At 46.5% G+C, this 70,750-nt stretch overlaps 4 protein-coding genes and 1 long non-coding RNA gene across 5 annotated transcripts; 4 read left to right on the top strand and 1 right to left on the bottom strand.

The window, feature by feature from the left end:
• The first annotated feature begins 29,707 nt into the window (after window positions 1–29,707).
• Window positions 29,708–30,502, top strand: LOC125522678. Its single transcript, XR_007289915.1, has 2 exons — window positions 29,708–30,010; window positions 30,181–30,502. It is a non-coding gene; the product is annotated as an uncharacterized LOC125522678 (long non-coding RNA).
• A 332-nt stretch (window positions 30,503–30,834) lies between these two features.
• Window positions 30,835–34,235, bottom strand: LOC125525677 (coiled-coil domain-containing protein 82-like). Its single transcript, XM_048690679.1, has 3 exons — window positions 32,379–34,235; window positions 31,266–32,252; window positions 30,835–31,170 (listed from the first exon to the last, which is right to left on the bottom strand). The coding sequence occupies exon 1, from the start codon at window positions 34,122–34,124 to the stop codon at window positions 32,991–32,993; it is 1,134 nt and encodes a 377-aa protein (XP_048546636.1). The 5' UTR covers window positions 34,125–34,235; the 3' UTR covers window positions 30,835–31,170; window positions 31,266–32,252; window positions 32,379–32,990.
• A 6,059-nt stretch (window positions 34,236–40,294) lies between these two features.
• Window positions 40,295–44,797, top strand: LOC125522519 (deoxyribodipyrimidine photo-lyase). Its single transcript, XM_048687572.1, has 10 exons — window positions 40,295–40,805; window positions 40,928–41,076; window positions 41,170–41,366; window positions 41,458–41,698; window positions 41,902–42,059; window positions 42,159–42,195; window positions 42,297–42,355; window positions 42,709–42,790; window positions 44,320–44,391; window positions 44,509–44,797. The coding sequence occupies exons 1-10, from the start codon at window positions 40,457–40,459 to the stop codon at window positions 44,689–44,691; spliced, it is 1,527 nt and encodes a 508-aa protein (XP_048543529.1). The 5' UTR covers window positions 40,295–40,456; the 3' UTR covers window positions 44,692–44,797.
• A 3,852-nt stretch (window positions 44,798–48,649) lies between these two features.
• On the top strand, window positions 48,650–60,768 carry LOC125521121 (PTI1-like tyrosine-protein kinase 3). The gene is made up of 9 exons (XM_048686169.1): window positions 48,650–48,955; window positions 49,042–49,172; window positions 58,053–58,288; window positions 58,390–58,516; window positions 58,657–58,930; window positions 59,183–59,315; window positions 59,759–59,845; window positions 60,267–60,455; window positions 60,558–60,768. Exons 2-8 carry the CDS (start codon window positions 49,085–49,087, stop codon window positions 60,405–60,407), a joined length of 1,086 nt encoding a protein of 361 aa, XP_048542126.1. The 5' UTR covers window positions 48,650–48,955; window positions 49,042–49,084; the 3' UTR covers window positions 60,408–60,455; window positions 60,558–60,768.
• Window positions 60,769–66,023: 5,255 nt separating this feature from the next.
• LOC125520817 (biotin synthase, mitochondrial) lies at window positions 66,024–69,532 on the top strand. Its single transcript, XM_048685846.1, has 6 exons — window positions 66,024–66,378; window positions 67,917–68,096; window positions 68,195–68,301; window positions 68,457–68,662; window positions 68,774–68,913; window positions 69,092–69,532. The coding sequence occupies exons 1-6, from the start codon at window positions 66,175–66,177 to the stop codon at window positions 69,395–69,397; spliced, it is 1,143 nt and encodes a 380-aa protein (XP_048541803.1). The 5' UTR covers window positions 66,024–66,174; the 3' UTR covers window positions 69,398–69,532.
• The last annotated feature ends 1,218 nt before the right edge of the window (window positions 69,533–70,750 follow it).

The following is a 70,750-nucleotide window of genomic DNA, read 5'->3' as shown; positions in this document are numbered from 1 at the left end:
GGTGCGATTGTTATCAGAAAGCCGAGCATAAAAACTTTGCATAATTATTTCTCTCGGGAGCTCATGATTGGGGCATGAATATAACATTTATTTAAGCCTCCCCCAAGCTTGAGCGATGCTTTCTCCTTCGCAAGGCCAGAAATTATATATATAATTGTGATCACGATGAACAAGATGCATAGGGTAATACTTTCGAAGAAATTCCAGCTTCAATCTTTTATAGTCACATGATCTCATATCATCACATAGCCTATACCATATCAATGTGTCTCCCTTCAAAGATAAAGGGAAGACCTTCTTCTTAGCAACATCATCGGGTATACCTGCCAGCTTAAATAATCCACAAACTTCATCCACATATATTAAGTGCTCATCAGGATGCTTTGTTCCATCTCCTGTAAAAGGGTTAGCTAGCAGTTTTTCCATCATACCCGAAGGAAATTTAAAAGGAGTTTCATTTTCAATAGGTTCAGTAGGTTGAGGAGCAACTCTTTGATCTACTGGAAGGGGTGAAGATACCCCAAAAAGCCCCTCAGAGAATTACTTTCCATAGTAGCAAGTGACAGTAAATTTCAGCACACTATATAAATTTTTCCTTACCAAATTCCACCTACCAAAGGCGCTACACTCCCCGGCAACGGCGCCAGAAAAGAGTCTTCATGACCCACAAGTATAGTGGATCTATCGTAGTCCTTTCGATAAGTAAGAGTGTCGAACCCAACGAGGAGCAGAAGGAAATGATAAGCGGTTTTCAGCAAGGTATTCTCTGCAAGTACTGAAATAAGTGGTAACAGATAGTTTTGTGATAGGATAAATTGTAACGAGCAACAAGTAACAAAAGTAAATAAAGTGCAGAAAGATGGCCCAATCCTTTTGTAGCAAAGGACAAGCCGGAACAAACTCTTATAATACGAAAAGCGCTCCCGAGGACACATGGGAATATCGTCAAGCTAGTTTTCATCACGTTCATATGATTCGCGTTCGATACTTTGATAATTTGATATGTGGGTGGACCGGTGCTTGGGTGCTGTTCTTACTTGAACAAGCATCCCACTTATGATTAACCACTATTGCAAGCATCCGCAACTACAACAAAAGTATTAAGGTAAACCTAACCATAGCATGAAACATGTGGATCCAAATCAGCCCCTTATGAAGCAACGCATAAACTAGGGTTTAAGCTTCTGTCACTCTAGCAACCCATCATCTACATATTACTTCCCAATGCCTTCCTCTAGGCCCAAATAATGGTGAAGTGTTATGTAGTCGACGTTCACATAACACCACTAGAGGCTAGGCAACATACATCTTATCAAAATATCAAACGAATACCAAATTCACATGACTACTCATAGCAAGACTTCTCCCTTGTCCTCAGGAACGAACGTAATTACTCACAAAGCATATTCATGTTCATAATCAGAGGGGTAATAATATGCATATAGGATCTGAACATATGATCTTCCACCAAATAAACCAACTAGCATCAACTACAAGGAGTAATCAACACTACTAGCAATCTACTAGCACCAATCCCGGACTTTGAGACAAGAATTGGATACATGAGATGAACTAGGGTTTGGAGATGAGATGGTGCTGGTGAAGATGTTGATGGAGAATGCCCTCTCCCGATGAGAGGAGCGTTGGTGATGACGATGGTGATGATTTCCCCCTCCTGGAGGGAAGTATCCCCGGCAGAACAGCTCTGCCAAAGCTCTAGATTGGATCCGCCAAGGTTCCGCCTCGTGCCGGCGGAGTCTCGTCCCGAAAAGTTCCTTCTTATTTTTTCTCATTGAAATACCTCATATAGGAGAAGATGGACGTCGAAGAGCCACCAGGGGGGCCCACGAGGTAGGGGGCGCGCCCCCCACCCTCGTGAGAAGGGTGTGGGCCCCCTGGCCTTCATCTTTGGTGAGGATTTTTCTTTATTTATTTTAAGATGTTCCGTGAAGTTTCAGGACTTTTGGAGTTGCGCAGAATAGGTCTCTAATATTTGCTCCTTTTCCAGCCCAGAATTCCAGCTGCCGGCATTCTCCCTCCTTATGTAAACCTTGTAAAATAAGATAGAATAGCCATAAGTATTGTGACATAAAGTGAAATAACAGTCCATAATGCAATAAATATCGATATAAAAGCATGATGCAAAATGGACGTATCAGTTAGTACCAAAAATAATATAAAAGTGTATAATAAATCCCAATAATGTCCAAAACAGGATATAATATAGAATGGAACAATCAAAAATTATAGAAACGTTGGAGACGTATCACAGGGCTTCATCTACGCACTACGACGATATGACCGAGGTGGATTATGGTGGAGGGGGGCACCGCACATGGCTAAGGGATCAATGATCAACTTGTGTCAACGGGGTGCCCCCTAGCCATGTATATAAAGGATGGAGGGAGGAGGAGGCCGGCCCTCATAGGGCGGGCCCAAAGTGTGGAGTCCTACTAGGACTCCCTTGTTCTAGTAGGATTCCACCTCCCACATGGAATAGGAAAAGGGAAGGGAGAAGGAGAAGGAAGGAAGGGGGCACCCCCTTTCCCTAGGCCAATTCAGACTAGTCCATGGGGAAGGGGCGCGACCACCCTTGAGGCCTTTCTCTCCTTTCCCGTATGGCCCATTAAGGCCCAATACGAATTCCCTTAACTCTCCGGTACTCCGAAAAATACCCGAATCACTCGGAACCTTTCCGATGTCCGAATATAGCCTTCCAATATATCGATCTTTATGTCTCGACCATTTCGAGACTCCTCGTAATGTCCCCGATCTCATCTGGGAATCCGAACAAACTTCGGTTATCAAATCACATAACTCATAATACAAATCGTCACAGAACGTTAAGCGTGCGGACCCTACGGGTTCGAGAACTATGTAGACATGACTGAAACTCATCTCCAGTTAATAACCAATAGAGGAACCTGGATGCTCATATTGGTTCCTACATATTCTACGAAGATCTTTATCGGTCAAACCGCATAACAACATACGTTGTTCCCTTTGTCATCGGTATGTTACTTGCCCGAGATTCGATCGTCGGTATCTCAATACCTAGTTCAATCTCGTTACCGGTAAGTCTCTTTACTCGTTCCGTAATGCATCATCCCGCAACTAACTCATTAGTAACATTGCTTGCAAGGCTTATAGTGATGTGCATTACCGAGAGGGCCCAGAGATACCTCTCCGATAGACGGAGTGACAAATCCTAATCTCGATCTATGCCAACTCAACAAACACCATTGGAGACACCTATAGAGCATCTTTATAATCACCCAATTACGTTGTGACATTTCATATCACACAAGGTGTTCCTTCGGTATTCGGGAGTTGCATAATCTCATAGTCAGAGGAACATGCATAAGTTATGAAGAAAGCAGTAGCAATAAAACTGAATGATCATTATGCTAAGCTAACGGATGGGTCTTGTCCATCACATCATTCTCTAATGATGTGATCCCGTTCATCAAATGACAACACATGTCCATGGCTAGGAAACTTAACCATCTTTGATTAACAAGCTAGTCAAGTAGAGGCATACTAGGGACACTCTGTTTGTCTATGTATTCACACATGTACTAAGTTTCCGGTTAATACAATTCTAGCATGAATAGTAAACATTTATCATGATAGAAGGAAATATAAATAACAACTTTATTATTGCCTCTAGGGCATATTTCCTTCAGTTTTAGCCCCTGCCGTGCCAGCGGTAGTACCGCAGTGCTTCGCGGTAGTACCGTGGACCCTTGCGGTAGTACCGCTTATCTGGTGCAGTAGTACCGCTCGTAGCAGGCTGAGTTAGTGGATAACGGTTGGGTTTGTTATTTCACTATAAAAGGGGGGTCTTCTTATCCGTGTTGATCACCTCTTCCACCCCCAAGCTCCATTGTTTCTCTAAGCTCCATTTTCGCCCGATTTCTCTCCCTAGCCAATCAAACTTGTTGATTTTCTAGGGATTGGTTGAGGAGTCCACGATCTACACTTCCACCAAGAGAAATTTGATTCCCCCACTAATCCCTTGCTGATCTTGTTACTCTTGGTTGTTTGAGCACCCTAGATGGTTGAGGTCAGCACGGAGCCATATTCCATTGTAGTGAAACTTCGTGGTGTTGTTGGGAGCCTCCAATTAAGTTGTGGAGATTGCCCCAACCTTGTTCGTAAAGGTTCGGTCGCCGCCTCCAAGGGCACCAATAGTGGAATCACGGCATCTCGCATTATGTGAGGGAGTGAGGAGAATACGGTGGCCCTAATGTCTTCTTGGGGAGCATTGTGCCTCCACACTGCTCCAACAGAGACGTACTTCCCTTTAAAAGGAAGGAACTTCAGTAACACATCCTCGTCTTCCCGGCTCCACTCTTGGTTATCTCGTACATCTATTTGTGCAAGCTTATATTGTGTTGCTTCTCGTGCTTGCTTGTTTACTTGTTGTTGCATCATATAGGTTGATCACCTAGTTGCATATCTGGACAACCTACTTTGATGCAAAGTTTAAATTGGTAAAGAAAAGCTAAAAATTGTTAGTTTCCTATTCACCCCCCTCCAGTCAACTATATCGATCCTTTCAATTGGTATCAGGGCCTCGTCTCTTTATTAAGGAGTTTACCATCCGAAGATTATGGTTGACACCATAGACGGTGAGGAGGAGCATCCTGGTGTGATTCCGTCCTCGTCTACGGCCGATGGGGGAAACTCGATCTCACGTGAGGAGTTCAATGTGGCTTTGGACACATTGAAAACCTCCATGACGGTCGAGGTCAAAGGCATGCTCAAGAACTTTCTTGATGGTCTCAAGTTACCCACCGCACCGTTGGAAGTGGTCGATCCCACTAACAAGGTGACGGATGCTAACTCTGACAAGGGGGAAGCTACTAGTGAGAAAGTTCCTTTGTCTAGTGGTAGAAATGGTAGTGGCATCCCATGTGGAACCTCCTATTGCTTATGGAGGACCTATACCCTCCACTCATTTAAATCATGTCGGCTCTCCTCCTAAGATTGTGAAAAATGAGGATTTTGACGCTTGGGTATATCGCTTTAAACATCATTTAAATCATGTTAATACTAACCTTTGGAGAATCATTCAGCAAGGTTTTTATCGGCATGACCCAAGCAACTTCACCCCTAGAGAAGCTGCAGATCATCAATTCAACAAGAATGCTCTCTTCATCATCCAAGATGCAATTCCATCCAAAGATCTTGCACATCTCCGCCCGTTCACCATGGCCAAGGAAGCATGGCACCATGTGGTCTCCCTTTACAAGGGAAGCGCAAGCATTCAATGCTCCAACTATGAAGTGGTGCAAGATGAACCCGATGATTTTGCAATGAATGAAGATGAAGAACTTCGTGAGCTTTACCAGAGGTTAACCACTCTTGCGGTCTCACTTCGAGATCATGGGAGCAAGGATGCAGATGACAATTGGATCAAGCGCAAATTCCTCAAGGCCATGATGCCTTACCACAAGGCCATGTCCTCCGTCATCCGTCAAAGGCCGGACTTCCACACCTTGTCCTCAAGTGAAGTGTTGGATGAGTTTGTGGCAATGAGGATCTTGGACAAGACTATCGACAATGCGGTGTTGTGTTCTCAAAGATCTAAGAATCCCAACCTTGCTTTAAAGGCCAAGGTTAGTGTGGAAGAATAGGATGAAGAGTAAGAAGAGGTGAGCAATCTCGAAGATACAAAATATGCTTATCATGAGCACATGGCTCTCACTTCAAGGCAATTTTGGAGCAAGAAGAACACGAGGCCCAACTTCAACAAGAACAACTCAAGTGGCGCGAAGGGCAGAGCCACTTTGTTGTGGAGTGCCCATATGAAAAGAGGGAAGACAATGGTGGCAAGCTCATCCGAAAAGACAAGGCCAAGTCCTTCCCCAACAAGAGCTACTTCACCAAGAAGACTCCTTCCAAGGGGTTAGTGGCACAAGAAGAGTACAATGAGGATGATGATGATGAAGATGGTGAGTCGGTTGCCATGGCCTCCGTTGCCATTGCAACAACTCCAAGGGTGTCTCTCTTCTACTCACCCAATGAGAACATCACCGCCATGTGCCTCATGGCTAAAGCCACCAACAAGGTAACCCCCAACATCAAAACTACCATCATTACTAATCCTTCTTTGATTGCATTAATAAAAATGAGGGGTCTAATGAGGAGGAAAATGAATTTAAGTCTTTTATGAGTAAGCTCAAGGGTAAATCCAAGAAGCACTTTGTTGCTCTATTGGAACAACTTGGTGAAGCCAATGAGATGATCGAGGCTCATGAAGAAACCATCTCTAAGATAGAGGGGCATAGTTGTGACTATGCCGATGAGGTACCGGATCTCTATTGCGCTTGAGGAAGATCGCGGTCACCGTTTGGCTCTTGAGGAGTCACACAATGATGACCATGCTAAACTAAAGAAGGATCTCGATCATGCTCTTGTTGTATCTCGTGTGCTAAATTTCGAGAAGGCCAAACTTGGGGTTGATCTTGTTAGACTCAAGGAGGAGTTTGATATACTTGACAATGATCACAAGGCCTTGAAGGGTACTCATGCTAGTCTTAAAGAGTCTCATGATCAACTCCAAATGAAGCTAACCAAGGAGAAAGCCACTTTTCCTCATATGGTTTTAATTGATAATGGAAATGCTACTAACCCTTGTTGTGAGCATGTGCATCTTGTTGAGGAGAATGCAAAGTTAAAGGAGCAACTTGAGAAAGGCCTTGTGTCATGCATACAAGGTGAGAAGAACCTCAACGACCTTTTGAGCAATCAAAAGGAAGTTGTGGCCAAGGAAGGGATTGGGTTCGTACCCAAGTCCAAGAACAAGAAGAAGAATGACAAGGCCAAACGACCTCCTCCTATCAAGCAAACTTTTGTCAAAGAGGGAGAGGGTGCCTCTAAGGAGAAGCAGAACAATGTGAAGGGTGGTGGTGTCAAGAAGGTCAATGCCACCCCTTCCAACAAATTTGGAAACTTTAACCCTTCCTATGTGTTATGTCATGCTAGTGATGGGCATGTTTATGCTAAATTTGTTGGTTCTCCTTATGAGTACATTGAATGGTATATTTGGGTTCCTAAGACCCTTGTCACTAACATCAAAGGACCCATTACAAAATGGGTACCTAAAACCAAGCATTGATCTCTTGTAGGTGTTTGCTTCCAATGGGGGATCATGGTTGCTCGATAGTGGAGCCACTAATCATATGACCGGAAGCAAGGACTTGGTGGTGGACGTGCACAAGATTCCATCTATGCCACCAATGTCGAGTGGGGTGATGCCTCGTCCTCTAAGGTATTGGGACTTGGCAAGGTTTTCATTTCTCATGATCTCACGATCGAGAAGGTCATGCTTGTTGAGTCCCTTGCATACAATTTACTTTCCGTTCGTCAACTTGCAATCATGAGCTTTTCCACTTTCTTTGATATTGATACCGTGGCCCTCTTGTGGAGCAAGACTCTTAAAGTAGCCTTTGTTGGGCATGTCGAGAACAGTCTCTATGTGATTAACTTTTCGGAGCGACCCACTAAGACCGCGACATGCCTAATGGCTAAAGTTGACGTGGGATGGCTTTGGCATCGCCGTTTAGCCCATGTCAATATGAGATCTTTGCAAAGTCTTCTCAAGGGGGGCCATGTTTGTGGACTAACAAATGTTAGTTTTTGCCAAAGATCGTGCTTGCAGTGCTTGTATTGAAGGAAAGCTACATGAGAAGGCTCACCCTCCCACGACTATCATTTACTCAAAGAGGCCTTTGGAGCTCCTTCACTAGGATCTCTTTGGGCCTCCATCCTTTGATAGTCTTGGGGGTAAAAAGTATTGCTTGGTGATTGTTGATGATTATTCAAGATACACTTGGGTGCACTTCTTCAAGAGGAAGAGTGAGACCCAACAAACCGTCATTGACTTTGCAAACGAAGCTCAACGCCAACACAATGCAAAGATCTTGACAATAAGAAGTGACAATGGCACCGAGTTCAAGAACTACACCTTGGATGATGTTGTGGAGTTGACACGGCAGATGTCCTAGAGCAAGGACTTAGTCGTAGGGCCATCACACTAGGAAGCTTAAAGGGGTTAATCGGGACAAAGGACACGAGAGAGTTTTATACTAGTTCGGCCCTTTACGATGAAGGTAAAAGCCTAAGTCTAGTTGGGATTGGTATTGCTGAGGTTTCGACTTCCAAGAGGCTCAATTCGCCGGCTTGGTTATCGACTTGGTTGTTTCTTGCCCTAAACCGCCACCGGGTCGTCCCCTTATATACACGGGTTGACGCCAGGTGGCCTACAGAGTCCCGGCCGGCTCATAATCGTGTCCGGCTCGGTGACTTTCTTTACATGTCTTTCTGTACAAGTATTTCCTTACATGTGGCGGTTTACAATATCGGGCCTCAAACCGGCCCAGGCCTTTGGGCCTTCTATAAGACTTAATAAATTACAAACTTGGATGTTTACTGAACTTCTTGCGTAACCCGCCATTGAAGCTGACCCGGCCCCTCCTGGGCGGGTCTCAACTGATAGTAATATCCCCAACATTAGGCCCCAGGTTGACTTTGAACTTTGTTCTTTGTCAATCTTCAATACTTAGTCAGAATCCATCCTCTGTCTGAAAACTTCTGTAACCCGCCGTGACGTCATCTTTTGAAAACACAAAAAACCTTCATGATGTCATCTTACAACGGATCTTTCATTTTTAATGCCTTCCGAGAATCGAGGCGTCTGTTCAGTTGGATAATTATTATTGGGTCTCCTTGATTTTCACGCCCGCCTGTTCGCATCTGCCCTTATAAATAGGCACGCGGCCGGTCCTTCCCATTCTCCTTTCTTCCTCATCTTCTTCCTCTCACAACCTCCGTCACTGCTCGAGCTCCACCGCCGCCGCAACTCTCATCGTCGTTGTCAAGCTTGGCCGCTGCATTACCCTGAGTCCGACCAGAGGACGCGGCGACTCTTCGCAGCAGACCTACATCTCATAAGTTTTCTTCCCTCACACACCCAGATCTGTTCTAGGTTTGCAAGTTCTTCAGTGTTCTTCACCTGTTTTCCATGGATCATCTGTAGATCTTCTCCGCAACTTCTTTTGATCCAAAGAAGAGATATAACTTGCGCGGTAGCTGTTTGGCATTCATTTTTGATATCAGTAGATCCCGTTTACCTGTATAGATGTTCTTTATAATCGTCGAACTCATCTGTACTAGGTTTTTAGGTCTAGAATATTTTCCTTTTTGAAACAGCCTTCTAATCTGAAATAATATCAATCACTTTGAGAAACTTGTTTGTCCCAACACTTAGCTGAATCCACTTTCTGAAAGAATCTATAGTCATGGCGCTTTACCGCACCGGCTCTCTTTTCCTTATATGTCATTAGCCCTTAGTGAAACTGCCATTACTTGTTTTATAACTGACCGTAGGCTGAGCCGGCATGTTGTTCTCTATTTTTTAGTTCTCTGTACATCATGCCGTCAAAGACACCCACCGTCTGTAACTGGGTCCCTTCGTCCATAACTGAGGAACGGTTAAAAGAGTTCTTCATCATTGGGTTTCTGCCTTCGAAGAATGTCATGTCTTATCGTGCTCCTGACCCGGAGGAAGAATGCCCCAATCCAAAAGACGGAGAAGTGATTGTCTTCACTGATCACATGAATCGTGGCTCTCACCGCCCGGTTCAAAATTCTTCAGAGAGGTCCTTCATTTTTTAAACTCCACCCTCAGGACCTTGGACCCAATTCCATTTTCAACATTTGCAACTTCCAAGTACTCTGTGAGGTGTATCTTCAGCAAGAGCCCACCGTAGAACTGTTTAGGGAGTACTTTTACCTAAACCGGCAGAATGAATGCACCAATGGTCCTAGCTCAGAACTTGGAGGCATCTCAATTCAGCGCCGCCAGGGTGTTGTTTTCCCACTTATCGTCTTACCAAGTCACCCAAAAGACTGGAACCAAACTTGGTTTTATTGTCAGGATATTTCTCCAGCAAACGAGAAGCCTCTGTCGGGTTACCGCCCCGGTCGTCTTGACTCCAAGTTCACCCTTCCGGATAAGCTTATCGTTGCTGAACGCAAGAGGCTACTTCCCTCCATCAGAAGAATCAATGCTTTGTTGGGCAATGGTTTAACCGGAGTAGATCTGACCCGCTGCTGGATCTCATGGCGGGTTATTCCATTAGGTCGTCGATCCAAACTGATGTATGAATATGACGGAAGCCCGGACAACTCTCTTCGTCACAGCTCAGTTGATCTCACCAAAGAAGATATTGTTTCGATGTCAACCCTTTTGGTAAATGGGAAGTACGAGGATTGCAGTATTGTTGGGCTGAGTCCCTTCTGCAAGATTAATCCAGCGCCAGAAGTAAGTACATTCTGATCTCTTTTTCTTCGTGTTTTGCCCAGCTATTAATACTTAATACTGATTTTTCTTCTTGTATTTACAGGCCAATTCTGACTTCTGGAAGGCGAAATATGACCACGGAGCTGCCAAGAAGGCGAAAGCCGCCGCTATGAACACCAAGAAGACAACCCGGAAATCAAAGAAGAAGAAGAAAACTACTGCTGAGGATTTAATGAAGCTTGATGACTCGTCTGACTCGGAGGTAGCCCTTGATTCCCTTGGCGAACTTTTTAACAATCTTATTGATACTGATCCTTACTAGGATGACACTGGGGCTAGCCAAGCCAGGGAAGCAGAGGTAACTATCATTTCCTCCGACTCAGAGCCCTTACCAAGACACAAAGTTCGACGAGTGATCCGTAAAGTAAGGTTTTCTAACCCCTTAGCTTACTTGGATCCCAACTTTCATTTGAAAAAGCAGCAGCATGAAAGCCGTCGTGAAGTTTAGATTGAAGATGAGCCGGCTGTCGTCCCTGAACAGACCCCTCGGAAACGTCCGAACGAGGTTTACTTATTACTGCCCTTAACTAGTTTTGATGAATCCTGCTCATTGTATTCCTTTTAACTCCTTTCTTTTACTTCCTCAAGAGGTGTCTCGCTCTTCGGGCGATTCATCACAAACACAATTTCCAACTTACAAGACTGCTCCTAGGTAATCAGAGATCCTTTTTTCTTCCGGGTTGATCAATTGTACCTTTGATGGTGATTGTCTGTAATATATATATATATATATATATATATATATATATATATTTCTTTAGCGGTCAGGCTAAGTCCAAGAAAGCGGGGGTAACAAAACCAGCGGAAGACCCGCCAATACTAGCATCTGACCCGGCTAGGCCGCCTTCTCCATTAACTGACGCCCCAGAAGACCCGCCAATTATCAGTGAAGCAAATCCTCTGGAGCCGTCTCTTGATAACACCACTATCAATCCTTCTACAACCGGACCGTCAAACGCAATCGACCCGCCATCTCCACATGCTCTAGATGTTCAAATTACTGGGAGTCGCTTTGTTGAGCTGGGGAATCCAACAGTGTTGGCTCGGTGCATAGCAAAGCAAGCAGCATTGGAACGACAGAAGGTTCGCTTTGATATCGCCAACTATGACCGTCTCAATGCCAATGATATCTTATCCGGCTATCTCAGCCATGTCCACTCCAGTCGTGAGTCTGAGATCGAGATGGTCAAGCAACTTCAGTTGAAGTATGAGGTATGTTACTTCCAGTTTACCAATATTCCTTCAGCCCCCAAGTCTTCAGCTTTATGAGAGAAACGGAATAACCTGTAGACTTAAAATATAGGCCGAGACTTTTACCTCTGAATCATTGCCTGATAGAAACAAAACTTGACCCATAGTCCCCAAGGACCGGTTTATTTTGAGCATTAATGAATCGGTACTTTTAGAATGAAAACCACCTTCAAAATACTTAACACTCCGGTTTAAACTTGAAAAACTTGCTGAACTGCGTGCATTAGCCCCCAAGTGCCAAGTGCTATTACTTTGTAAAGGACTTGGGACTTCAAATATGTTGGTAGAGTCATAAAAATTTGATTTGACATACATTAGCCCCCAAGTGTCAAGTGGTTTATTCATAAAGTACTTGAGACTTGAGTCTTGAAATTGGATACTGGAATTTGAAACCAAATCTTGATTTATCTGAATGTTTTCACAGAATGCATTGTCTGAACTCAACTCCCAATTGATTGATACAAAGACCCGGCTAGCGAACCAGGAATCAGAAATTAAGTCTTCCACCTCCCAACTGCAAATAAGCCTTTCTGAAACGGAGAAGTTGAAGACCGACTTTGCTGTCAAAGAGAAAACATGGGCAGATGAGAAGATACTTCTGACCCGGCGAGCCGAGACAGCTCTGAAGGAAATTTCAACCGAACTAAACGGTTTAAAAGGTCGGGTGTCTCAGATGGTCACTGTTATCTTTGGTAAGCTTCCTGATTTGTTCTTTCATATGTGTTTCTTGTCAAACCGGAATATGATTCGTCAACTGACTGTGAAAAATGCATGTAGGTCTGCGAAGTAAGAATCTAAACCAAGACCTGTTGATTAAGATGAAAGCCGTGTACACTTTAACTGCACAATTGTATATCGGCGCACAACGAGCTCTGGCTGCCATCTCTCCTACTAATCAAGGGTCTAACCGGATCAGTGACGTCTTGAAGAAGCTGTCCATTCTCCCTGCCAGATTCCAAGAGGTGAAACGCTCCTGCGCGCGAGCCGGAGCATTGACTTACCTAAGCCGCTCCAAGGCTTGGGTACCAGATCTAGACCCGGCAGACGTGGCAAGGGGTTATCCTACCGTGAAGGAGGATGGGTCTCCTTTTGATCAGGATGACTTTATAGCTTGCGTCCGTGAAGTCCGGCCTCAGGCGACTAGCCTTGGAGATGATACCAATGTGGACAAGTATCAACCGGGTTTTGATAATGAGAATAAGAAGATGGCCCCTCCTTCCTATAAAGTAACCGACGTGATCCCACCGGTGAGAGAAGACACATTTGCCCGGGAGGTTGATCCGGTTGGCCTGATTGATGACGAAGCTGAATTTCTCGCCATGAACGGCTATGACTGGTCAAAACCCAACTTCCGGCAGATTCAAGATGTTGAGCCGGTGAGGAAAGGACAATGATCATCTTCATGGGCTTTATAAAGCCTTGTAATAGCTTAGCTGCTAAAAACACCGTATGTTTGCTTATGCCATCGCGCATAAAACACTTCTATGTGAATCTATGCTTCCGGGTGCCAATGTTTTAATGCTTTTCTTATGCCTCGTTTAATGCTTGTCTCTGCAATGTTTAAACTCTGTTCATGTGAACACAAGGAAAAAAGAAAGACCTGGCAAGGCGGTTTAGAAACAACTGGGTTTAAACACCTCTTTTACAACTCATATCTCCACCTCAAAGAACAGAGACAAATATAAATAAAGGATAAGGTTTAATACTAACTCTTAAATTAACGTAGCCGGTAAGCGCGTATAAATAAGAATTATACCTTGTCCTTGTTGATTCTTAGGCCGTTGGCTCAAATAACCCGGGTGACGAACTTGATAATTCAATATGTATGAAAGTTAATAATCCTTGAATATTCAATAATCATATCGCAGTTGCTCGTACCTTTAGATCCTTAGACCACCGGTTTGAACAACCCGGGCGGCTGTGCTGTCTAATAATTGAGCTGGCGAACAAAACCAGGCTAACTCATTTGTAATATTGAAACAGCAAAAACTCAAAGGAAAGCAACAAACATAATTTTAACTCTGTATTCAAAAGATTGGGGGTTTCTGATTCGAATACGATCAGTAAACCGGACCAAAAGGGTTAAGCTAAGGTTCGAATACGACCATATAGCCCCCAGTGGCTTTGGCATTGCGCCGATCAAGAGGGTACCGACAGCTATGTTCTCTTTGGTTCGAATATGACCTGTGTTTGAACAGGAAGCCCCCAAATGACCTTGAGAGGTTTTTAACGACCCTGATCGAATACGATCCAAGTCGGCTCAAAAGGGGTTAAGCTATGATCCGGATACGATCAAGAAGCCCCCAAGTGAGTTTGGCCTTGAGCCGATCAAGAAGGTTACGACAGCTATGTTCTCTTTGGTTCGCATACGACCTATGCTTGAACAGGAAGCCCCCAAGTGACCATAAGATTTACAGCTAGATTCGGATACGATCATAAGTCGGACTAGAAAAGGTTAAACTTGATTCAAATATGATCAGCTCCTTAATAGTCATATGGGTTCTCCTCTTCTGACTTACGTGAGTCTATGTGCTCTCAGACGTCAATGAGGTAGTAAGACCCGTTGTTTAAATTTTTGCTGACCACAAAGGGTCCTTCCCAAGGTGGGGATAACTTGTGTGCATCTGAAAGATCTTGGATGAGCCGGAGCACCAAGTCGCCTTCCTAAAAAGTCCCGGTCTTAACCCGGCGGCTGTGATAACGACGCAGGTCCTGTTGATAGATTGCTGACCGTGCTGCTGCTAAGTCTCTTTCTTCATCCAATAAGTCAAGCGTCCTGTCTGACTTTTTCATTGTTAGCTTCAACATAAGCCGCCACGTGGGGCGAGTCATGACGGATGTCATTGGGCAATACTGCTTCTGCCCCATAAACCATGAAGAAGGGTGTGTAACCCGTAGACCTGTTGGGTGTAGTATTGATGCTCCATAACACTGAAGGCAACTCCTCTACCCAACAAGCCGGCGTTCGTTGTAAAGGAACCATAAGACGGGGTTTTAGCCCTTTCAGAATTTCCTGATTGGCTCTCTCAGCTTGACCATTGGATTGAGGATGAGCTACAGAAGAAACATCAAGCCGGATGCGCTCTCGCTGACAAAACTCTTCCATAGCCCCTTGGGACAGATTAGTGCTATTTTCTGTGATAATACTGTGTGGAAAACCGAAACGGAAGATTATTTTCTTCATGAACTGAACCGCCGTGGCTGCATCACACTTACTCACAGGCTCCGCCTCAACCCATTTAGTGAACTTATTAACAGCCACCAGGAGATGTGTCTTCTTGTCTTTAGACCTTTTGAAAGGTCCCACCATGTCAAGCCCCCAGACTGCAAACGGCCAAGTGATTGGAATCATCCGGAGCTCTTGTGCCGGCACATGCGCTCGTCGTGCAAATTTCTGACACCCATCACATCTACTGACCAAATCTTCTGCATCAGCGTGAGCCGTCAACCAGTAAAAACCGTGATGAAACGCCTTGGCCACTAAAGATTTTGACCCGGCGTGATGACCACAATCGCCTTCATGGATCTCACGAAGGATTTCTTGACCTTCTTCGGGGGAAACACACCGTTGAAATGCTCCGGAAACACTGCGATGAAATAACTCTCCATCTGAAATTGTCATGGACTTAGACCGCCGGGTTATCTGTCGAGCCAGAGTCTCATCTGCTAGCAATTCTCCCCGGGTCATGTAAACCAAGAACGGCACCGTCCAATCGGGGATGACATGAAGAGCCGCCACCAACTGCGCCTCCGGGTCAGGAACAGCTAAATCTTCTTCTATGGGCAACTTGACAGAGGGGTTATGCAAAACATCTAAAAAGGTATTGGGTGGTACCGGCTTACATTGAGACCCCAGCCGGCTCAAAGCATCAGCTGCTTCGTTCTTTCGACGGTCAATGTGTTCCACCTGATAACCTTTAAAATACCCTGCAATAGCATCGACCTCTCGGCGATAAGCCGCCATGAGAGGGTCTTTGGAATCCCACTTGCCAGACACCTGCTGAGCCACTAGATCTGAATCACCAAGACATCTGACCCGGCTCAAGCTCATCTTCTTTTCCACTCGAAGACCATGGAGCAATGCTTCATACTCTGCTGCGTTGTTAGTGCACGGAAACATCAATCGTAACACATAACAAAATTTATCACCTCATGGGGAAGTTAATACAACTCCAGCCCCCGAGCCCTCCAATTGCCTGGACCCATCAAAATGAATAGTCCAATATGTGTTGTCCGGCTTTTCTTCTGGCATCTGCATCTCTGTCCAGTCATTGATGAAGTCAACCAGGGCTTGAGACTTAATCGCAGTGCGTGGAACATACTTCAGCCCATGAGACCCAAGCTCAATTGCCCACTTGGCCACTCGCCCTGTAGCTTCTCTGTTTTGAATAATGTCTCCCAAAGGAGCAGAGCTAACCACAGTGATTGGATGTCCCTGAAAGTAATGCTTAAGCTTCCAGCTTTCCATGAACACCCCATAAACAAGCTTCTGCCAATATGGATATCGTTGCTTAGACTCAATTAGCACTTCACTGACATAATAAACCGGCCATTGAACCGGGTGCTCTTTGCCAGCCTCCTTGCGCTCTACCACCATAGCCACACTAACAGCTCGTGAGTTGGCAGCTACGTATAACAATAGAGGCTCTTTCTCAACGGGAGCAGCTAGGACCGACGGCTCAGCCAATTGTGCCTTCAGATCCTCAAAAGCGGCATTCGCAGCATCGCTCCAAATAAACACATCTGTTTTCTTCATCAACTGATACAGAGGCATGGCCTTTTCCCCTAACCGGCTTATGAACCGGCTAAAAGCAGCCACACGACCCGCCACTCATTGAACATCATTGACGCAGGTTGGTTTGGCCAGGGATGTAATTGCCTTGATCTTCTCCGGGTTAGCTTCAATACCTCGGTTAGACACCAGAAAACACAAAAGCTTGCCGGCTGGCACTCCAAAAACACACTTGGCCGGGTTAAGCATCATCTTGTAAATCTGAACATTATCAAAAGTCTCTTTCAAGTCTGTGACCAAGGTTTCCTCTTCCCTGTACTTCACTACTATATCATCCACATAGGCATGAACATTGCACCCAATTTGATCATGAAGACAATTCTGCACACACCGTTGGTAAGTCGCCTGAGCACTCTTGAGCCCAAAAGGCATAGACACATAGCAGAAAGCCCCAAAAGGAGTTATAAACGATGTCTTCTCTTGATCCTTGACTGCCATCGTAATCTGATGATACCCGGAGTAAGCATCTAAGAAACTCAACCGTGCACAAACCGCCGTAGCATCAATGATCTGATCAATGCGGGGAAGAGCAAAAGGATCAGCCGGACAGGCTTTGTTTAAATCTGTGTAATCCACACACATACGCCAGGTGTCATTCTTTTTTAGCACGAGCACCAGGTTAGATAACCATTCTGGGTGGAAGACCTCCACAATGAACCCGGCCGCCAAGAGCCGAGCCACCTCTTCTCCAATGGCCTTGCGCCTTTCTTCATTGAACCGGCGAAGAAACTATCTGACAGGTTTGAACTTTGGATCAATATTAAGAGTGTGCTCAGCGAGTTCCCTCGGGACACCCGGCATGTCTGAAGGTTTCCATGCAAAGATGTCTCGGTTCTCATGGATGAACTCGATGAGCACGCTTTCCTATTTCGGATCCAAGTTTGCACTAATAATGAATTGTTTGGATGAATCGCCAGGCACAAAGTCAAACATCTTAGTGTCATCAGCCGATTTGAACTTTAACTCCGGCTCATGCTCTGTTGTTGGTTTCTTTAATGATGTCATGTCCGCCGGGTCAACATGATCCTTGTAGAATTTCAACTCCTCTGTTGCACAAACAGATTCAGCATAAGCAGCATCCCCCTCTTCACATTCCAAGGCTATCTTCCGGCTTCCATGGACTATAATGGTGCCCTTGTGACCCGGCATCTTGAGCTGCAAATATACGTAACACAGCCGAGCCATGAACTTGGCATAAGCCGGCCGCCCAAATAAAGCATGATATGGGCTCTTGATTTTAACCACCTCAAAGGTTAATTTTTCTGCTCTGGAGTCATACTCATCTCCAAAAGCTACTTCCAGCTCGATCTTACCAACTGGGTATGCTGACTTACCAGGCACCACACCATGAAAAACAGTGTTGGATTGTTTAAGATTTTTATCCGTCAATCCCATCCGGCGAAACGTCTCATAGTAAAGGATGTTGATGCTGCTGCCTCCATCCATGAGTACCTTAGTAAATTTGTATCCACCAACCTGAGGTGCCACTACTAACGCCAAGTGACTCGGATTATCAACCCGGGGCGGGTGGTCCTGTCTACTCCATACAATGGGCTGCTCCGACCAACGTAAGTAACGTGGAACTGCCGGCTCAATAGCATTAACGGCCCTCATGTGGAGCTTCTGGTCTCTCTTACATAAACTGGTAGTAAAGACATGATACTATCCGCTACTCAACTGCTTCAGGTTGCTCTGATAGCCGGATTGCTGCTGTTGTTGATTCCCTTGGCCGTGTTGCTGATTATATCCCCCCTGGTGACCAGGATGACCATGAAAACCTCCTCCGCTTGAACCAGCGCCCGGGCCCTGAAAGCCGCCTGAACCACCACCCAGACCGTGACCCCCATCAAATGCGTTTGAATTTTTAAATGCCTTCATGATCGTACAATCCTTCCACAAGTGGGTAGCTAGCTTCTCCCTGGTGCCGTGTCTGGGACAAGGTTCATTCAACAGCTGTTCAAGGGTGGGGCCTGACCCGCCTGATCGAGGGGGCTGTCTGCCCTTGCGCCATTGATTACCACCCTGTGCATTAGTATTAGCAACAAACTCATCAGCCTTACGCTTATTACCTCCTTGATTTGCCGGGTTATGCTGGTGACCCTTGCCATTGTCGTTCTTCTTTCCCTTTGTTGCCTTTTCTTCATCAGACACCGGGTCTTTGGTGGTATCAGAATCGACATACTTGACAAGAGCCGCCATCAACGTTCCCATGTCATTACAGTCTCGTTTAAGTCACCCCAACTTCTGCTTCAGAGGTTCAAAACGGCAATTCTTCTCCAACATCAAAACTACTGAGCCGGCATCCATCTTATCAGATGAATGTATTATTTCCTTGACCTGGCACACCCAATGGGTTGTAGATTCTCCATCCTCTTGCTTGCAATTGGTCAGATCCACAATCGACATTGGCTGCTTACACGTGTCTTTAAAGTTCTGGATGAACCGTGCCTTCAACTCTGCCCATGAGCCGATGGAATTGGGTGGTAATCCTTTCAACCAGGTCCGAGCCGTTCCATCCAACATCATGGTAAAATATTTGGCCATTGTAGCATCACTAACCTCCAACAGCTCCATAGCCATCTCATAACTCTCAATCCAAGCCCCTGGCTGTAAGTCAGCCGTGTAGTTAGGCACCTTACGAGGTCCCTTGAAATCCTTGGGCAATCGCTCATTGCGTATGGCTGGGACCAGGCAAGGTACGCCTCCGGTTCTTGTAGCCACTCCTGCCTCAACCGAGGTTGCTGGATAAGCCGGAAAGGCTTGGTGAGCCGCCTGCTCTGCTGCTATCTGAGCCGCCCTTTCTGCCTCTTGACGAATCCTCTCCTGATCCGCCAAGTTAAGAGCTCCAGCCCGCACCGGCTCATACCTATATGGCCGATTGTGACGTTGAGCATTACTTGACATTTCTGCAGATTCCATGTGCCTACTGTCACTCGGGCTCCGGCTTGGGCGAGGAGTTGAGTGAATCCTATCTCGACTATAGGAGTATGCATCCTACTGGGCCAAAGCTGTCTGAAGTAGTTCTCTTACCCTCCGGGTTTCAATTGCTGCTGGTGAGTCGCCTTCCATCGGGAGAGCTGCCAATCAAGCCGACGCCGCAATGAGGTTCTCCATGGGGTTGGAAAAGTGACCCAGGGGTGTTGACATATAATGAGGAGGAGCTGTACTCATGCACGGCGGCTCCATGGTGCGTGGCTGAACTGGTGCACTGGGCATCTCGACACGGTTTGCCTCCGGCGGGTTGCCCCCTCCAACTCCGGGTGTATGGAACAGATTCCTCGGATCCAGTGTTAGAGCCAGACGCGACTGAGTTTTCTGACGCCTCCTCCTCATGACTTCGTTTGATGCATTAAGATCCATGGAGAGCCGGAAGGTTTCTGCTTGAAGCTGCTGAGCACGAGCATCCAAAGCTGCTCGTTCTGCTGCCATCCGGGTTTCCTCCGCGGCCAAATTTTCCTTAGCTTGCACCATCTCCTCCCGCACGCGTGCCACTTCCGCGTCATGCTGGGCTTTATCCGCCGGCTCTACCACAGCGGTTAACAGAGTCGTCAATTTATCCATGAGGTCCATGAGAACCTGAGTCAGGGGGCGCGCGGGGTCTCCTAACCCGGCAGCTGCCGACCCGGTGGCTGCTGTTGTCGCTGCGGTGGAGTTCTTCCCGGGCTGCGTCCCTGCCATGAAGACTCCGGCCCAATTTGGCGGCTCAAGGGGGTCCGGAATACTACTACCATCGGAACAGCCCCCGAGCAAGCCGTCTTGCAGTTGGTACAATGAGTCTTTCTCCCCTGTTGATGATGCCATATCAGAGCAGATGGCCGTCTCCCTGCCTTCCATTGATCCTTCGGAGTATTCACCGCCATGGATGCAGCCTACGAAGGCATGCTTCACGACAGATTGAACATAGGTGGACCCGGCGCGCTGAGCCATTTCGATGAGGTCGGTGTGGACATCCGGCTCAGGCTCTGACCCGCCGATCCGGCCAATGAAGACATGAATTCCGCCGAAGGGGACCCGGTACCCGTACTCGATTGAGCCGGCCTCGGGGCCCCAGCCTTCGTCGTCGATGTAGATCTTGACGCGATGACTCTTGGTCATCCGGCCCACAGCGTATCCCTTGAGCCCTTCGAAGTTGCCCTTAAAGAACTCAAATCCATCGTGCGCTGGCCCCACGGTGGGCGCCAACTGTCGTGGAGTTGACACAGCAGATGTCCTAGAGCAAGGACTTAGTCGTAGGGCCATCGCACTAGGAAGCTTAAAGGGGTTAATCGGGACAAAGGACACGAGAGAGTTTTATACTAGTTCGGCCCCTTACGATGAAGGTAAAAGCCTACGTCTAGTTGGGATTGGTATTGCTGAGGTTTCGACTTCCAAGAGGCTTAATTCGCTGGCTTGGTTATCGACTTGGTTGTTTCTTACCCTAAACCGCCACCGGGTCGTCCCCTTATATACACGGGTTGACGCCAGGTGGCCTACAGAGTCCCGGCCGGCTCATAATCGTGTCCGGCTCGGTGACTTTCTTTACATGTCTTTCTATACAAGTATTTCCTTACATGTGGCGGTTTACAATATCGGGCCTCAAACCGGCCCCAGGCCTTTGGGCCTTCTATAAGACTTAATAAATTACAAACTTGGATGCTTACTGAACTTCTTGCGTAACCCGCCATTGAAGCTGACCCGACCCCTCCTGGGCGGGTCTCAACTAATAGTAATATCCCCAATAGATGAGTTTCTTAGTGATGAGGGGATCAAGCATCAATATTCCATACCTTACACCCCTCAACAAAATGGTGTAGCGGAAAGGAAGAATCGGACGTTGATGGATGCGGCAAGAACCATGATGGCGGAGTTCAAGTCTCCATACAACTTTTGGGTCGAAGCCATCAACACCGCGTGTCATGCATCCAATCGGCTCTATCTCCGCAAAGGCTTGAACAAGACTCCATATGAGATACTCACCGGTAACAAGCCCAACCTCAAGTACTTTCGTGTGTTCGGGTGTAAGTGTTTCATTCTCAAGAAAGGTGCCCGTTTGTCTAAATTTGAGGCTAGAGCTCAAGAGGGCATATTTGTTGGTTATGCTACAAACTCTCATGCTTACCATGTCCTCAATAAGTCCACATGACTTATTGAGGAGACGTGTAACGTGGAGTTTGATGAGAATAACGGCTCCCAAGTGGAGCAAAGTGGCACTTGTGATGTAGGTGATGAAATTCCTCCCCAAGCCATAAGAAGAATGGGTGTTGGTTTTATCCTACCCATTGAGAAACCCCTTGTGGCCGAAGGAGAAGGACAATGTTCCACTCAAGTGGAACCATCACCAACCCAAGGCCCACATACTTCCTAAGAACAAAGTGAAGGCCCTCAACCTCATGAACAAGACCAAGGGCAAGATCAACGTCAAGATGGTGTTGAACCACCAAGTGATTCCCAAGGTCAAGTTCCCTCCTCCGAGCAAGCTCAAGATCAAGAACAAGCTCAAGACGACGCTCAACATGATCAAGTAACCACTCCTCAACTCACTCCTGAGGAGGAATTGGAGCGTCGTGCCGCCAAGATTGCATCCAAGCTCTCTACTAAGGTTCATCTCATGACAAATGTGCTTGGAAGCATAAGAAAGGGGGTAAGCACTCATAGACAATTGGCAAACTATTGTGAACATCATGCGTTTTTCTCTTGTGTTGAACCCCAAAAGGTCTATGAGGCACTCAAAGATCCGGATTGGCTTAATGCCATGCATGAAGAACTTAACAACTTCGAGCACAACAAGGTGTGCAGATTGGTGCCAAGGCCAACGGGGAATCATAATGTCATTGGAACCAAGTGAATATTCAAGAACAAGCAAGCTCCTCATGGGATTATTGTCCGCAACAAGGCTCGCTTGGTAGCACAAGGCTACTCCCAAGTCGAGGGTATCGACTACGGTGAAACCTTTGCTCCCGTTGCTCGTTTATTTGTTTGTTGATTGCTTATGCTTCTCATCATAACTTCAAGTTGCAACAAATGGATGTGAAGAGTGCTTTTCTTAATGGTCCTATTAATGAGTTGGTGTACGTCAAACAACCCCCCGGGTTCGAGGATCCCTATTTTCCCGATCATGTGTACCAACTCGATAAGGCACTCTATGGCCTTAAACAAGCCCCACGTGCGTGGTATGACCACCTTACCGAGTTGTTGCAAGATCGTGGGTTTGAAATTGGGAAAATTGACCCCACTCTTTTTACTAAGAAGGTCAAAGGGGAGTTGTTTGTGTGCCAACTATATGTTGATGATATTATCTTTGGTTCTCCTAAAAAAGCTTTCAATGAGGAATTTGCCGCTCTCATGGCCTCAAAGTTCAAGATGTCCATGATGGGAGAGTTGAAGTTCTTTCTCGGGTTTGAAGTCAAGTAACGAAGAGAAGGGACCTTCATTAACCAAGCCAAATACACTCAAGACATGCTCAAGAGATTCAAGCTAAGTGATGTCAAGCCAGCTTCCACTCCAATGCCCGTCAAATGCCAACTTGACATAGATCCCAATGGTAAAGCAGTGGATCAAAAGGTATATCGCTCCATGATTGGCTCCTTGCTTTACCTTTGTGCATCTAGACTGGATATCATGTTTAGTGTGGGAATTTGTGCACGGTTTCAAGCCGCACCTAAGGAAAGCCACTTTGTGGCGGTCAAGCGAATTTTTCGATATTTGGCTCATACCCCAAACTTTGGCTTATGGTACCCAAGAGGAGCAAACTTCAACCTTGTAGGCTATTCGGACTCGATTGGGCGGGAGACAAAGTGGATAGGAAGTCAACTTCCGGAGGGTGCCAATTCTTTGGTTGCTCTTTGGTAAGTTGGTCCTCTAAGAAGCAAAGTTGTGTGTCTCTCTCGTCCACCGAAGCGGAGTATGTGGCCGCCGGTAGTTGTTGTGCACAACTTCTATGGATGAGGCAAACTTTAAAGGATTATGGTGTCATTTGTGACAAAGTGCCTCTTTGGTGTGACAATGAAAGTGCCATCAAGATTTCTCTCAACCCGGTGCAACACTTCAAGATGAAGCACATTGAGATTCGGTATCACTTCATCCGGGGATCACATTAGGCGAGGGGAGATCGAGCTCAACTATGTCAACACTCATGATAACCTTGCAGATATATTCACGAAGACCTTGGATGAAGCAAGATTTCGCGAGTTAAGGCATGAGCTAAATATCATTGATTCGAGCAATGTGGCCTGAACCCTTGCACACCCCACCATACTCAACTTGTTATCTTGTTTAGGTGTAGGCATGGGCATAGGGGGAGTGTTGTTCTCTCAATGAACTCTCCCCCCCCCCCATTATGCATAAATTGATCAACTCTTTCACATTAGCCATTTTTTATGGTACTTGTGCTTCAAAGACGAGTTTTGGTCATGGGTCCAAGGATAATTCTTCGCGGTGCCATACCAATTAACTCAAACATAGGTGGCTCCAGCCACCGCCCTCTCTCTGGAGAGGTTGTGTCGCGTGTTTGGTCCTTGTTGTCTTTTGCCTTTCTTTCTTCGTGCTGAGCTTGTGTTTGAGTTGCCTCGTGTGTTAGCTCTTTGGTGTGTCTGTTCTCGTGAAGGTTGCATTGCAAATGTTGTTTTCCTCTCTTGTTTGCGAAACTTCCATTTTCTTGGGTCTACGGTACTACCGTGGCTTGCCACGATACTACCGCAGGAGCTGAGCATGGTACTACCGCAACCAGCACGACAGTAATTTTTTACTGCCACTGGAAGAGCGGTACTACCGCCCCGCGTGCGGTACTTCCGCCCGGGCGGTACAACCGTGATGACCCGCGGTACTACCGTGCAGTCGTGAGCGCGTGGGGTTAAGAGCGGGCAGGGGGAGTTCCAACTCCCCCATACCCATTCAACTCCTTTTCCCCATGTCGTCTCTCTCTCTCCTGCCCAAGAACCGCGCCGAAGGACCTCGCCAGATCTCCATCTCCAGCCGCTCTCCTCGCATTCCGACCAGTGGGATCATTCCCCACCTCGCCCTCTTTCCATGGAACAAGGTTTCTCCCCAAATCCCTCTCTCTTTGCCTCGTTGTTTTGTCTCTAGGTTTTTGGGGAGATGCGTGTTGTTCTTAAGATTTTAGGCCAAATCTTTGCAAGAGTAGGAAGTAGGAGAGTAGTAGTGCAGTAGAGATGCTATTTGGTATGTTGCCACACAATTTTTTTATCAACCGTAGTACCGCTCCACTGTTGCGGCTGTGCCCATATCTGATTCACCACGGATCTGACCCCGAGCGGTACTACTGCACCTCCCGTGCGGTACTACCGCTCTGGCCGTTTTCACCTCATACGGTACTACCGCTCCTCGGGAGCGGTACTACCGCGCGAGGCGCGGAAGTAAAATTTTACTTCCGCTCCAGGCGCGGTACTACCGTGCCATCCCGGCGTGGTACTACCGCGGCTGGAGCAGCAGTAAAATTGAAGTTCCGCGCAATGGTGTGGTACTGCCGTTGAAGTCGAACCTTCCCTTTGGCAACTACCCAATGTTATTTCTACTTGTTTCATTTGTTTTGTTGTGGTCTTTTCATTGATCCTTCTCGCTTCTCTTGCGTGTTCTTGTGTTGTGTGTCATAGGTGGTGGTTGCGGTTCCAATGTCCGTTGTTCGAATCCCGTCCGCGACACGGGCTCGAAGAGCCTGCGCAACCAAGATGAGGCTCTAGAGGGCTCCAATGCCCCCCAACGCAGAACCAAGACCACCGCCACCAAGACCAGGGAGCCATCAATGGGCATGGATGAGATGCCACTAGCTGAGTTTGTCACTCGAAGGAAGATCAACCCCTATGTGAATCTCCGTGCAAACTTCAGAGGGAATGAGTTGTTCTAGACTAAGCAGTAGAATCTTATCTATCTGGATGTGATCAAGGCCAAGCAAAACATATCTACCTGGACATGCACTGGATTGACATGAATCATATGAGGCAGGATAAGCATCGGGCATATTTTGGTGAGGCTTTGGACCTGGTGGAGCAGTTTGGCATTAAGGACTTGATCACTTTCCACTTGGACTTTGACCCTGAGATTGTGGCTCAGTTCTTTGCCTCGGTCCACTTCCATACTGATGAGGCACGGACCATGACATGGATGACCAATGGACAATGTATGACCGCTAAGTGGAGGGAGTTCATGGATCTGCTACAGGTTCGTGATGAGGGGCTCAACTCGCCTGTTCGTGTTCGCCCTCATGCCAACCCTGAGTCCTCTAACAAGAACAAGCTTCAGCAATACTATGTTGAGAAGCAGCTTCCCAGTGGCAAGAAGGCGTGGGTGCTGAACCCATTCCTTGACATCATGCATCGGATCTTCCGCAACTCCCTCTTTCCACGCATTGGTGACAAGGATAAGGTACATGCCTATCTCGTGGATATGGTGCTCATCTGTGAGGAGGCGCGTCGTGCTCAGACGCAACCACTTGATGTCTCACATATCATGTGGTGTGAGCTACGGTTTGCGGTGTTCAACCGTAAGGTACCCATCTATGGTCCTTACCTGTTTCACTTGATCTCGAAGACTTGGGAGAAGCCCTATCCCAATGATGAGTTTAATGCCCTCGACTGGATCCATCACGAGCCCATCAAGCTCCGCATCAAGCCTTAGTGGGCTAACACCACTACCCGTGCTGAGGCAGAGGCTGCTCAGATGGATGTGGATGAGGATGAGATTGAGGAGGAGGAAGCGGATGAGGACAGCTCTGCTGGGTATGCTCCTCCCTCTACTGAGCCTTCATGGGCTAAGAAGCTGAAGGCCGAGATGAAGGCCTTGTTCTGTATGCAAGCCAAGGGGCAGTACAGGACCCATGTTGCTTCCAAGGAGAGTCGCCGCCGTGACAAGAGGATCTTGAGGACATTTCGCGAGGAGATATCCAGTGGGTCCAAGAAGCACATCACGCAAGAGGCAGAATGGATGGCGAAGCAGGGCTACCAGTGGACTGAGTCTGAGGAGGAGACCATCCCCGCTGCCGAGACCGACGAGGAGCGTGACGAGTGATTACTCCAGCTTGAGCTACCACCTGTGTTGTAGGGGTCCTCTTTGCCTTTTTGGTGTCTCGATGCCAAAGGGGGAGAGAATGTAGGATTTGCAAGTCTTGTGTCGTGTCGTGTGTTGTCTCGCTTTATCGCCTTGCTTTCGTTCTGTTGAACCTCGTTGATTTGGTTTGCTCGTGAGTCGTATTTCCTCTTCATATGGTGTAAGACATATGCACTCTAGCGTATCTTATTGTCTTTCATGCTTAGTAGCCCGTGAGCTTATGCTATCTTGCTAGTTACTTTATGCTCATGTCTATTATCTTGCCTCCTTGCTTAATATTAGTTATTTTATTGCAAGATATGCCTCGCCTATAAAATATACGGGGAGTGTTGATCCTAGTATGTGTGTCGTGCAGTCCAAAGCACTTCTCTAGTGTGCACACATCTAGGGGGAGCTCGTCGATATTTTATAGATGTTGAGTTTGCCTATGCTTCATTTTATATCCCTATGTGCAAATCTCGTATTGTCATCAATCCACCAAAAAGGGGGAGATTGTAAGGGCATATTTATCCCTTAGTAGTTTTGGTGATTGATGACAATGTTTTTGCGGCCTAATTGTGTGCATTGAGCATTTCAGATATATCATGCCTAAGCACAAGACGATTTGGTGCCCCTCGAAGATTATTGAAGACAGTGTTTCTCTACATTTTTTCGGTGGATTTGAGTCGTAGGAAAGCCATACTATTAAGAGGGGTCCGCATTGGAAAGGTTTGGGTGGAATCATCACGTACACATTCGTTCCTTTCTGCACCACCTTTCCTTTGGCTCTTTGGAGCATCCTCCGTTTCTCCGTATCTCTACAAAAGGAAGGACTCCTAGTGTTTCTGAACTCGGGCATGCGGTAGTACTGCTCCTCAGAGCGGTAGTACCGCAGGCCCCTGCGGTAGTACCGGCCATGGGCGCGGTAGTACCGCAGGTGCTCACGGTAGTACCGCTTCTTGGACGCGGTAGTACCGTGGCCTCAAGCCTGCACAACAGCACGAGCGTAAGTAGGGGCGGATGTAATTTTTTACATCCGTGCCCTATGCAGTAGTACCACTCCTGGCTTGCGGTAGTACCGTGTCGGATTTTTGCATAGATTGAAACTCAGCAGAAGTTGCCACGGATGTATTTTTATATGTCTGTGCCTTCCCAGCCTAGACTAATCCTGCCTTGCGGTAGTACCGCAAGGGGGCACGGTAGTTCCGCGCCAACGGTTCTACCGCTCTCTGCCTTAATGCTTCAGGACTGGTTTTAGCCCCTGTCGTGCCAGCGGTAGTACCGAAGTGCTTCACGGTAGTATCGCGGGCCCTTGCGGTAGTACCGCTTGTCTAGTGCAGTAGTACCGCTCGTCGCATGCTGAGTTAGTGGATAAATGTTGGATTTGTTCTTTCACTATAAAAGGGGGGTCTTCTTCTCCGTGTTGACCATCTCTTCCACCCCCAAGCTCCATCGTTGCTCTAAGCTTCATTTCCACCTGATCTCTCTCCCTAGCCAATCAAACTTGTTGATTTTTTAGGGATTGGTTGAGGAGGCCACAATCTACACTTCCACCAAGAGAAAATTGATTCCCCCACTAATCCCTTGCGAATTTTGTTACTCTTGGGTGTTTGAGCACTCTAGACGGTTGAGGTCACCGCGGAGCCATATTCCATTGTGGTGAAGCTTCGTGGTGTTGTTGGGAGCCTCCAATTAAGTTGTGGAGATTGCCCCAACCTTGTTTGTAAAGGTTCGGTCGCCGCCTCCAAGGGCACCAATAGTGGAATCACGGCATCTCGCATTGTGTGAGGACGTGAGGACAATACAGTGGCCATAGTGGCTTCTTGAGGAGCATTGTGCCTCCACACCGCTCCAACGGAGACGTACTTCCCTTCAAAGGGAAGGAACTTCGGTAACACATCCTCGTCTTCCCGGCTCCACTCTTGGTTATCTCGTACCTCTACTTGTGCAAGCTTATATTGTTTTGCTTCTTGTTCTTGCTTGTTTACTTGTTGTTGTTGCATCATATAGGTTGCTCACCTAGTTGTATATCTAGACAACCTACTTTGATGCAAAGTTTAAATTGGTAAAGAAAAACTAAAAATTGTTAGTTGCCTATTCCCCCCCCCCCCCTCTAGTCAACTATATCGATCCTTCCAGAGGGCACCCAAGGATTTGGCTAGACATGACTTGTGTTTGTATGGTGGAGGGGGGGTAAACTTTACCTTTCAGTTTGGGGACCGTCGCTAATGTGTTTAGCATGGAAGATATTGAAAACGCTCGGTCGTGACGTTGATAGGAAAGGCATACCTCTCAAAATTATATTCATCTCTGTTTCAAGCTTCGAGCGCTGGCACCTCTGCAATTTAATGCTTCCCTCTGTGATGGGCCTATCCATTTACTTTTATATTATTTTACTTTTATTGTTGAGTCATCACCTTCTTATTTAAGCACCAGTTGGGGAGCACTATTGTCATTCTTATGCATTGAGTATAGTTAATGTTTGGTGTGACTTGACTGAATCTCTCCTACTATGAATTACAATATTTAGTCGCTACTTGAACTTCAGAGGTGCTCTGCATTTATGTTTTGCGATCTCAAAAAGGGATAGCGAGATACCATGTTATTATATTATATCATGATTGTTTTGACAAATTGTTTGTATCTGAGATATCTTATTATTGCTCGCTAGTTGGTTATGTCATTGGTATGAGTAAATGTGAGATCTAAATGTCATCATGCACATGGTTGGTTCATAATCTTTGTTGAAAATTTGAAGAATTTTTTGGCGAAGCTTTTCTGCGCCCTCGCTTTGCCCGCGCATCGGCAAGATTAACACAGAGGAGCGCCCCGAAAGGCTGGGCAGGCCAATTTTTAGGTGCATATCCAAACAACCACCAAAAAATGCGGGCAGGCTAATTTTTTGGCAGGGCTAGCTTTGGTAGTAATCCAAACAGCCCGACAGTACGACAAGGTCGACCTGTAGCCAATCAGCGGCCCTTTTGACTCAATGAAATGTGGGGCACCGGAGCCTGTGCATGATTAGCAGTTGCATGCAATAATAATCTTTAAAAAAAGGAAAAAGTCTAAAAATAACCTTGAATTCGTTCTCCAAGTCTGAATCAAACCCTGAAGTCAGAATCCCTGAAATTGTCACTCTGTATTTTTTGATCCCGGTTTATCCCGGCTGATTAGTGCTAAAAGCTGGTTTGGGCTTCAGGATTGCTTACGTGGCAAGGATTAGGGGTTTATTGGATGCAATGCTAGACTGACTGCGGCCCCTTCCAGTACTCACTTAAGTTGCAGCGGCGGGGGCAAATTAAGGGCTTGAGCAGGGGAACCAAATTAGGGATCGTTAGTAGGCTGGAGACGGGCGGCGGCAGCGGCGACGCCGGCAACGAAGGTTACTCAAGCAGGAGGCGGGCTCCGGCAGTAATAGACGACGTCTTCCTCCTCCCGCGCGTCGTACTCAGGCGGAGGTCGTGGGCACATGGCTCCGTCAAGGTCGTCCGTGCCGTACTGCGAGGACCCCATGGCGTACGAGCCGGCAGTGGAATGCCACTGTAGGAAGATTCTACTGCTGCGTTCATGGAATTGTAGTAAGCTTCCAATCTTCTTCTCTTGTAATTTTTCCTCGTCCTTGTTTCCGTTTCTGATGGTATGAACTGTTTCAGTCAGAGAGATGGCTGTGGATTTTTTTTCAGCGGCATGATGATCCCTGCTACCCATTTGTTGTACAACTACTAATGGATCTTTGGGATGCAATCAGGAGGTTTGAAGCTGCATGTGGTGATGGCTGGAAGCAATGGATGGAACAGATGCAGAGAAATGGAACAGAGGATGCACTGAGACAATTAGTTCTGAAGAAGAATGCAGAAGTTCAAGCAAATAGGGCAAGATGTGATAGTTTAGAAAGAAAACAAATGTCCAGCATTGTGTTTTATGGCATGATCATGTTAGTGGCAAGTTTATTTGCAAGATTTGTCCTGCATTGATAGCTAGAAGATGAATGTAATGTCAAAATTTTGTACTAGCAGAATGATGTAATCGCTGGATGATGGAATGGTACTTCATATTGTTGGATGATGTTATATTTGCTGGTTCATTTTGTTGGTCGGCAACTTTAGAAAATAGCAGCTAGTGCTACTTCTGGATATTTGTCCAGAGTGACAAAATAGCAGCTGGTACATTTTGCATTCGAAAGACATAAACAGATATCACACAAATAACAGGTAAATTTGTCCAGACTGACAAAATCACTACTTCTGGATATTTTGCACTGGAAAGACATACACACATATCTATATATCACATAAATAACAGGTAAATTTGTCCAGACTGACAAAATCACTACTTCTGGATATTTTTGCATTGGAAATACATAAACACGTATCACAGACAACAAGTAAATTTCTCCAGAGTAACGAAATCACTAGTTCTGGATATTTTGCATTGGAAAGACATAATTGGTTCAGTTCTACATAGATGCATTAGTTCAACACATATCTGGTACTACATGACCAGAGTGACATAACCAACAAAGTGACATAACCAGCAAAATGAAATAACCAGCAGTACATTAATATGCTAACTTAAATCACTAGTCCATCATATCATTTCTTTGATTTTTTTTCTTGGCTTGCACATTCTGTTTGTTTGTAGCCTTCCTCTTCCCTCCACTTGTTCATGCTTGTGCTTGAACTTCTCCTCCGTTCTTAGCCTGTTGGCTTGCTCTGATCTGAGCATCAGTGTTTGCTTGCTGTTGCAAAATATGAGAGTACATAGGCATGTCATTGCACAAATTATTAAAATAAAAGGACAATCATTTTAAAAAGAGAGTGAACTTGTATTTACCTCAGATGACTTCATTTTCCTGCCAGTTTTCTTCAGGAAGGCATTCTTCTTCTTCCCTTTTTCAGGATTCTTGTTGCAGCCTGTCTTGTTGTGGCCCTTGTGGCCACACATGCTGCAAGTAATTTTAGTGCCATGCTTTGACATTTTCTTTCCTTTGGTGCTTCTCCCTCTTCTCTCTTTCTGTCATTCTTCCTAGGCCTACCTGGCATACTCACGTACCCAGGTGCTTGTGGTCTAGGTTTGTCAGAGACAGGCCATCTCTCATGTCCTTCTGCTGGCTCCAAGCAGTGTTCATATATCTTCTTAAATTGCTCAACTGAATAGCACTTGTGAATGAAATCAGCTATGTTTCTTCCACTCTTGTATATGGCACTAATGGCATGGCAGCAAGGCAGCCCTGCCAGCTGAAAGTAACCACAAGAGCAAGTCCATTTGTCCAAGTTTACTGTATAGCTCCTTCCTCTGCCACTGACATGTTTCACCTCGAACCCTTCCTTGCCATTCCAGAGAACATCACAGAACTGAGTCATTTTGATGGCCACCTTAAGCTTCTTGAAAATGTTTGGGCATATATCACTAGATTTCCACTTTGCACTTTTGCTTCTATTTTCTTGGACTCTAAGTGTCATCTTGTGTCTAATCTAGCATGGAGATGATAGGATAGAATCTGGCCTCAACTATAGCATTATTGAAGGACTCACATAGATTGTTATCCACTGAGTCACAAAGGGATCCAACAGGAAAGAATGCTCTTGCCCAATGCTTAGGCTCTGTCCTCATTATGTCCCTTGCACCTTCAAGTGTATCTTGAGCTAACTTGGCCTTCCTATACATGAAGTCTTCTCTGTTTGCAGCCTTGGCAATTGCCCAAAATTTCTTTTGCAAAGCATGCTCTCTAAACTTCTTTTTCCAGTTAGCATAGATGTGTCTAGCACACATTCTATGTTGTGCCTTTGGCAAGTAGTCTTGCATTGCACTGATCAAGCCCTACACAGAAGTTGGAATTTTATTTAGCATTTGTACATAAGACAAATGAGTACACCTAAAAAACCAACATAAATGTTTCATGCTTTGACAACATGATCATTTAAAAGCTCATAATTAACAGCATACCTTCTGCTGATCTGATATGAACACCCATCCTTCACCTTGATCATTAATATCCAAGTCCTTTATCAACAGGCCAATAAACCACTCCCAAGTTTCGGTTGTTTCTTTCTCCACTACTGCCCAAGCTACTGGATACATTTGATTATTAGCATCTCTACCAATAGCACATAGCAACTCACCTTGACATGCTCCTTTGAAAAAACAACCATCAAGCCCAATAACTCTTCTGCATGCTTTAAAACCCTATTTCATAGCACTAAAGCACACATAAAAGCTTTGGAAGATATTTTGATCCATGTACTCAGGGTCCAAGCCAACAAGGATTGTGCTCCCAGGATTGCTCCTAAGTAGTTCAAGCTGGTAATCAAACACCTTGGTGTACTCATCTTTCAGTCCAGCAAGTAGCTTCTCTGACACTATCTTCTTAGCAGCCTTGCACTTTGAAGTTGATACATCAGCAAAGAAATCTTTCAGAACAGTGGCTTTAATGCTATCAATTTTCCATGTGGGGTTGGCTCTTAAGATATGCTCATATCTCCTAGCAATAACTTTTGCAGTGACAAGATGATTGTCTCTGTTAGGTGCACACTCATGTTGATCTTCATATGTGATCACCTAGAATCTAGAACACCTGCTAGTATAAGCACCATATATAGTACAGGGACATCCAGGCCATCCACATTTAGCCCTAATCCTCCCTTCTTCTGACTTCATGAAGTTTATACTTCTAAATGTCAGGAGTCCATATTTTATTAGTGCCTTTCTCATCTGATCCTTGCTCCTGAAAACCATTCCTAGGCAGAATAGTGGAATATCTACCTTAGGGTTATACCTTGGGAACTTAGTCTTCCTCCTAACAAATTCTCCTTCATGATCACTGTCCTCATCATATGAGTAATCTTCGTCATCTGAGTCAAAGTGGTCTTCTCCTACCACTTCTTCCACATTAGCCACTAGATCTATTGGAACGGCACCAGATGGATTTCTCTTAGCCCATCTCTTTGAGTCTCTAATTCTCTTCTTAAAAGCCCTTGCTTGTTCCCTTAGCTCAACATATTCCTCTTCCAGTCCACTCTCATCACTTCCTGCCACATAATCACTATCATCTTCCTCACTGTCTGAAATTGCAGAGCCACTGTCATCACTCTCATGTTCATATGTATGTTGATCTGCTGCATTATCTCTATGTGTTCCTGGATTAATGACCTGAGAGGTATGTAGCTGAACCTGAGAACTTTGTGCCTGAATTTGTAAACTCTGTATCTCAACTTGTGCACTTTTAGTCCTCTGTTTCATTCTGAAATTGTGCTTTGTAGGGCTGCTAATAACCTGGGTTATAACACCACTATCATTTGGTACAAGCATACTTTCTGTTGCAGTCAACGATGATGGATTTCCACTAATTATCTGAACATCTTCCTCTGCAGTTATGACTGCATCTGGTTCTGTATCACTCCCTCCATCTAACTCATTGCTCATCTCATTTTCAAAATCACTACCACTATCACTTGCACTTTCATCATCTTGCTCCCCAAAGTACTCCACATAGACCTCAGCCACTCCTCCATCAGTTATGCATTCAGACATCTTCATACAGCCAACATCATCACACAAAAATAATAGGCCATCCACTAGTTTTTTACCAGGGATCAGGAAGTAAAGCTTCATACTTTCTTTAAAAGGTATGTGATCACCAAGAAATTCTTTGATCTCTGGCAAAGATAATTTATCCCTTTCAATCTCTGACATTCCATCATCTCCACCAACATAGTCTAAAGTAGGTCCTATTCGAACAAATTGCCCACCGAAATTAAACCGCACATTCAGTTTGTCTCAAGCATCCATGATGAGAGCACAAACCCTAACCTGCATTGCCACACATTTTTGGACGAAATCAATGGCTAGTACAGCTTTTCCGGACTAAATGTAAAAGTAAATCCAATGTTTTCCAACAAATCAATGCCCTAATTAACCTCATTTTCCTGCCCAGAAACCCTAACCAGAGACAATCAATGGCAAAAAAATGCAAAGATGAGAAGAGGAACAGAAGGAGGAAGGGGATTGCAGGAGATTTCTCCGGCCGCCGTGATCGTCTTGCCGTCCCTGAGATCAACCACCGACAATCGCCATGGCCGCTGCGAGAAGGGACGGGAGGAGAAGCGTCGAGGGGCAGAAACAGGGGAGGGAGCGAAAAGATACTGGGATTTATGAGAACGATAGGACCCACTGTTAGTCCAACTATTTCACCCTCTTTCCGCCACATATTCAATCCCAGTGCAAACAAACGTCTAAAGGGCCGGGATAGACGGGGATAACAAAAGATAGGGTGACAATTTCAGGGATTCTGACTTCAGGGTTTGATTCAGACTTGGAGAACGAAATCAAGGTTATTTTTAGACTTTTTCTTAAAAAACTGCATGTAGCATGGTGCTGCGGACAATTTCTGGCAACATTTTTTTGCATGGACAATTACTAGCGACTTTTTTAGGGGACAATTAATAGTGACTTACAAGTGCATCAATGATGTAACTATATTATTTTGGTGACTTTATTGCACATTTGCTGCATCTAAATCTTTTTAAGAAAAACTAAATCTAAGTTTTGCTCTGTATATCTTCTTAATTTTAGACAATAGATGCATTTAAATATTGTTACAACTAGTATAATCATCATGTGATCAAATGATCGCAAACAAAACAAAACAAATATCTTATTTGCAAAAAAATGGTAGATATGATGGTCACAAACTAAACAACGACAACTTACCAAATTTTTAGTCATGACCTTGTTTTGGTCATGCCAAAAATTTTGATGGAGCTAGTTGGGGCTCAAACCAAACATACCCTGAATCCCGGTTGATTTGGCAGTTAACACATCATTCCTAGTCGTTCTTTTGGCATCGATGGACAAGTTTTTTTTTTCTTTTGAGAAACACATCGATGGATAAGTAGGAGCCGAGCACTTAGAAAACTCGTACAAATGAGAGCTCCTAGCGCCCAGGCGCTTCAGGCCATATTAAAATACATTTTTCATTTAGATCATAAAGATCATAGTACAAGTCATGTAAACATCAACTTGACAAATATGAAGAGACAACAAAACGCTAGTCTCTGCATAATGAAACATTAGCCAAGAAAGAAAAATACAACCAAGATCAACGAATCCTCTCAGTTTGACATCAACGTCTGGACTCCCCGGTGATTTGGTGGGCGCTGCCCCATTTCATGCAGTATGATAAGGTTGATCTGTAGCCAATCAGCGGCACTTTTTCACTCAATAAAAATGTGAGACACTGGGGCATGTGCATGATTAGCAGCTGCATGAGGTAATCATCTTTACAAAAAACTGCATGCAACATTATGTTGCGAACAATTACTAGCGACATTTTTTTGCAGGGACAGTTACTAGCAACGTTTTTAGCGGATAATTACTAGCGACTTACAAGTGCATCAATGATGTAACTATGTTATTTTGGTGACTTTATTGCACATTTGTTGCATCTACATCTTTTTTAAGAAAAATTGCATCTAAGTTTTGGTCTGTATGCCTTCTTCATTTTAGACAATAGATGCATTTAAATATTGTTAGAACTAGTATAATCATCATGTGGTCAGATGGTGGTAAACAAAACACAACAAAGATTCCATTTGCCAAAATTTGGTTAGATATGATGGCCACAAACCAAACAACGACAATTTGCCAATTTTTTGTTGTACCCTTGCTTTGGTTATGCGGAAATTTTGATGGGGTTAGTTGGGCTCAAACCAAACATACCATGTATGAACTAGGCAACATCCACCAAATCACAAGGGAGTCCGGCGCTAATCTTTTGACGGCGCTTTTCCTCGCCCTCGCTTCATCCGCGCATCGGTGAGATTAACACGGAGGAGCGCCTGAAAGTGATGTGACACCATCTATCATTGCTAAAAATATTGTTGATAAGGCCAACCAGAAAAGGTATATAATTCCTGCGAGACGCAAAGAGAAAAAGAAACATAAAGAATGCGTGGCATTGGGGGGCAATTTTTTTACATAATGACATGATGCCAACACATATTTCTACTGGACATTGTTCACCTTGGCGCACCAGAGGACGTCGAGCTACTATTTAAAACGCCATGCATTCAAACTCAATTACTTGAGCACACAAGGAAAGATCTAATGAGCATACAAGGAAAGCTAACTTTGTTTTGGACGTTTGTGATCAGCTTGCCGGATTTTTAAATTAGCTAAATCTTGTTTAGTTAGATTGTTTTATTTCTTTCTTATTATGATTTGGTCAAAGTACGAGAGTTGGATAGTTTGTTACGTGGCGTTAGAATCCAGATCGGTTTCAAAGTCAGGAAACAAACCAGGCTTAGCCCATGTGCCTGCAAGCACTATTAAAGGCCATATCGGCCGTTTTACGAGGGGTAGCTTTTGTTTTAAGTTATTTTCAGAGATGAACAGATTGGTAACTCGGGATATCTTCGAGACGCCGTTTGATATTTGTTGAATAGCTCTAGAGGCTATGTGATTTTGGTGTGAGATTGATTCTAGTATTTCAATTGCCGCTGGTCTGCTGAAGATTGTTCACGTACTTCCGTTGTTGGGTGTGCGTGTTATTTCTGTGGTGATTGCATCTACAAGATCGCGAGCGCCACATCGTTTCAGAAGACATCGTACCGTGAAAGATTGGAAAAATTATTCGTGCCATTGTTTTTCTGTCGCCGGTTGCATCAGGTGGTATCAGAGGTTGATCACGGTACAATTTTTTTTTTGTTATTTGATTCAATTGTTTGAAAGATGGTGAACTTGCAGCATGACAAATCTGATCATGAGGAGGTCGATGAGCTTCCAGAGGGTTTAGAGATAAGTGATGATTTGCGTATCCATCTGATGGCGATCAAGGGACCCAACAAGAAGCTTGGGACAAGGGTTGAGGAATTGTCTGCAAATATTGTAGGCGTCGAGGACAGGTTGAACTAGCGTTTGACTGCCAGCGACCGACAGCGCACTGATAGTCTACAGGTGGTGACTGAGAGTCTTAATCGGCTCACCGCAACAGTTCAGCGCCTTCAAGCGAGAGATGTGGCACCCCGACAGTCCCGCTCACCACGACAATGTCGTGACCGCGACAACGAGATGATGGCGATTTTTCTGAGGACTCCGATGCTTGTGGAGGCTTACCTCACATACCACGGCATGATGCTGGGGATCGCCGCCATGCTGGGCAGCGCCGTGACTATGGCGGCAATGGTGCCCACGAGGATGATGGTTTGGGTCGAATCAAGATAACCATACCTGAATTCTCGGGATGTTGTGCTGATCCGTAGAAATATTTGGAGTGGGAGATGCGCGTAAATCAGATTTTTTTGATGGTTACAACTACTCCAAAGAGAAGAAGGTTCGTGTTGCATCGATGGAATTTACAGAGTATGCTCTTGTATGGTGGGATAATAAGAACTATATTCACGAGCGACTAGCGACATGGGCTGACATGAAGCGAATCATGAGGGAACGTTTTGTCCCTGCTTATTACACTCGCCAGCTTCACAATAGACTGCGTCGCCTAGTGCAAGGTACAAAATTAGTTGATGAGTACTATAAAGAGATGCAAGTTTTGATGATCCGTACAGCTGCGCGTGAGTCTGCGGAGGCGATCATGGTACGTTTCTTTGAGGGGTTAGAAGAAAAGATTCGTGACCATATTGATTTAATGCAATATAATGATATTCATGAGTTGTTTCATCAAGCGGAGCGTGCTGAACGTTGGGTATTGGAGAAGCAAGCTTCAGAGACTCGTCCAATTTACAACAGTGAGCGACATGGTTCTTCTCCTATTGATGGTGGGTTTAGTGCTAAATCGACTCCTTATAAGTCGGGAAGCATTGAACAGAGCAAAGTGGCGGCTGCATCAAAGGAGGTTTCTCAGGTTTCATCTAATGTGACTTCATCTCATCATCGTAATATTATTTGCCCTGAGTGTGGAGGACGTGGACACGTGAAGCATGAATGTTTCAATCAACGAAGGATTCTACTTATTGATGCGGAATATATTTCAGAATTTGAAGATGAGACGCCAAAGTTAGAGGATGGAATCGAAAGAGGTCATGATGATATCATACTATGTTATCCTCAAGATGATCCTGATATGAAGAGTTTGCTAGCACATAAGGTCCAGCGAGATGAAAAGACCATTGTTGAACAAGGACAACGACGAAGTATTTTTTTAATTGCATGTAACATTAAGGGAGAAGTTTGCAAACTGATAATTGATGGTGGCAGTGCTAGCAACATGATTAGTAAGGATGTGGTGGAATCTCTTTTGTTGCCAACATGGGAGCACCCAAGACCGTACTATATGAAGTGAATAAATGATGTTGGCAAAGTGAAGGTAACTCACAGGGTGAAGGTTCCTTTTTCTGTGGATGGCTATGTTGATAAGGTGGAATGCGACGTTATGCCACTACATGTTTGTCACCTTATTTTGGGGCGTTCGTAGTAGCATGATGTTAACACTCTTCATCACGGACGAACAAACAGATACACTTTTATGCATAAGGGTGAGTTCTACGCTATTCTTCCCAAGGATGCACAGAATATATAATGTATTATAAAAGTGTTCAAGAAGAAATCTCCAAGGCCTAAGTCGAAACCAAGGACGGTTTCCTTTCAAAGGGAGAGAGGATGATGTGACACCATCTGTCATTGCTAAAAATATTCTTGATAAGGCCAACCACAGAAGGTATGTAATTCCTGCGAGACGCAAAGAGAAAAAGAAATAGAAAAAATGTGTGGTACTGAGGGACAATTTTTTACATAATGACATGATGCCAATATATATTTCTACTCGATATTGTTCACCTTGGCGCACCAGATGACGTCGAGCTACTATTCAAAACCCATGCATGCAAACTCAATTATGTGAGCACACAAGGAAAGATCTAATGAGCATACAAGGAAAGCTAGCTTTGCTTTGGACGTTTGTGATCAGCTTGCCGGATTTTTAAATTAGCTAAATCTTGTTTAGTTAGATTGTTTTTTTAATTTCTTATTATGATTTGGTCAAAGTACGAGAGTTGGATAGTTTGTTAAGTGGTGTTAGAGTCCAGATCAGTTTCGAAGTCAGGAAACAAACCGGGCTTAGCCCATGTGCCTGTGAGCACTATTAAAAGCCATATGGGCCGTGTACGAGAGGCAGCTTTTGTTTTATGTTATTTTTAGAGATGAACAGATCGATAACTCGGGGGTATCTTCCAGATGCCGTTTGATATTTGTTGAATAGCTCTAGAGGCTGTGATTTTGGTGTGAGATTGATTCCAGTATTTCAATTTTTGCTGGTCTGAAGATCGTTCATGTACTTCCACTATTGAGTGTGCATGTTGTTTCTGTGGTGATTGCATCTACAAGATTGCGAGCGCCACATCGTTTCAGAAGACACCCTATTGTGAAAGATTGAGAAAATTATTCGCGTTATTGTTTTTCAGTCGACGGTTGTATCAGAAAGGCTGAGTGAGGCAATTCTTAGGCGCCTATCCAAACAGCCACCAGAAATGTGGGCTAGCTAATTTTTTGGCGGGGCTAACTCTGATGGTAATTCAGACAACCCTTTAATCTCTAACGCCTCTTTCCAAGCTGCAGCGTTGGACTTGCCTTAGACCTTATAAATATTTAGGTAGGTGCTTAGATAAATAAATTGATTTTTTTTAAGCACAGATGCCTATTTATAGAGAAGAGACATCTAATTAAGCGTTTATTCTGTATAAATAAACACCATTGCTTAAAAAAACTGATTTATTTATATAAGCACCTTCTTACATTAAAGTACAATGCCTTATACGCGGGGCAGCATTTAGTGTGGACCCATGGCGGGTGACGTGGCCGTTGTCTGGCCATAACTCACACCACTTTATGTAGTGCCTGCCAAGAGCTAGTCCATACACCATCAACCCCGAGACCCAATCACCCAAGCAGCCAAGTAGCCAAAAACTCCAGCCTTCCTACACCGAGAAGCACCCAAAGCGCAGGCGCACGTTTGATCAACCCCTGTATTCCCTCGCTCTTCTTTTCGTCCCCGTCGCACCGTCTCCCACCGCGCGATGGCGCCGAGCGCAAGCCCTAGCCCAGGCCTGGCGGTCACGGCGCCGGTCCACCAAGCCCGCGTGCGGGTGCTCCACCCGGGGCAGGGCCTGCCCCCTGCTGGCGCGAAGCCCGGCCCGGTGGTCTACTGGATGCTGCGGGACCAGCGGCTAGCCGACAACTGGGCGCTCCTCCACGCGGCGAGCCTCGCCGCTGCTTCCGCGGCGCCGCTCGCCGTCGCATTCTCCCTGTTCCCGAAGCCGTTCCTCCTCTCCGCGCGCCGCCGCCAACTCGGATTCCTCCTCCGTGGCCTCCGCCGGCTCGCCGCCGACGCCGCCACCCGCCGCATCCCCTTCTTCCTCCTTACCGGTACACCCTTCGCATTTATCCCCTTCTGGTGTCTGACTTGTCGGCCCCGCGTTTTCGAAAGAGGGAACCGATTTCCCGGTACGAGAAACGTATTGTAACCGTTTACTATATTTCGCTGACAGGTGGGCCCATGGAGATACCAGCGCTGATGCAGCGGCTAGGGGCGTCGGCGCTGGTCGCCGACTTCTCACCGCTCCGGCCGGTTCGCGAGGCACTGGACGCGGTAGTGGGCGCGCTGTGCCGCGATGCTGCCAGTGTGGCCGTTCACCAGGTAGAATTCGAACCGGAATCACAAGGGAAATTGCAGTCGTTTTCAGGGGAATTCGACTGAGAAACATGCGGGCTTTGTGGCATTGGCACACAGGTGGACGCCCACAACGTGGTGCCGGTATGGACGGCATCGGGGAAGCTGGAGTACTCTGCCAAGACTTTCAGAAGCAAGATGAACAAGGTGTTGGATGAGTACCTGGTTGAGTTCCCCGAGTTGGGAGAGGTGGTGCCATGGGACAGGGAGCAGCCAAAGGACATTGATTGGGATACGCTAATTGACACGGTTTGCAGGTCCGGATGTGTTGCGACAAATTCACTGCATATGTGATGTGGAATGAAGAACTTGTTATGAGTGGTGTTGGATTCTTTGCTGATGTTGCAGCCAGGCAGAGGACGTGCCAGAGATTGACTGGTGCGAGCCAGGCGAGGCGGCGGCAATGGAGGCACTTCTGGGTACCAAGGATGGGTTCCTAACGAAGAGGATCAAGAGCTATGATTCGGACAGGAATTATCCCACAAAGCCAATGGCATTGTCCGGCCTCTCTCCCTACCTGCATTTTGGGCATATTTCAGCACAAAGATGTGCTCTCGAGGCAAAAAAACGTCGCCATCTTAGTCCCAAGGTGCCATTGTTTGCTTTGTGAATCTTGTGATTTGAGACCTTATGCAATAAAATAATACTCCTATATCATTAGACGTCAGACTATATTTCTTCTTAACAGCACCAAACTGCAAATCTGAATTTCAGTGCTGAAGTTAGTATGTTATCAAACAGTGAAAGGCCAATGACTAATAGCTATGTGAAATATCAATTGTTTGGGAACAGTCAGTGGATGCTTTCTTGGAGGAGCTGATAATAAGGAGGGAGCTAGCCGACAACTTCTGCTACTATCAGCCTCACTATGATTCGGTAGCCGGGGCTTGGGAGTGGGCGAGAAAGACACTAAAGGATCATGCTGCCGACAAAAGAGAGCACATTTACACGTGAGATACTCTATATTTTGTATTTGGGCTATATATGTATATCTGCTTGTCAGCAGTGAGGCAAAAGGCTCCTTAACTAGAATTTACTTTGCCTTGCAGGAGGGAGCAGCTTGAGAATGCAAAAACAGTTGATCCTGTATGTTTTAAATAACACCGTTCTACTCCTGGAGATACTAACGTCATTCTTACCTCATTTACTAATCGAGTTAGGTGTTTTCTTCTTGGATTCTTTATCAGCTCTGGAATGCATCACAGTTGGAGATGGTCCACCATGGAAAAATGCACGGATTCATGCGGTAAAGTAAATTATGCCTAGTTACCTACTTTAGATATCATATTTTTAATGCATTTTATTTGATCTTTCATTATTTTGATGTCATTTGGGTTGGTACGAATTGCCTGAGAAGATTATTCTTGTTGCTAAAAAGATGAAAAACTAAACTAATTATGTCTATAATCCATTAACCCATGAAGATCTTACAGGTCCAAGTAGGTGGCAAATCTGTGCGATTTAGAAAAAGAACATTTGAGCATCTATGCTCCACTTTCATCTTGGGGTCACAAGATGTGTTCTAAATTATTGTTTACTTCTGCAGTTATGTTCTTTGTAAAGCATATTGCTCTGCCCTGACATGGTAGTTTTCTGCAGAATGTATTGGGCCAAAAAAATTCTAGAATGGACCAGTGGACCTGAAGAAGCACTTTCAATAGCAATATATTTGAATGACAAGGTAATTTTGAGATGTTTGGCAACATTGTAGAGTTTTATTATGTTGCATTTCTTGGTGCTGGCAAATAGCTTCAATTGATAAAACACATGAAGCACATTATACAGTCATAATGAGTGAGAAACTAAACTTGCCAAATTTTAGTGTAAGATCCTATGCAATTACAGATCTCCTGAAAACACCGAACCATCAGTTGCAAGAGCCTACATTTGATTAAGTTTGTTTATAGTACTAATTATGGGACAACAGAAATTATGTTGATATGGTGGTGTAACAAGTGAAGTTGATGCCGGGCTGAAGTCAGCCAATCACTGCAAACTCTGGCGAAACAAGTCCAGCAGCCATGGGTATCACCTGGACAATCCAAATGGATCACATAGCAATTAGAAGCATCACAGCCTGAATCCAACGCACTTTAATTAGTTATCAACTAGTGCGCACGCAGATATTGTCTGCCTCCACCCTCCAGTCATGCCATTTTTCTGGTTTTCTAGTCTCTGAAAAATAACCTGTCCCCTTGTATGGCCGGCTAGGCCTTTATTTATAGTGCACCCAGGCACAATGCTATACTGTCTAGGACTCTGTTTCCATGCCCAACGGGAGCATCAGACTAGGACTAATATTTTTACAACAGACATGAGGACAAAACCGCTTCAGCCACCATTTTGGTAATGTAGGATGCAACTAGATTGCCAACTAATACTCGTATTTTATGAAAACCTATGAACCGACTAACTCAACAGCCGGCCTTAGAGAAACTGCCCTGATTCCATGCCATCGCGAGCATCCTGAGAGGCTTCAGCTACCATTTTGAGCAAAAGGCTGAAGTTTTGAAACGGTGTGTGCTATTTTCAGAAGGTTTTCTTGCCTGACTTTCTTCAGCTTAGAATTGTACTGGGCCTAATTTGTTCGATGGCATTTAGCTTGTCGATACCACCAAAGACTTATGTTGTCCTGCACATAGTTATGACCTACAAGTATTTCTGTCGCCTATGCTGGAGAGAAGAACACCGTTTAGTGTTCTTTGTGAATGCTGATTGTTCTGAAGATGTTTTTGTAACTCTTCAGTGATTTCCTTTTAGTCGCAAGTGGCAAATAGATGTCTAAGTTACGTCTAATAATCAAGAGAAATTTTGCTTGGTTGGTTCTTTTACAATAAGTTGGATGTAAGATGTCCATTACAAGTTGGGAAAAAGATCCCCAGGGAATAGCTCGAAACTGTACCTAAATTGCCGTAACCACCATTTTATCTTTCCTAGTTCATGTTATTGGCTGTTCACTTTTAAGTACTTGGAACGATTGGTAAGTCTTTCTAGAAAGCTAAAAAGTTCTGCTTCGCATTGCATTGATAGAAATAAAATGGTTACACGTCTAAGGCTAGGCATAGCAACCAAACACAACCACGGAGGACCACAACTAACAACCATTAGACAGTCGTTAGTTGCTACAATAGACAAACCATCAAACCTGCACCGGCTGTAATCTGTTGCAGTATGTTTTTGAACTAAATCTTTGGAATTAATCTGTTGCAGTATCACATAGACGGCAGGGACCCCAATGGCTATGTTGGTTGCATGTGGTCTATATGTGGCCTCCATGATCAGGTTTGTGAGATCCCCTTATTTTGCATTTAAACCCTTGAAAATCCTTTTTGGAAACACATTTATTAATCACAGTTTGGAGGCTTGCGAGTAGTTTTTACAACCGTACTATTTTCTTAGGGTTGGAAGGAGCGTCCGGTATTTGGAAAGATACGTTACATGAATTATGCTGGTTGCAAGAGAAAATTCGACGTTGATGCCTACATTTCTTACGTCAAAAGATTGGTTGCTCAACTCAAGAAAAGGAAATCGGAGGAATCTCTGAATTCAGCAGCCAAGTACTCGAAGTCTGAGAAGGACTAGCCCAGCTACTAACTCTAGTTCCGCATTGATTTTGATTCTGGTCTATAGTGGTAATTGGCAGTTAAAGACAACTTAAATATTGTAATTAGTTGTTTGTTCGTTTTAACTCGTGGGTTACATAGGCTTTTTTTGCGGGGACGTTTACATAGGCATTTGATCACATAATATTCCAACAGTAAGAATGTAGAGGCAAGCTCTTTCGCTCCATGATGCACCATTGAGAAATCTTCGCTAAGGCACATATACCTCTATACGCACGTCGTCACATCCTCTTGCCCTGCTTCTTCATGGGAAACTAGACCACCACCTCCATCTCGCTCCCTCAATGACAACGGCATCTCAAAACTGTGAGGCGCAATGAGATCCGACTGGGTAGCACTCCGGCTTGATCTCATTTGTTACTTTGTCGACCTTATCCTTACCACCAACAAGATGTTTACATTGACACACAACACATCTACATGGCATGGAGGGACCCCATGGAGCATCGATGCCATACAACTGCTAGGACAACCTCCTCCAATTTCCATCCCCATATGTGGGTGACGACACTGGTCAGCCTCTTCGCGGGCCTCTTTCATTCGTACTCATTGCTCAGTGGCCATACCCTCCTCAGGGTGTCTTGGAGACTTCACGAGTATACTAAGTTATAAGGTGACGAAAAACCGCGAGGAAAAGTAATCTAGCCAAGACTTGCAGCTACCTTATCAACTGGATCTCCAAACCGGTGCAAGCAAAGTTCTAGATCATTACGAATGTTTCTAATTGTAAGAAGATAGTTGTGACCTTTATTCTTGAAAATATCCGCATTGCTAGTGTCCCAAATCTTCCACAAGATAATGAGGAGCAGTTCTGGCCAGACACAGGGATCAAGTCTGGCAGGAGGAGTGAGCCGAAGGTCTTGAAACATGTCCTGTGTGGTGAGGCCATGTTGTAACCAAATCTGAGCAGTAGATGGACAGGAGGTGAAGAGGTGTAGGGTGTATTATGACGTTCTTGGACAATGCATGTAGTGAGCATCTGGGCTAAGTTCATGTGGAAGAAATTAGCTCGTGTGTTAAGTCTACCTTTGAATAATAGCCAAGCAAAGATCTTAATTTTGTTGGGGCTTCTGGAACGCCAAATGAGTTCAACGTGATCATCCTCATCTTCGTGCATTGTAATATATATCACAGGTTGCTTTGGAGGGGAAGTTGGATCCATGCACAAGGTAGCACTTGTCTACACCATCTGAGAGCTGGACATCATGTAACAACAAAGAAAGAGCCACAAACTCGTTTGGGGCAATAGTGGTCAGTAGGTTCACGAGGTTCGCAAGTAGCCCATAAAGCATGATGTGTGAGTGGGGAGTAGAGGCTTCGGAAGAGGTTTTTTTTGCAGGGTGGGCTTGGGAAGACTTTGGCTCGAGGTGTGCAGTGGAGCCAGGTGTCATACCAGAAAAAAGTTTTTTGGCCATTGTTTGTGTGCACAAAGGTTATGTCTAGTAGTGTGGGTAGCTGGGATTGGATGGCATTTGTGAGGAAGGAAGGTTTAGGGCAGGAGGCAATGTGTGGGAGGTTGCAAAGGTGTTGTTGATCTAACCAAGAAACCCAAGGAAGTTAGGGTGTGGAGCTATCAATAAGGTATTTGTGGCCAATTTCATTAGAAGGCAATTGTTTTGTGTAGCTAAATCTTCCAAGACCAACAAGTTTCTTAGGTTTGCAAACGTTTCCCCAAACAATCAAGCATTTATGGCAGGAGAGAAGGCAGAAATTAAACAACGAATTAGTTTGGTCAAAGGAACGGTCCGCCCTATCCACTCAAAGTCTTGCATTGAATTATAGCCGTGCCTGATGCACTTTAGCCCATCCGACAAAACACTACTTTTGGAAACGACCTTCTCCTAGAACATTGAAGCTAAATGATTGATGCCTCCTCATAAGTTTATGGGTCTGAATTTTCATGAGCGATTATCGTGATGATTCTGACGACATGGTTGGGGGGGGGGGGGGGAGGGTTATTTCATCGGGCCTGCAGCAGATGTCTATACTGTCGAGGCCATGCGTTGAAACAAGGCTTGGCTCTAGCTGGAAGCATGAGAATTTAGAACTTGATGATCCACTCCGACTATCTCTAATCGACGGAATGTATGAAAATAGTGCAAGATCCCTGTTGGTGGCGGCACCATCACATATGATTGTTTCAACACTATAGTTGATTATTCACAATGTTGTTTTTTTAGCACTATGCTCGAGAAACCAATCGTGTACCTCATGAATTAGCAGTATAGCTCGGGTTCATTCACCGGAAATGTGGACGGAAAACCCCCCTGATTCTATTTTGATTTTTGACGATCTATCCCTATTTGAGATGAGCTCGCCATGAAGGCTTTCCTAAAAACATGTTGTATTCAACCTCTAGCTAAGTTAAAATCTAGGTTCAATATATAAATGGGCTAGACCTTAGTTTTAATACTCTATCCATCACTCTCTGCTTGACTCCTATCAATCCATCTGGGCTATGGGTTGCCAGCCGCGCCGGACTCCCCTGTCATGACGACAAGGTAAGCCACTGCCTACGACACTAATCCCAAGCGGTTTACGTCGGTCAGGGCCGCATCGCGACTCCATGGGAGGGAACTCACCCTGCCAACATCATATGTTGAAACGGGTGTTGTCCATCGGTCTCATCAGACAACAGGGAGGAGACTGGAGATGGTGAAGGAGAGGGACAGGGTGGCGGCTAGGTCGCCTGTGTCGTGCTCCTCTAGAGCGACGCAGGCGATGTTACGTGATGAGATGGACGATCATGTCTCGATATCTTCTACTATATACCCAAATCAAAGCAGAGAACCAAATTCATCCTACCCATACATATCTCCGATCCTACTGTCCACGCCGCTCCCGTGTTTAGCATCAAACGTGTTTATAGCATTAAAACACCTGATTGATCTCAGCCATCATATATACCCCTATAAAAGCACGAATAGTGAAGAACCAAGTCCATCCTCCACTCATGTGTTTAGCACCAAAGATCTTATCTCGGCCGTCAAAATATGTCAATCTGAAGACCTGACGTTTAAATGGCAAGTAATTATCTCTTAATAGTTGTTCATATTTAGATCCCATGGTTATCTTTCTCAATCTGCTCTCTACGCAAAACAGGACTGCACTTAAATAAATTAAAAAAAACATAGGAGAGTACTCGTATGGATCAAGCATATATTTTTATAGGATATAAGAATTGAATTCTTGAAAATCATATTGTTATCCATCCAATGTTAAGATGGTCTAAATCTTGTGATCATAAACTGTGGTTACTGGTTTAGTAAATACTCACTCCGTCCTAAAAAAATTTGTCTGAAATTTGTCTAGATATGGATGTACCTAATACTAGTATCTAGATAAATTTAAGACAAGTAATTTGGGGTGTTAATATTTTTTATGATCAGGTGGGTGGTGACTAAGGCTGGTCGTAATGGTAGTATCATAGCTAGTATCATGCATACCAACTAGACTATTTTGCTGAGGTGGCATAGAATTAAATGAAGAAAGAGAGTGTTGAGTATCATATCATGATACTGTATCATATTAAATGCTATGCTACTATATGTCATGCATGGCAATAAATAAGATAGCTATAATACTAGTATATGGTACTATGCATTACGGAGGTAGTATCATAGCTTAGTATCATGTGCATGATATTAAGGTATGATACTACCTATTACAAGCAGCCTAATTCAGTTAGATGATTGTGTTGCCAAAGGACGGCGATCCCATTATTTGATTCCTACCCCCAACAAGAACACCGAAATTTTGTCCGGGAGCTGACTGTACACTAGTGGTATCTGGCCAAGTGCAGAATCACCGCCAACCGCCACGCGACCAAATCCAAAGCCGAGACAATCAGTCGACAGCAATGATGAGCCAGTTAAATCAAATAAATGATCATCACCAAACACGTTAGGCAAAATCAATCCGGGCGGCGGCGAGCTGGAAAGCAGGAGGAGCCGAGCTGGAATAAAATCGGCGGCGACCGACGACAGGAGGATTACAGACGGAAAACTCGTTTTGGCTTTAAAGAAATCCAAGCCTTGTCATCATCATCGCCACCACCTCCCCCGTCCCGCTTCTCTTCCCTTCCCCGTCCCATTCCCTTTCCCTCTTCGCCGCCGTCCCAGACAGGCAGATAGCTCAGCTCAGGGGCTCTTCCTCTCCCCAAGACCATCCGCGCCCCCATCCTCTCTGGTTCTTGCTTCGCTGCGCCGCCGCCGGCAGCTGAGGTGAGGCTTCCCTGACCCCGTCATTCGTGTATGCCTCCGCCGTGTATTGGCCTGACCGTTTGTGCTGATGTCAAATCTGGTTCCAGGGACAAGAAGTGAGCAAAAGGAGAAGTCGATCGATTGGTCATTATGCGGCGGTGGTTTTGCTGCGCACATGTTGACACACCGTATCAGGAAAACGGGGATGAGTTTCCCAACAGTCCTGAACGGGCAAATGGTACGTTTGAGCATTGCCTGCTTCTAGAATCTGAACATATAAATGAGTTTCCGACAGACTGATACATCATGTTTCTACCCTTGTCCATGTTGAGTTGGCATTTTTTACATGACTAGTGCAAATGGCAGTTTGTACTATTAGGAATTGATAACAAGGGACTGCCCGTAATTCACCCCTGCTGGTTGATAGAGCTTTGTATTAGATGAGAGTACCATTTCCAGTGCAATGGGCATACTTGTCTCACTTGCAATCGGTTTTGGGGTTATTGACCAATTGGAACTTTATTTCCCTCCTACCATTATGATGGAAAAACCAGTTTTATTCAGTAACTCCCTCCGCCCCGAATTACTTGTCGCACAAATGGATAGAAATGGATGAATCTAGAACTAAAAATACATTTAGACATTCATTTCTGCGACAAGTAATTCCGGACGGAGGGAGTATAATATTTTTTTTTGAACGGTCACCGGGGGGGATAGCTTCCCCACCTGAATATATTACCACTCAAAAGAGATGTCTGAGAATTACAACAGCAGTTCGGTTACAACGTCAGCTTTAGAGGATAACTGAAGAGAGGAAGTTAAGCCATTGCCTAGCAAAGATATTGTCTTCTTTCTTTTTGAACCGGAAAACCCATAGAGAGAAATCTGCTACAATATTTCGTATCGTGGTTCTGTGGGAGTGATCCTCGTTTCTGAACACGAGAGCGTTTCTCGAGTCCCATAGTTTCCATAAGATAGTCAGAGCCACAGATGGCCAGATGTTGGGGTTGAGGCCCAAAAGCGTTGGGTGTTGGTGCATAGCAGCAAGGGAGGTTGGAGCCGGCAGACCCAAGGAGGACCAGACCTGTGTCGCGTAAGAACAGTTGGAGATGAGGTGGAGGGCATCCTCATTCGGGTCTTGACAACGCGGGCATGCAGCTGATTGGGCAATGTGCTTGTGGAACATGTTGGCCTTCGTGTGGAGCCGATCGCGGAGGAGGAGCCATGCGAAGATCTTGACCTTGATCGGAACCTTGGAAGCCCAGACAAAGTCATGGTGAGGGTTGGTGTAATCTTCAGCAACAATGGAGGAGTAGGCGTTCTTGGCAGAGAACGGTAGTCCATGGGTGAGGGACCGTTCGTCGGATCGGTCCACCTGCTGGAAATCCTGCAACAGCAACAGCACACAATCCAACTCGCGAGCAGCAGCATTAGACAGACGGTTCCGCAGGTTCGCCAATAAGCTGGTTTGCCAAACAGTAGCCACTAAAACCTTGTCATCAATGGAGTGTGAGGAGAGGTTTGGGAAAACTTTTTGGAGAGGCGACTGTAAAAGCCATTTTTCAAGCCAGAAGAAGGTGGAGAGGCCATTGTAGGTGATCACAAATGAGTGCTCAATTAGCAGTGGCAAGTTTTTGTTGATAATTTTCCAAAGAAAGGAGGGTCTTGAAGTTTTTGCTGCGATGCCAAGAGGGTATTGGTGGTGATACCACTGTGTCCAAGGGACGTTCGGGTGCTGCAGAATTTTGGATGAGAATTTCATAAGCAAGCAGCGGTTCTGAATTTCTAGATTTTTAATGCCTAGACCACCGGTATCTTTAGGTTTGCAAACGTTTTTCCACGCGACTAAGCAGCTCGCCCCCGTGCAAGTTGCCTCGTTGGACCAGAAGAACGCCCTCCAAATGGCGTCAAGTTTGGCTATGATCGACTTAGGTAATCGAAAGACGGACATGAAATAAACTGATAAAGAGTCTAGGACCGCAGTCAGCAGGGTCAGGCGAGCACCACATGAGAGCAGGCGGGCAACCCAACCGAAGAGGAATTTCCGAAAGCTGTCTATGATCGGGTCAAAAGCTGTGAGTGGCAGTTTGGTGGGGGAGAGGGGTAGACCTAGATAAATTAACGGAAAGGAGGATAAAGAACATCCAATAGGTGCAGCAATGTTGTTTTGAGTGGATGAGTCGGTGGCGATGGTGAGAAGAGCCGTTTTTTGGAAGTTGATGACCAACCCCGTTGCAAGGGCGAAATCGTGTAGGGTTTTTCTGAGAGTTATGGTGGCGGCGTCGCTAGCAGCAGCGATTATCAGGGTATCATCAGCGTACTGAAGTGTCACGGGTGGTTCGTTTGGTCGTAGCGGGTGGCAAAGTACGTTCGTTTGGAAAGCGTTGGTGATTAGTCTTTGAAGAATGTCTGCAACGATGATGAACAAGTATGGCGAGAATGGGTCACCTTGGCGGAGGCCACATCTACATTGGATCCAGGACCCCGGAATGCCATTTAAGAGTATAGCCGTTTTCCCAGTGAGCAGGATGTTTTGGACCCATGAACAGAAAATGGGAGGAAACCCTCGAGCTTGTAGGATTTCAATGAGGGAGGACCAGCATATTGAGTCAAAAGCTTTCCTGAAATCGAGCTTGAAGACCATGGTCGGGGCTTTACGTGTGTGGCAAGCGCTTAGGATATCAGCAGCATAGATGAAATTTTCCGCAATGTTGCGTCCATGTAGAAAGCCCGTTTGATCATAATGAATGAGCAGCGGGATGAGTGGTTTAACTCTATTTGTGAGAACTTTGGCAACTGCTTTTGGAGTGCAGTTTTGTAGAGAGATGGGTCTAAAAGCGTCCGGAGATGTTGGCGCCTGGGTTTTTGGAAGGAGTACCATGAAGGCATGGTTGAAGCGGTCGAGCGAAGCGGTCTGATCGTGGAAGGCAAAGAAGAATGGTAGGATGGATTGTTTGATATCATTTCAGAATTTTCTAAAGAAGATGGGTCCAAAGCTGTCCGGTCCAGGGCTGGCGTTGGCGTTCATGGTGAGAAAGGCTTGGTGGATTTCGTCGTGGGAGAAAGGTTGTGCAAGATCACGGAGCTGGGGGAGGGGAGAGGGGTATAGCTGTAGCAGACTGAAGTTCCATGTAGCATTTTTTGTGGTCCCGATTAGTTGTTGGAAATAAGCTTTTAAGATGTCAGTTTTTTGTTCGTGCAGGAAAACTTCGGAAGTGTTGTGTATAAGCATGGGAATTTTGTTTGTTCGAGATCGCTGTGTGGCAGAGGCGTGGAAGAATCTAGTGTTCTTGTCGCCGTCAACGGCGACCCTGATCTTACCCCTTTGTTTTCAGAAGGCAATTTTTTGTTTGATGGCACGTTGTAGCAGGTTGGAAAGCGTAAGCCTAAGTTTCTATTCGAGTGGGTAGAGAGGAGCGAATTCCTTGTTTAGGTCAAGAGCCTAGATTGCCAGTTTGCAATTTGTTTCCCGTTGGTAGATGGGCTGCAGCGTCTTGGCCCAAGATTTTAGGGCCGATCGTGTTCCTTTAATGTTTTGAGCGAGAGAAGCAGCTGGATCTGCGGGAAGCCCGTTGTGGCGCTGTGAATTGGGCTGCCAGCAGCCGCGCACTATGTTTCTACAGGCTGGGAATGAAGCCCAGAAGCGTTCAAATCAAAAAAGGCGGGAAGAAGGGACGGACGTGGATATAGTGACCAGGAGTGGAACGTGATCAGAAATGAATCTAGTAAGAGAGGTGAGGTGCGAGTTGGGGAAAAGAGCATCCCAAGATAGGTTGATAAGTACCCTATCTAGACGTATTAGCGTAGGCGACAGTCTTTTATTTGACCAAGTAAATTGTCTATCAAGAAGTGGAAGCTCTAAGAGAGCAAGTTGATCAATGGTGTCATTGATGGCGTCGGCCTCCGATCGTCGGAAGTTTTTGTTGTTTCGTTCATTAGGGAATCGAGTAAGGTTAAAATCTCCGATTAGGAGCCAGGGGGATTGAGATGGTGGTTCGATCTGTTTGAGCTCGTCAAGGAATACTAGCTTTAGATCTCTTTGCGAGGGGGCGTAGACGTTTGTGATGAAGATGTTGTGTGGCGAGGCAAGACATTTGAGAGTTAAGGTAGATGTGAAACGCCTATGTTGACAATTGAGAAGCGAAAAGCAGCGTGAGTTAGTAGCCGAAAGAATTCCGCCCGCAGATCCGATTGCGTCGAGGTGGTTGTTAGAGTCTAGGAAGCATGGTAAGATCGATCGTAGTTTGATTGTATCTGGTTTTTGTAGTTTGGTTTCTTGGAGAAGGGCTATTGATGGGCGCAAGAGATTGATTTCAGAGAACACATTGGCACACTTGTCATTATCTCCTAACCCGCGAACATTCCAGGACAACGATAGAGTAGGTTGCGTTTTTCATAATGGAAACTTAAACTGGCACCTTACATAGGGGTAGTGACCCGACATACAACCATTTCGGGTGAGGATACAGTGAGACAAACTGACAGAAGTAGGCGTGAGCACCATTACAACTAGTTTCACCTTAATATAGCAACTACGGGGCGGTGCGAGGCACCGGATACATGGCCAGCAATGGCCGCCACACGAGTGGCCGATGAGGAGAGAGCACATCATGGCGATCCCAGGCCACCGGAGCCCGATGCGATGTCCGCCACCATCTCCGGCATGGCGCCGCAGGCAGCAGCAACCGCAGCAAGGTCGTCAGGCGAGGCAGGACCGCGAGCAGAGCCGTCGATGAGCCCAGTGTCATCGCAGAGACGAGCGTGGATCAGAGCGTCAGAGAGATCCTTCGAAGCAGCGGATAGATCGAGCTTCTTTGCCTTAGAGCGCATGGTCTTAGTGGTCATGGAAGAGTAGACAGGCGGCTCGATTTCAGCCAGCCGAGCGCTGCGCCTGGCCTTGATGCCGGAGTCGGCAGCCATCTTGGCACGCCTGCTAATGCGCCTGGCAAGGCACTCATGCGTAGGCTCAGGAGGCAGGTCCATAGGCTGGACGGCAGGAACCACAGGCAAGGGAAGCGCCGGAGGGGCAGGTGGGGAGGGTGGAGGAGACGGTGTAGGTGGCAGAGGAGGTGGAGAGGGGGAGCTGGCAGGACGAGCAGGGGGCGTGCAAGGCGCGATCGAGCAAGCTTCAGGGCTGGAGAGGGAGAGCGTGCGGGAGGAGTCCATGGAGCATGGACAAGCATGGCGACAGGCATGCCGTCAACCATGACAACAAGGATCGGGATGCCGTCTAGAGGCATAGCCGCGGTAGGAGATGGAGGAGGGCCCGAGGGCGACTCCGGCTTGCATGCAAATGGGGACATGGCTGTGGCAATGTTTCGGATCTGTGTAATGGTGGTGGGTGAGAGACGTGGGTTTGATATCTGGGAGGAGAGGGAGTCGTTGTCCCCGTCCTCAGAGGAGAAGGGCGATGCCCCGGAGCCATGATGGAAGAGCGCGCGGCTCTCCAGTTTGACAACGACGACGTCATTGTCTGGCAGGCGCACCATGAGGCAGGGGGGAAGGACGAAATCGCGGGCAACCATAACGAGAGCGCGAACGCTAGTGGTCGCCCTGGAAGCAGTGCTGGTCGGCGGAGACAAAATCTCCAAGATGAGAGAAGAAGTACTCTGCCCCCTCAGGGTGCCAGAGCTCGTCGGGGTAATCGAACACCTCGATCTCGGCCATGTGGATGAAGATGGCCGTGGATCTTTTGTCAGCGTGTTCAGACCGTTCGAAGAAGAGGGTATTGCCCTGGTGGTGGATCGGCCCATGGCCAGTGGCCGCGAGGCGCTCCTCTGCGTTGGCAAAGGAGAGACGCCCGGCGCCACGTGCGGAGGAAGTGAGGCCGAAAGTGGGGTTGTTGCGGTGGTGTGCGATGGCCTGACGTATGAACCGGAAGGGGTTGTGCATGGGAGTGGCTAGGTGTACGTAGGCTAGGTTGTTAACTTGGCGAACGAGGCAGCTTGGAGGGACGAGGAGAGGGATGTGCGGTTCCGGGGGAGAGAAGCATGAGGCTGAGGTGGGTATGGTGGCGGGGGAAGGGGGAGGAGGCGGAGGCGGAGCGAAGGACGGCACCGGAGGCAAGGAGGAGGATGTGCGCGGCCCGAAGATGAGCGGGAGACGGAAGGGAGGCAGATCGTTGGTGAGGACGCAGTGGGAGCCGAATCAGATTGGCGCGCCGTCGGAACGCGTGGAGACAGCCGACGAGCCGGAGGCGGTGTGGGTGCCCATCGTGCGCGCCATTGAGCTGCATGGCGGACGCACAAAAGCAGGGTTAATACACGGGGAAGGGGGCATAGAAGGGAAGAAAGGAAGGTAGCGGATGGCCTTGCACCTGAAGCTCCGGTGGCCGGAGGACCAGCAGCGAGAGCACCGGACGGGGTCGCGGCAGTCAGCGATAGTGTGGTCACTAGCAAGGCACCGAAAGCATCTAGTCTTCTTCTTGCGGCTGTAGTGGTGGTGGATGTGTTTGAGGCTGGCCATCTGGGGAGGAGAGGATTTATAGGCCGGAGAGGCCGATGGATGGGGAAGGGAGGATGCAGAGACCCGAGGCGGGGAGCTTAGCAAAACCTCCCGGTAGCTGCGCGGGTCTTGCAGCGGCGTGGAGACCGAAGAGCGCGCAGGGCTGGCAGCAGTGGCAGAGGCGTGACACTGGTTAATGGCGATCTCGGGATGGAGCTGAGGGGACTGGGCGGAGAGTAGGCTGACGGAGGTAGGGGAGGCAGGTGGTGGAGTAGACGTGATGATGGGTGCATGCGTGTGCATGCAAGCGTTGGTTTTATCACGCGGTGAGAACGAACGGGAGGGGGCTTGTGGGTCCCGCGATTCAGTGATTGTAGGGTATGATATATAGTGCGAATTGGCGTCTGGGGGAGCGAGCAGGCCCAGCAGCCGATCGGAGGGCGGCTGTGGCGACTCAGGTGGACCGGAGCCATCAGTGGCATGTGATGGATGGCGTGTGAGCGGGTCGTCCATGGCCGTATCGTTTAAAAAACTAGGTTGGTCGATGGAGGGTACAGCGTAGCCGTCTACACTGTCTTGTTTTCTTTCTGGAGAAAGGATGCGGGGAGACGTGACGGGGGTGGCCGAGCTGGATGAGAGGCACACGTGTCCATAGCCATCGAGTGCATTGCGGTCAACCAAGGCAGCGGCAGGGGAATCCACACATGAAACAGTGTGGTGAATCTCAGTGGACAGGTGAGAGAGATCTTGCGGTAGTAGTTTAGTTGACGGGTGCGGTCCAAGCAAGGACGTGTAGTGGGTAGGCAGGACGGGTGCGGACAGGTCAATGGCGTCCGGTTCAAACACGACTGGCAGCGGTACCGATCGCACTATTTGAGATGCTTGGTCAAACGAGTCAAATAGCTGAAGTTCAAAATTTGAAAACAGTATGGGCGCGCAACGGAGGACTTCAGATCTAACCTTGACCGAGAACACATGCACTAAAAACAAGTTCGGAGCGAGCGTGACTGCGTGGAAGACCCGTTGGAAAGAAAACTGGTGGTCTAAAGCATTATTAATCAGAGTTTCATTAGCGCAAACTGACTTAGAGCAGAAAATGATCCATATTGGAATGGTGGGTTTATGAGTTAGACATGTGGTGGGTGTGGTGACAAGGCAGTGGTACTTAGAGAAAATCAGCTTATTGAACGAAATGCCAGGCCGGAACGGTCGTACCTTTGCATGCGATCGCTGTGGAGTGAGCGTTCTGGAAGTCGCAGGAGGCCCAGATGGCAGCCGACCGTTGACGATTGTGGGTCCCACCTGCATGGAGGACATGCACGGGGGGGAGCGTGGGGGCTCGTCGACGACGATGCGAGGTGGCACCGCCGATGCACGAAGCGGCGAAGGCGCCTGCTCAGCCGGCATTGCCGGCGTCACATGTGGCGCCACGGTGATGGTGGCGAACATGCGAGGAGCCACAATTGGGGAGCAGGCCGCCATGAGTGGCGACGTGGCAGGAGGAGACTGGCGCAGCGAATGCTGCGTTTGAGAGGCGCTCAACGGAGATAGAACGCGCAGCTCCACCAAAGTGGAACGAGAGTAGTGTGGCCACGAGAGTTTCGTCGACCATGAAGTCAGCTTTGTGGACGAAGAAGATGATTGTGGTTGGCGAGGCCGAGGCAGGTGGCGTTATGAAAACTTTGGATGAGAACAGGTCGAGGATGTTGCGTGCGAAGTCGACGCCGGGCGAGGGAGAGCGCAGGAATGCATCCGCATGGCCGAAGCGGTCACCGATGTCGAAGTTCTTTTTTTGGTGGATGGATGGCTGGTGTGCGAGGGTGGGCGGCGGTGGAAAAGGAAGAAACTGGATGGAGTGTGTTGTGGCAACGAGTATGGGCTCGGCGATGAGGGCTCGAACGATGCGCATGTTAGAGACAGTGATGCGAAAGAGCTAATCGTGGAGGCGAGTCACCTGGAAGGCGGGAGCGTTGCCACCCAGGCAGGCTTGCATGAGGACGGCCACAAGTTCTTCGTCGAGGTCGAGCGATGAATGGTGGACATGCACGGAGAGGAAGCATGGAGGCTCGTGGCGGCGCGGGTTGATATGCTTGAAGAGGCACCGCCATACCTGCGCCTGGAAGTCGTCACCCATGGCGTCGCCAACTCCGAGCGCGGCCCACAGGGCCTTGGCGAGGGAGTATAATATAGCGATGCACAACTTTGTTGGGTACATGCATTGCTAGCTGTATATAGCAGATAGTTGACTGAAACAGCCAAACTGTACTGTCACATAGTCTAGACTAGTCTAACTAATACAATTATTCATTCATCAACGACAAGTTTGAAGTTCATTCCTCCGGGGCTATCTGTAACTACCAATTAGACCGTCATTTTTGGTGACCAACATGACAGTCTATTTATTCGAGGTCTTCGAGGAAACTTGTCTGGTACAGTTGAACGGCATTGATCAGCTGATGGTTTTTGCTGATTCAGTTATTCAGTTGAACTATTGCAAAGTTCAGTTATCCTGTAGTTCATGATAGTTATGGAAGGAAGGAGTAGGTGATATCATATATCTTTTTGTCAAGCGTAGGTGATACTCCGTATCATATATCAACGCATTCTGCATAATATCTCTGCGTTCTATGTCTCTGCTGCTGACACCATATCCGTTTTAACATATGGGCTTCAGGTAATGGTTTTACTCAAGTTGGTGATCAGGGAAAAGCACCTCCCTCCATTGAAGTACCTGAATTGTCATTTGATGAACTGAAAGAAAAGACGGATGATTTTGGGTCAAAAGCTTTGGTTGGTGAGGGTTCATATGGAAGGGTGTATTATGCTGTTCTAGAGAACGGGACACATGTGGCTGTGAAAAAGCTTGATACTTCAGCTGACCCTGAGCCTGACAATGAATTTATCGCACAGGTATGGTTGCCAGGTATATAGCTATCTGCATATGTATTCTATAAGTTATCTACAAACTTTATTGACCAATTGTTATGGGCCTTTTCCTTCTTTGGATATAGGTCTCCGTTATTTCTAGATTAAAACATGAACATTTTGTTGATATGCTTGGGTACTGTCTGGAAGGAGATCAACGCTTACTGGCCTACGAATTTGCTACTATGGGTTCTCTGCATGATATTTTGCATGGTATTTATCTAGCATACACATAAGAGTTACCATTAAGCAAATTCAAGGTTTTATATATGTCCATTCCATGCATCCTGCCATCAAAGCTACACATATATAACATTTTGCGTATTCTTTTTGAAATTTTGCTCTTTCAACAGGGAGAAAGGGTGTTGCTGGTGCACAGCCTGGCCCAGCACTTGACTGGATGCAAAGGATCAACATTGCTGTTGATGCTGCAAAAGGGCTTGAGTATCTTCACGAGAAGGTCCAGCCTTCTGTAGTCCATCGGGACATACGGTCGAGCAATGTACTTTTATTTGAGGACTACAAAGCTAAAATTGCAGATTTCAACCTTTCAAATCAATCGCCAGATATGGCTGCTCGTCTACATTCTACTCGTGTGCTTGGAACCTTTGGATATCATGCTCCCGAGTAATTATTTCAACTCATATATCTGAAATATTTTCCATAGTTCTGTATAATATATTTTTGATTGTGGTCCTGAGTAATAATCTGCTGGGGGTTTCACCAAATCATTGCAGTAAGAAAGGATTCTAGTGAACTTCAGCTTTGTGTTTTGCAACTGAAGTTTCTTTAACACTTAATATTTAGGCACTGAATAGATATGGCAAACTATAATATTCACCTGATTCCAACATATAAGAGGTGTCCTATGCCATGCAGGTATGCCATGACTGGCCAACTGACGCAAAAAAGTGATGTGTATAGCTTTGGCGTTGTTCTTTTGGAGCTCCTAACTGGAAGGAAACCAGTAGATCACACGATGCCAAGGGGACAGCAGAGTCTTGTTACATGGGTATGTATGCATTCACTTCTTTTGTTCACCCTATTATTCAACAAGATTCTGCCTTCAAAGGGGAAGAGATGTCATGTCTTTGTCTGTGGTGTTGTCTTGATGGGGGTCGATTTATAGAGGCTATAATAGACTTAATAAGGCTGAGGCTAACAGCCCCATTTTCACAGTACGTAAGATGTAACATATTTATGTTCAACTTCAAACCCCTTGTGTTTTCTGGCTGTAGATGCAATAATGCATGCTTTTATAATTCCATATAACATATTTGTTCTGGATTATGCGTAAGCAGTTCTGTACATGTCTGGATAACTTTGTTGTTTGGCACGTCAGTAAAGATTTTTGCAATGTTTCGTGTAATTTATTACTCTACCAGAAAAGGTAGCCGGATGTAGTAATTTCTAGGTTTAATTTATAGACTGATTTGTTATTCATCTTCAAACCAGGCAACACCAAGGCTTGGTGAGGACAAGGTAAAACAATGTATTGATCCAAGATTAAATGGAGAGTACCCTCCAAAAGGAGTTGCCAAGGTATATCTTCCTCCCTCCTCCCTAATGCATATGCCGATATGCGCTTGTGAAGCACTGTTTTTAGTACACATCTATATGTGTATCATTTTGTGCTAAAAAGGAAAGTTATAGATGGCCAACAATTACAAAGCCACTCAAAATGGCTGCGACCTGATGAGAACAACACTATGTACATGCTTAATACATCCAAAGATGGTTTTATTTAGGAAGTGGATGGACGGGCATTTCTCAGCTTTGCTCAAATATTCTTCAAGTTACTTTGTGTTGCTAGGGAAAAACTGCATTGCTAGCTCTAGTTTTTCTTTCTTTTAGGAATGGATGGACATTTCTCAGCTTTTAACAATCTTCAAGTTGCTATTTCTTGAACTAGATTTGTGAAATTCTAGCATATCAACCGTTGTTTTATTTGCTATCTGTGCAGCTCGCGGCAGTGGCAGCTCTCTGTGTGCAATACGAGTCTGAGTTCAGACCCAGCATGAGCATTGTAGTCAAAGCATTGTCTCCCCTTATAAATAAACCACAGCAGCCACCGGGAGCTCCAGACACACCTTCAGATACTTGACAACATGTGCAATTCGAGATTCATGTAAAGTAATACCAATTTTCCTCGGTACGTCATTTTGATGCAACTTTTCCACCTGTTTATATGTTGTCTTGATCAGGTTGTATATCAGAGAAATATAATAACACAATCTTATGGATCACCCTGTAGGTTGCCCTGGCAGGTACTGCTTGCCCATATTTCTTGTGGTCGTCGAGGACTACTGCAGCTAATTGGTTTTTTTGTGTCCTTTTCACTCCTATACTTGTTTTGTTTGTTCTGTGTTCTGTGTTCTTCAGGCAGTACTTGATGCTTCCTTTCACCTTGTAATTGGGTTGCTCATACTTCGATCTCAGTGGTTAATAATGCCTTAATTCTTTGAGTTTGTATTCTACTCCCTCCGTTCCCAAATATTTGTCTTTCTAGACATTTCAAATGGTTGCAACATACGAATGTATGTAGACATATTTTAGAGTGTAGATTCACTTATTTTGCTCCGTATGTAGTCATTTGTTGAAATTTTTAGAAAGACAAATATTTGGGAACGGAGGGAGTAGTGTTTTAAAATGCCACAGGTGCTAATGCATGTTTGTTGAGTTTTTTTAATAGAGTTTAGATTCTCTGCCCATGAAATGTTCACTTCAGTAAGCTTTTGTTGCCTATGTTAACTTATAATAACTAGTCTTAGTAGTCAGAATCCCGAAAAAAAATAAGTCTTAGTAGTCAGAAATTTTTCTTGGTGAGAATTTGGTAAATTATTAGCAGGTTGTTTTGGTCTGGTAATTTGTAGTTGCCTGCCATACACAGTTCTTTTTGCATGTTCTTTTTACCTGATGGATTGTAAACATAGACGATCTGTCGCCAACATGTAGTTCAGACGCGGTGAAAGTGAAAAACATGTACTCTGGTGCAATTTGTACTCCTCGTGAAGTGCAACATGTACTTCACGCACATGTAACATATGCTCCATGTTGCTAACATATACTCTGCCTGGCGCATCAATCGCGCACTAGTGTATGTGTTGAGTGTGCATGGAAATAAAAACGCGAGGGTGGGATGGGGGCAGGCACCGGGCTAGCACGAGTGAACCAACCCGGCAGAGGGAGCCAGGCGCAACGCATGCCCCTCCTGTCGCAGCCGAACTAGCCCGGCGTGGGGCGAGGATGCCGACAGGCGGGTCCCGCCTCTCCTTCGTGCACGGGACAACGCGCAAGATGCTGCACGTGAGGCGGCCAAAATCACCCATGATGGTGGCTCTGGCTGAGCACACGGTCCACATGTCATGGACCCTTGAGATGGGCATCCGGGTGCGTACTGTCCGACAAATCACACGACATGAAGAGCCCCCGAGAGGCCCCCGCGGCACGCCACCGGGCAATGGACGGGGCAAAGGACAGTCTCGCTCGTGGAGACACCCAGAAGGCGGGCACGCCAGCCTCTTTTACAAGAGTAATGATACCCCAGCATCTCCACTAGGTACCCAATAATAAGGCACAAACACTTTTTGCGACAAAAAAGTGCTTTGCCCTGTATGAAAAAGATTACTTTAATTTGCAGCACCACCAAAATAGGGCACCAGGTGTTACAAATATGCAACATCTGGGCGGCTGGAGTAAAACAAATTTGCAGCCGCACCACCACCGTGTCAACACCACCCAATCGGCTAAATCTACACCCCGCCGCATGCTGCATCCGCAGCGGGATCTGTTCAGCATCTTCGTTGCCGCCCGCTGCGCCGATGAAATCCGCCACCATGCAACCTCCATTTCACCACACCACCTCCGCAGCGGCACGCTCGATTCGGTCGCCACCGGCCACCGCCTGCCGCCGCCCGTCCCCACTCGATGCCGCCCCACCTCCACGCCGATGTCGTTTTGTCCTCGCCCTCATTGTCGCGGCGTCGCCATACTCGCGACGCCGCAATGCCGTCGAAGCTCAAGTCAAGAGCAATACCAGCTTCAAGAGGGTGGGGGCGCATGGCTCTGGCCACTTCGGCGTCGAGTTCCAATGCGACGACCGTCGCTACTGGCTCGACACGTTCAAGACGGCGGGCATCACGACGTGAGCCTATGAGATCGTCGGTTGGCGGCTCGGCCGGCCGCGAGAGGAGCTCAACTTCTCGGGGATCACAACCCGAGAGGATGCAGAGTTCATCGGTCTGCCAGTGAACATTATGCCGGTTAATGGGGAGGAGGAGGAGAAGAGCAATGCGGAGTTCATCTACATTGTTCCCGGCGAGAGCGATGCAGAAGCCATGGCGAGGTTCGCAAGGGAGAACTCGCAGTACATCCAATACATGACGGAGTTCTTTTGGAAGCGAGACCACGAGACGAAGAAGGCGGTGAAGAAGGAGGACGAGGCTGGCCCATCGACGGTGATCAACCTTTCATCGAAGGAGGAGTTCACATCCGATCAAGAGGAGACCCTGGCATATTGGAATTCGGTCGACATCCACTGTGTGTCAGACAAGTAGAGTAGTAGTGATCGTTTATGTTAGATCAAGTAGTATGGTGAACTTTTATGTTTCGGGTTTAAATCTATGCAATGTTTGGGTGTTTGTTTGAATTGATCTATGCAATATGCTTTCAAAAAAAATTAGGTCATCTATTGTAGTGGGAGGTCTTTAGTGTTGTGAAATGTTTCGGGTGTTGCAAATGCTTCAACCAACTTTTTCTTGGCCCTATTACAGAGGTCACCTATTGGAGATGCTTTTCTTCGAAAATGATCAAATCTATTATAAAAGTTCAGCGGAAGTACATTGAATTTCAAACATAATAGAAAATAGAGCGAAGTGCATAGTAGGTCCTTGAACTATTTCAAAGATATCATGTAAGTTCTCAAACTATGAAACTTTTCATCTAGGTCCTCGAACTATAGTAAGTGTGGCATGCTAGGTAAAATATGGTTCTCATACTACTTTAGTGTTTAGCTGATTTTGGACCTGAACGACACACTTATTGCACTTTGAGGACCTGAATAATGGTTTTCATAGTTCGAGGACCTACGTGACACCCCTCAAATAGTTTGGGGACCTATAGTGCACTTTACTCTAGAAAATACATTAAGATTTCGAGACCACCGAACGAACACTAATGCCACTAGAATGAGCCGCCTCCGCGGCGTTGTCAATACTGTCACCGCTTTCCTACCGAAGCCGGATTGATCTTGGTGATGACAGCCGGGATGTCTTCATGCACATGCCCCTAAGGATCAGTGCCCTAGAGCCGCAGTCGTCGCCATTGAGCTCTTGCATAGATCTGATCATCTGAAGCACCTGATACCAAATCTCGCCACATGATGAAAAACTCTTAACTTCACCGCTCTAAGAAGATGGCAGGAATCTACGCCAAAGCTCCTTCGACTATGTCCAGACCGACAAACTCGAGGTGAATCGAAGCTTGTAAGACAAATTTGAAGAAGAAGTGTCGCCATTCGCCCAAGCGCGGCACCTACAACAGCTTAAAACTGTAACTTGATCTTGCTTTCCTCCCTCCTCCCGGGTCGCCCCGCTCGCGTCCGGGAGGAAACCCTGGCCGCCGCCGGCGGGGGTCCCCCGCCTTCTCCTCCTCAACCTCGTCGCCGCCAAAGGGTGCGGCCAGGCGAAGTCTGGTCGGCGTCGACGGCGGTAGGGAGATCTCACCCCTTCGCTCGGCGGGCTCAGTATGGGCCGAGGCGGCTGGGCCGGGGTGTCGCGCTAGCGGCGGGCGCGACAGCGCGGTGGCGCGCTAGAACCGACCGACGGTGGCGTGGCGGGTGGCGTGCTGGAGGTGCGCGCTTGGGGGCCGGTTTTGGTCGCGGCTCCGATAAATCTGGCCATCCGGGTGGCGTGGCCCGGGGCGGCGCTGGTCACGGGCGGCGATCCATGCCTCGTCTTTCGGCTGGTGGGGGTGGCACCGTGACGATGGTGGTCGACCCTCTCTCGCATGCTGCTCGGCTGGTGGTTGTGGCGGACGTCGACGACTCGGCGGGTGCCGTTGGCCGGCCGGTGGTGGTGGGGTGCACTCCGGAGGGAGGCAGAGGCCTCATGGTCCCTATCCCCGGTGGCGCAATGCGGTGGCTGTGGCGAGGACGAGGCCAGCGGCTACGGCAAGGACAAGGCCGACACCTGCGGAGAGGTCGAGGTCGGCGGCTGCGGTGAGGTTGAGGCCCGCGGCTGCTAGCAACCCTCTCCCCTACCTGGATCTGGCCGGCTGGGCCTTCTTCCTGCCAAGGGTTCGTTTTGGGGTGAAGGGAGTCCATTTTACCTCTCATCGGTCGGTTACATCCATTAGGCGTCGTTGTGGTTGCAGAGGGGTCATGGATGGCGGGGCGGCGACCTCGATGGTGGTAGTCGCGCTGCTTGTGGGCGAGGTGCGTGACTCAGGTGTGGCCTGGTTGCGATGGCCTCTCGGGCGGCGTGGCGGCCGGTGCTTCGGTGAGCGGTGGTGTTTCAAAGGTGGAGCGTGCGTGCCAGGGGGCGATCCCCTGCTCGGCTTCGGTCGGGCCGGTGGCGGCGGCGTCCGTGGGCGTCGTCTCCTTCCTGAAGGTGTCGTCGTGGCTACTCCCCCCCCTTCGAATGATCCAGGTGAAAGCCATGATCCTTTGGATCCGACGACGACGGTGCTCTCCTGGTCCCTATCCCCAGTGGTGCAATGCGGTGGCTGCGACGAGGACGAGGCCAGCGGCTACGGCAAGGATGAGGCTGGCACCTGCGGAGAGGTCAAGGCCGGCGGCTATGGCGAGGTTGAGGCCCGCGGCTGCTAGCAACCCTCTCCCCTACCTGGATCTGGCCGGCTGGGCTTTCTTCCTGCCAAGGGTTCGTTTTGGGGTGAAGGGAGTCCATTTTACCTCTCATCGGTCAGTACGTCCATTAGCCGTCGTTATGGTTGCGGAGGGGTCATGGATGGCGGGGCGGCGGCCTCGATGGTGGTAGTCGCGCTGCTTGTGGGCGAGGTGCGTGACTCAGGTGTGGGCTGGTTGCGATGGCCGCTCGGGCGGCATGGCGGCCGGTGCTTCGGTGAGCGGTGGCGTTTCAAAGGTGCCAGCGGCGATCCCCTGCTCGGCTTCGGTCGGGCCGGTGGCGGCGGCGTCCGTGGGCGTCGTCTCCTTCCTGAAGGCGTCGTCGTGGCTACTCTCCTCCTTCGAATGATCTAGGTGAAAGCCATGATCCTTTGGATCCGACGGCGACGGTGCTCCGGTGCCGTTTCCCTTCTTGAAGGCGCTGTCTTGGAGGGCTACATTCGCTGAGCTCAGGCTCATCTCTCCGTGACAGTCTGTCATGGTGGACTACTCCGACTATTTCAAGCTCCGTCCTTATTGCTCATTTGTTGTATGTTTGAAGTGTTGGAGTGTTATGGCTGTTCCTGTACCTGCTATCCGGTCTTGGGTGTGTTGTGTGATGGTGTGGTGTGGTGTTGTGTGGTTTTCATTGTCTGTATCGTTGATCATTGCTTTATAATATAAAATGGGGAAAACCCTTTTTCGGTAAGTGCGACACTTGCGAGGACTAAAAACCTTAAAATTTTCTTCTCATCACCGGCGGCCAGAGCGGCGGGCAAAGACAAAGCGAATCCATAGGCTCGCTGATGAAATTTGGAGAGGAGAGTTTGCTCTAGCCGTCTAGAGTTAGGGGAGGAGGTCTGAGACATGCTCTTGAGCTAGTCATAGCTAAATGCGCTATGCACGCGGGAACACGGTAAACAGCTAAAGGAGCAAAATCGCACTCTCGCTTTCCAACACAACTTCCTCGGCAGTATCGCCTAGTGTAGCAGCGGCTCCGTTCCGGCCAGCTTTGCTCGCCGAGCCGGCCATGATGCTGCTGCTCGCGCGCAGCCTCCGCTCCCGCGTCTGCCCTCCCCTCGCCTCCGCCGTTAGCGCCGCGCCTTTCTCATCGGTATCGGCGGCCGCGGCGGAGGCGGAGCGGGCGGTGCGGGACGGGCCCAGGAACGACTGGACCCGCCCCGAGATCCAGGCCATCTACGACTCCCCGCTCCTCGACCTCCTCTTCCACGGGGTACATACTCTCTCACCCCCCCCTTTTCCGTCTGCGTTCCGTTCCAAGTTGGTAGTGCCCCCAATTTCCCAGTGGTCTCGTGCTCCCGGCTCTAGATTTGCTGCCAAGGTCGCTCCTCTGCGCCCTCTGGACTGTGGCGGGTAGACGAGCAGCTCCAGTTGGGCTACTTTTCCTTTAGACGTTCGTGTTGCGAGTGACATTGAGTGTGGCTCATTTTGGGATTAGTTTGCTTGGAGGAGCTTGGGGAGTGCACGGAGAGGTATTGCCTTTGGGGGAGTGACACTTTCTGATTGGTAAACCAGGATTATGAAATATTTGTGCACAAGTTACCTTTAATCTTATCAAATAATATAGGTACTATGCTAGAGGCTGCTAGCACCCGCTGGCCCATGTATTTAACATCCACACCCATTCCAGCTAACACCACTTGGAATTATTAGTTAAATAGTGTTAATCTGCCACTGAACATTGCAGTCGGCATGGTGGAAATTAGCTTCAACCTTTTCACTTTGGAGCCTTTTAGTAATGGAGAGTCCCCATCATTGACAGTGGTGTCAAGTCGAGTGGGATTTCGTTCTTGACGTCCGATTTAGCACAAGAGATATTCTCGGTCATGATTGCTGAACAGTTAAAAGTGGCGATTGACACAAAGACATTACTAAGTAGCATTGATAAAGTTTTTTAGGGGCCTTGTTAATGGTTTGGTGTTGCCAGTGGTAGGTGGCAACTTTCTTTCTCGTTATCTACCAGTTTCAGAATTCTACAGCTTAATTCCCAGAGAAGAATTCAAATCGAATAGTGCATAACGTCTTCCTGGGAAATTTTGCCGTAAGAATAGTTCTGGCTTCCAGGAAATTATCTTCTCATTGGCGTGTTCATATGGATTGTAGATGTAAGGATAATTTTGTCATAAGGATAATCTATTTAGTTACTTTGTAAGGTGTATACTGTACTCAAGGACATTTAGGGAGTATAATCTGGAAATTTGCATCAAGGATTTTATGTACAGAGTGTTTGGATGCTTGGGATTCAAGACTACCGAAAGTATCATCTTTAGGAGGATTTATGTGGTGGGAATGGGTTTATGAGGTACCGAAGGTCATATGCTATGTACTTGGAAATCTTTTTCATAAATCCTCAATTGTCCACTATTTGATTGTAGATGGAAATCAGTAACAAATTTAGCATGACTAATGCACAAGTCAAGGTGTTAGGTAATAACTACATTATTTATTTGATGTAAAATTGTAACGGTTCTGATCAACTTGGTGCATCACAGCTTGTAAGCATTGTTTGCACCATATGAATTTGTAAGCTTGGTGCCTCTGTGTTGATTATATGTAGTTATGTACAAAAGAGACATGCAGGATGATCATTCCACTCATTCATTGTTCTGTTCAGCACATTCACCACATTTTCCTGTAATGTCATTTCATCCCAAGGAAGATTTATTAACTTTGTTTCTCGTAAAAGGGGGAAACAAAATCTTAGTTACCTTGTCTTCAAATTTAACCAGATAATACTGTCATCTTTTGTAGGCTCAGGTCCATAGGAATGTCCATAAATTTAGAGAAGTGCAGCAATGCACACTTCTTTCAATAAAAACTGGTGGGTGCAGTGAAGATTGTTCATACTGTCCACAGTCTTCAAGATACAGCACTGGATTGAAGGCCGAAAAATTAATGAAGAAAGATGCCGTCCTAGAAGCAGCAAAAAAGGTACTGTTTGTGTCCAAGTTTATGGTTCATGGAAACATTGGCTGGCCCACATAGATACTTAATCGTCGTGTTCCTTCTTCTGTCCTATTACGTCTTAGGCAAAGGAGGCTGGGAGCACCCGATTTTGCATGGGAGCCGCATGGAGAGAGACAATTGGCAGGAAAACAAATTTCAACCAGATTCTTGAATATGTCAAGGACATAAGGTATTTATCGAAAAAGCTAACATGGTAGAATTAGTGTGTATAACATATTTTGATCACAATGCATAGCGTTTGAGGAAATATTAGGAAAAATGCAATTTTTCTTTATCATATTCTATTTTTAAAATGCAATATATATTGGATAAATATCTGTGCAGAGGTATGGGCATGGAGGTCTGTTGCACCCTGGGCATGCTAGAGAAACAACAAGCTGAAGAACTCAAGAAGGCTGGACTTACAGCTTATAATCATAACCTAGATACATCAAGAGAATATTACCCCAACATTATTTCTACAAGATCGTACGATGATAGATTACAGACTCTTCAGCATGTCCGTGAAGCTGGAATAAGCGTCTGCTCAGGTTATTGTGCTTAAATCACTGATAATTATAACTTCCATCGTGTGATTCCTATATATGTGTCTTTGCCTCTTTATTAATGAAATAACTTGATGTACTGTTTCGTGTTTGCAGGTGGAATTATTGGTCTTGGAGAGGCGGAGGAAGACCGTGTAGGGCTGTTGCATACACTGGCCACTTTGCCAACACACCCAGAGAGCGTTCCTATCAATGCATTGATTGCTGTCAAAGGCACGCCTCTTCAGGATCAGAAGGTATGTTACTGTTGATTATTTTCTTGTAGGTTAAGATGTCGAAAGTTATCGTAAAACAGGCTTGGATAACCTCAGTTGTCAATTGGGTATGATATACAGAATATAACCAGCTTCATGCTAAGATTATATGCTGATTTATTTGTAATAATTGCTTTTGCTAACTAATGCGCATTACCAGCCTGTAGAGATATGGGAAATGATCCGCATGATTGCCAGCGCACGGATTGTGATGCCAAAGGCAATGGTGAGACTTTCGGCAGGGAGAGTACGGTTTTCCATGCCAGAACAAGCTCTCTGCTTTCTCGCTGGGGCCAACTCGATCTTCGCCGGTGAAAAGCTCCTGACAACTGCGAACAATGACTTTGATGCGGACCAGGCAATGTTCAAGATCCTTGGCCTGATTCCCAAGGCTCCAAACTTTGGCGATGAAGAGGTCATGGTAGCAGCACCCACGGAGAGATGTGAGCAAGCCGCTTTGATGTAAAATGTCGGTATAGATTCTCGAGACCACATCCGGTGCAAAACTGGCACCATTATCTCCACCTAGAGTTTTGTACTGTAGAGATCATGACATTTTATAGTAACTTCAGATTCATCGAAACAAAATAGGGGGTTCTCTGCATCGCATTCCTGGGAAGCGGTCGTGCGATGTTATTTTCAGTCAGGTTGCTGCATATATAATCTTGACGGTGCGGCACACGTAGAAGAGGGTAATAGTTCAGGTTACAGAGCTTGTAGCACAAGAAAAAGAGAAGGAAAGAAGAATACAGAGAGACAACCATAGGGGTGGATATCAGTCATGATCTGTGTCTGGCTCATTTTCTCCATGCATTTCAACCATTGAGAGCTACAGGCAGGAAGCTGGCGGTCTTGCTTGACCATCGACAAAATCGGATCTTTGTGTTAAGTGGCGTCCTGAAAAACTCTATATCTTTCCGGTGTTCCAGCGTGCATAGATAGCTCGAGCCGTGGAAATTGTCGATTCCACCATTGCTCCGGCGACGCAGCCAGGAGGGCCGCAGCAGTGAACACATTCGAGTCTAGCCAGTCATTCATGAGGTGCCGGAAGCCACGGGCATAGGGACAGTTGAGCAAGAGGAGGCAGTTTCATGCTCCTGGTCGCATAAACGGCAAAGGGGCTCATGGGGAATACTAACCTCGCTTGGCAAGATTATCACTTGCGAAGATCCTTTCATGAATCCAAAGCCGAAGAAAGAACTTGCATTTGGGCTGCACCTTTTTTTGAACTCCAAAGGATTGGGAAGTTTGCCCTGGAATAAGAACCAAAGAATTGTCGGAGATAGGCGGATTTATTAGTAGAGTAAATCATTGTTTCTCGAGAATTTGTTTCAGTGCCCAGGATCAGATGCACTCGAACTCCACGCCGTCAAGGTTTCTCGAGATATGTGATGTATGTTGTATTCTCCATTTGTATCTGCTCCGTATGTTTACTACAAATGAATTTGACCCACAATATTCATTGGAGGTTGGTGCCATTCAAACTCTCACGGCACACCCAAGAGACCGACGGCAATTTCCTGAGCCGGGATGGCCGCTCACGCTGTAACTCGCCCTCAAACGGCCACGTATCCCCTAGCCCTTGGGAAGAATATCACATGCAAACCAACATTCAAAGAAGACTTTGTGAAAAGAATAAGAAAATGCTACTGTTCACCGGCGGATGAAGCTGCGCACGTCAACCGCCTTGGTAGTCGTCAGATTTGATTTTGATCAAACGGCGTGCAACCATCTTCAACCTTTGCAACTTGGCTCTAGTTGCAAAGCAAGCAGTGCAACAACGTGCTTGTTGCAAACATTGTTTGTCACGTCCATCACG

Source organism: Triticum urartu, chromosome 7 (assembly GCF_003073215.2).
Source record: "Triticum urartu cultivar G1812 chromosome 7, Tu2.1, whole genome shotgun sequence".
In the NCBI taxonomy this organism is placed as follows: Eukaryota; Viridiplantae; Streptophyta; class Magnoliopsida; order Poales; family Poaceae; genus Triticum; species Triticum urartu.
This window is presented reverse-complemented; position numbering and strand designations above follow the sequence as displayed.

Coding starts and splice junctions, on each gene's coding strand:
- LOC125522519 (XM_048687572.1), top strand. CDS start 40,457: ATGGCGCCGAGCGCAAGCCCTAGCCCAGGCCTGGCGGTCACGGCGCCG. Junction 41,077..41,169: donor CCAGTGTGGCCGTTCACCAG/GTAGAATTCGAA, acceptor ATTGGCACACAG/GTGGACGCCCACAACGTGGT. Junction 42,196..42,296: donor ATGCAAAAACAGTTGATCCT/GTATGTTTTAAA, acceptor ATTCTTTATCAG/CTCTGGAATGCATCACAGTT.
- LOC125525677 (XM_048690679.1), bottom strand. CDS start 34,124: ATGTCAGAGATTGAAAGGGATAAATTATCTTTGCCAGAGATCAAAGAA.
- LOC125521121 (XM_048686169.1), top strand. CDS start 49,085: ATGCGGCGGTGGTTTTGCTGCGCACATGTTGACACACCGTATCAGGAA. Junction 58,517..58,656: donor TCTGCATGATATTTTGCATG/GTATTTATCTAG, acceptor CTCTTTCAACAG/GGAGAAAGGGTGTTGCTGGT. Junction 59,846..60,266: donor CTCCAAAAGGAGTTGCCAAG/GTATATCTTCCT, acceptor CTATCTGTGCAG/CTCGCGGCAGTGGCAGCTCT.
- LOC125520817 (XM_048685846.1), top strand. CDS start 66,175: ATGATGCTGCTGCTCGCGCGCAGCCTCCGCTCCCGCGTCTGCCCTCCC. Junction 68,097..68,194: donor TCCTAGAAGCAGCAAAAAAG/GTACTGTTTGTG, acceptor ATTACGTCTTAG/GCAAAGGAGGCTGGGAGCAC. Junction 68,663..68,773: donor TGGAATAAGCGTCTGCTCAG/GTTATTGTGCTT, acceptor TCGTGTTTGCAG/GTGGAATTATTGGTCTTGGA.